The following is a 57627-nucleotide window of genomic DNA, read 5'->3' on the forward strand; positions in this document are numbered from 1 at the left end:
GCTCTCTCTTTCTCGGAGTGGCATTTCATGTGACCAAACAAGGCCTTCCAAGAGTGGAACGCTTTGCCACACTCTTTACAGAACTTGTCAAACACCAAAGCGTCTTCGCTCGAATGATCCGAGATTCTCCAAGTCTTCTTGGGGTTCTCTCGGAGGCCATAGCCAGCGTTGGTTGCAGCAGCTTCGGAATCTTTGTCTCCATCATTGTTGAGAGACGACGAAAAAAGCTTCCTCGTCGGAAGCTTTTCTTTTTCCTCCGACGACAAGTTGGTGATATGAGACCTCATGTGGCCCCCCAAGGATCTGCCACAAGGGAAGCACTTGCCGCAGAACTTGCACGCGTGTTTGAATTCTTGAATTTGATCTCCTTCCATTGAATTCGGTCACGGATCAGTGAAGCAAAAGGGTTGGCCGTTGATTGGAGGCCGAATCAGAGAGAGTCCAGGAATGCTGAATTCATCGATCTCGTGACACCAATCAGAGAAGAAGAAAAGTACAACCGAAGAGACCCAGATCAGATTATTGATGTGAAAGTGAGAAAAGCTGCATCAGGGTACCCTTTTGCACTGAGGTTCTTGGAGTTCCCACAAAATTTGGAAATCTAAGGAAGAAAAAGAGGAAAAAGGAAGAGATGTAGAATGAGAAGTGAAGGAAAGGCAAGCAAAGTAGAAGAAGGAGGATTATGGTTAGTTGAGTTTGGAAGAAAAAATGAGAACTTGGAAGAGGTGTGGTTACCTTTGTTGGCAATGATGGCGAAGAAGAAGAAGAAGAAGAAGAAGGGAAGAGAGGAGAAAAATAGGGAGAGAGATGATTTCTCTCTCTTCTCTCTACTTGACTATATTTGGAGGAGAAATCCATGCATGGAAGCAAAGATAAAAAAGAGGGAGTGGTGAAGAGAGAGAGGATAGCAGCACGTGTACTCAACCGAGGATACTACTCCACTCCTAATCGAACGGTATAAGATGTGTCCACGTCATCATCCAACAGGCGAGGAACCTACGAAAACTAACTGGAACCCCAACTATTCCTTCCTTTGTCTTGCTATTAAGGAAATGGTTATTGCTATTTCCACCACTCACTTTCTCACACTTGAAGTGAAAGGTTCCACCCTCCGGCCGTTATTCTTTGGACTTTCTATTAGTGAATGGTTTTTATTTGAGAAATTAGAAAAGATTTTGAAGTGGGGCCCATGCAAAGCCTGCTCCTATGCCCACTGTTTCCTGATTCTCTCTTTGGCACGTTTCGAGGGCATTTTCGTAAACCAAAACTCCCCAACTCTCTTAAGTTAGCTTCTTCTACTTTTCAACTTCCTTTTCCCCTTAGTCGCTCAGCATGCACCTTCTCTTAAATATTAAATCTTTCTCTACTTAATATCTTCCTTTTCTTTCACATCTTATAAATTCATTTAAATTTAAATATCACTTCTTAACGTACCTAAACATATATAGGATGAGAAATTAGTACTTATAATGTGATATTTTTTTTCTTTAAGGGCAACAGAGATACAGCTAAATTCGCTTGGCATGACAGGAATTGTTTAAATTGGTTAGGTGGACTCTGAAAAGCATTTAAGAGTAAGAAGTTGGATAAAAATTGTAAGGCATAGTTTGTATAAGTAAAGCAATGCTAATTGTAATTAAGTTTAAGGGAAACATGTTGGGTCTGGGTGTTTCCCTGTTTTTGAATTTTCTTTCATATCACACGTACAAACTCTTAAATAAAAGTATGAGAGAAATGATAATTTGGTGAAGGATCAATTTCCAATATTGACGTTACACATAAATGATTAAAATCATATAATTTTGGGTCGTTGTCATTTCAAGTATTTTCAATGGATAAAATTTGTGGTATGTCCCCACCCACACCCCCTGAAAACCAGTGATGCGTTTTTTTCTATTATGTCGCAACGGAGTAATAAATTGCTCTTAGCACTGAAATTTACCAAATGCAGTATTCAGATTCTTCTTTCTGTTATTAATTAGTTCACAGGTTTATATTCATACACCTAATAGTACAAGAGAGAACCCACGATGCAGGTGAAAACTCTGAAAGCTAGGTCAAATATACATTTACTGTCATTAAAACATCGCATAAATTTATGTTTTATATATATATATATACACACACGCTCAGATTTTTAAAATTAAAGAGTTAATCTGAAACAATAGTAAGTATAAACTGTTGTCAATTCTTTAATGATATTTTTTGTTCGATTCTTATAAATTTAAAATAGCAAAAAGTTAAGACTGAAATTCTCACTACAGTTGAAGAATAAGCATTTTCATAATGCTTTATACAGACATGTCAAATAAAATAAATAGAATAAAATCAACAAATTTATCATATATAATAATTTATATTTAAAGAACAGAAATCATTGTTACACGTATAAAAGGAAATAAAATCTTACACCATATGTTGGTCTGACTTCATTTTCTCACTTAAAAGGTATTTTTATGAGTTAAAGTGAAAATAAAGTTTCAAAAATGAAGTTGAGATGAGCTGAAATTTTTTTATTTAATTAAGTTTTAGAATTCCTTTTAAGTTAAAAATTTGTTTGGAAAAATAGAAACAAATTTTTGTTAATTTTTAGTCAACATATATTTATGTTAGAGATAAAAAAAAGTCATAAAAACATTAATTTATGCATTTAAACCTTTCAAGTTTTTTTAATATAAAAGTACTTTCATTTTAAAATATTAATTTTAAGAACAATATCTTTATTAAAATAAAAATATATAAATTAAATATAAGGGATAAACAATAATTTAAATTTCAAAATGTAGATATTATCTATTCATTTTAATGATAAGTTTTTATTTTAAGTAATGAACGTTTACAAATAAAACATATAATATTTAAATTCTCTATGTCAAACTAAGACTTCACAATACATAAAATCATTTTAAAAATAAAATAAATATGTAAGAATTATTTAAATAAAATACGGTGAAGTATTCAAATTCAGAAATCAATCAATGCTTATATAAAAACTTTAAGAAACCAAAGAAAAAGAAATTGGTATTAATAAGCTCTGTATAACAATAAAAAATATATTTTTTGCTAGTTTTATTAAAAGTAACTTAGAATTTTGTATCATACATATGACATTAAAGTTTAAATGTTCTCAATTTTTACAAGGAAGTCAAATAGGATATGTTTTTTTTTTATAGCTGATAAAAATTTTGATTACTACTGGTAAACTAATAAGAATGATTTTTGATCGATTAAGAGTGTAAAACTTTTTTACATATAATCATTAAATTCTATATTTTAAGCACTTACATCACAAGAAAAATATGCCTAACTTTTATAAAATTGTCTCATAATTAACACAAATGAATGTAATCCAATGCATTTTTTTACCGAAAGGATATGGTGTTGGATTTCAGAGTAACAAAGAAGAATATCTTATTGTTAAAATATCTTGATACAATCACTTCCTTTTAGTTAAAATAGACATCATAGAAACTCAACCTCCATTCTAGAAGTGCGTGAGGGAGAATATTTGCTTAATATATTTTTTTTAAAATTATTATTTTTATTTATTATTTAAATTTAGAAAATGAAAGTTAAAATATTTTAAATATTTGATATTCTATCACATTTATTCTATTAAAAAGTATAAAAATAAAATAAAATAACAAAACTTTCTGTGTATAACATATCTTTTATGTTTTGAAAAGCCAAGTGTACTAAATTTCATGCACAGCGTATCTGACCTAACCTAATGTTTCCAATAGAGAGAAGGGAGATGAAATATTGAAATAAAAATATTATATAAGAAAAGTAGATGTAGATGTGATTAGCAAGAGTTGAATTAATTAGAAAAGGGTATCTGAATAAGATTAAGCATGGTTAATTCATTAAGAGAGGTTGAATAAAGAAGTAGTACAAGCTGTCTAGCATCGTGACTTGTGAGTGCCTTGTTATTTTATGACAAAGGGTGCATATTGGATCTTAGTTTCTCCTAATTTTCTCACTATTATATGCTCACACATTGGCCACCATGGCTACCTTTAAAAGGGTCAAGACCCAAGTAAGTGCCGGCAATTTTTCATTTTTCAAGCCGGCCACCTTCATTAACATCACTGTCTTATTACCACTCAAACAACTTCACTGTAATTACTTCATTTTGTGCCTCCTTTTGCCGGCAACTTAGTATTCTCGTTCGCTGTATTTGTCCATACTTTCGTTGTTCTAATGGCTGATATATATATCCACTCACAGAAGAAGAACCTTCATATGCAAAAGGGTAGCATTAGAATATGATGTTTCAAAATAATATATATACCATATGATTGGACTTTCTATCCCTTCCTGTTAATTTTCTATTTAGGTAACATGTGCATGCACATAATGCATGCGGTGTGCCTAGCACCAGCTACCACACCTTCACTCGATGTACACTCTCCACATTTTTTAGCCTCTATCAAAAATATATGCTATTTATGTGTATGCCCTTTTGTGTATATACTAATCTGAAAAGAAACTGTGTATGGACTTGTGAGAAAATTGAGTAATTTGATGAGAAAAGGCCAACAGAATGGAACTTCCGTTGTCATGTCATCACTTTTTTTCCTTTAAAAATTGGAAGTAGATGGATAATGGATTTACATCATGATGATGGCGCACGTGAAAACTTAAATTTGGAGAGCACGAGTCGTTAAAAGTAACGCTGCATTGAACGGTACTAAATACTGAGGTACATGAGCTGGTGTACTGGAAGAAATTTGAAGCATAAGAATTTAACAAACTCAGAGGCAGATGCAAAATCTTTGGGTCCACAGAAGAAAAATAGATGGGCCAAAATAAATATTTAACGAGAATACAGCTGAGCATATAGTTTGCTTCGATGTGGTTGAACTTCTCTGTACTAACTGGTATATAATAGAGTACAACGCAGAGAATTCACAGAGCAGACTTGTCTCTTTTGGCCCTCATTAAAGCATCTGGAATCTGTCAATCTCTCCATGCCCCCCAAACAAGCTTCACTTCTGGGGGAAGATTTTTGCCTTTGCAAAACTCATAACAGAATTAACAAACATAACCACCAAACATGTGGACAGTGGACACAGCTTTAACAAGTACTTAAAGAGTTCGAGTAAGAAATGTATAAACTTTATCTTACAAGCCAGTTTTGTTAATTAAATTAGGTTTAAAATTCTATTTATTAACATGATATAAAGTCACAAGTGAGAGTCTATTTTAACAAGATTTATTGTTGGGTCTGTTGTTCCGATCTGAACCATCTACTAGTTTCACTTAGGAATTCACCTTCTTAACAATGTAAATGTATTAAATGATTTGGAAGAGTGTTTTGTCATACTTATGTTACTGTTGTCTTACTCAGATACAATTTGTTTATGATAAAAGATACTTATGGTCTTGAAACTAAGGGAACTAGCAGAAACAGAATTGGAAAAAAAAGTTAAACACTCAGTGGTTAGTGACTAGTCAGACTACTTGTGTTCCACTCTAGAGAATGTAGTAGCATATGCGGTGTCAGATGCTTTTCTTAAGGTTTGTGCTAGATTAACCATTCAAAAGGGTAGCTATATCCGTGATCAAGTTCTGAAAACAGTGTCGGTGGCAGTTGATTGAGGTGAGGCATACACGTGCTTTAGTGTTTAGACAGAGCTTAGTTTTGCTTAGCTCTTCCACAAGCTCTACCTTTTCTTTAATTATAGATCTAGTTGTTGTTAGTCTTAATTCCTAACCACCCTAAAGTTGCTTTTGGAGAAATTACCTTCATTCATGTCGCATACTGCTCTTGATGAAGTTTGATGATGTACAAAATGAAAGCTCAAATGATTCTGAATGGCCTACATATGTAGGTGAATTCAATGCACATAATTGCTAACAAGCACTTGATTTCAAAGCTTTCAAGCTGCTTTTTGCAGACACCCTCTTCGTGTAATTATCAGAAGAAGAATTGTAAAAAATTAGACAGAGGTTAGTTGAAGATGTAATAGATGTCTTAGCCACCTTGTTAAGGTTTCGATTTTTTATTGGTCCGTTTAGATGTGGCCGAAACATTAGTGATTGATGTTACAAAAATGATCAGAAAGTAGAACTTTCTTTTCCTTTGGTGGGTGATTAGATAGTAGCAGATACTGATTTGCTGTAAGCAGGGTAGGCTTTAATCAAGTCCCAAGCTTGTATTTTCTTTTCAGAAAAGTTCAGTTAAAAAAATGAGTATTACCCTCACAGATAAATAGAAAACAAAAAATCGACAATATAAGAGCATTTTTTTTCTATATAGAAGGTGTAGCTAAAAGGTGCATGTGTTGCTTCATTGAAGCTAAAAGGTGCATGTGTTATGGAGAGGAAGTCATCACCAGAAATGCTTTGGGGATACTCAAAAAGAATTATTAAATTTACATGTAAGAAAAGGGAGTTTTGTCTGAGTAATAAAATAAGTTTTGTGATAATGTGGGACCACACCATACCTCTGCTTTTATATGAAAAGTGAGACTTGGTGTAGAAAACCACCGTTATCACGTTTCTACCTTTGTATTTTGGTGCAATTGGTTTAACCACTGAGTACAAAGTGCAAACAAAGCAAAATGTCCTGCTCCAAGTTAATTACAACCAGACAACATTCGAAAATATTAACCTAGAAAACTGTTCCACTAGGAATTCTTACCTTAAAAATTATACGGAGAGGAAGATGAATCGCACTCTGCAACAAACCTCAATTCGGAAAATATTTTTTTAACAATTCTTTTTACATTAGTCCGTTTTAAATATATTATTAAACCTAATTCATGGTCAAAAAAATTGTTAAAATATCGGGTCCTTTCTTAAAACCTCTTTTAATTATTTAATGGCTCAATTCATTATCTCCTCTTCATTATCATCAATTTATCGTAAGTATCAAATTTTAATCGAATCCTTCACTTTTTTTTTCTTAACTCATCCTTTTCTTTTCTTTTTCTTTTGTATTTTCATTCCTGTGGCTACACTCCATTTAATTATAAATCTATATTTCCTTTTTAATCTTCCTTCTTTCATCAGTTTACTTTTCCTGAAGCGTTAACGTCTTTTCTAATTAACTTTTTCTTTATTCAATTTATGAGAAAATATGTTTAAATTTTAGAAATTTACGAAACTAATTTAATTAGTATAAGAAAATTTCAAAGTTCAGTAGTACTTGAAATGTTTTATGCCATTTTATCTCTTACTTTTTCATATTTTTTCTGTCATTTGGATCAACTTCACTCAAAACATTATTAGCTTCCTTAAAGTTACTTTTTTTTGTTATTATTTGTCAATGTTATTTCTTAATCAACGTTAGAGTTACTTCTTTTCTATTAACATAGATTATACTTGAGAATCATTTATCGATTAATATTAATTAGGATATCAACCAAAGTTTTTGTATTAATGTCTATTAAATTATTTTCTCTACCAAATTAAATTATGGATTTTAATTAATATTTATATAGGTTGTTTTTTTATTAATGTTGTTGGATTATTTATATGCTCATGTAGGTCGCAACTATTTTTCAGTTGATTAATGTTAGTGAAATTACTATTTATTTTAAAAGCTGTAATATTTTTTTTATATATGTAATATTTTGTTTTTTTTATTAATGTCAATAATGTTATTTAATGATAAGTTTTTATATTTCGTTAGAAATAATAGTACGAGTGAGTCTCACTTGAAATAAAAATGAATAAAATAACTAATATAAAAAAATACCAACAAACCTATTACTTTAAAGTTTTTAAACTTAAATTTATTGTTTTAATCATAACTAATTGGTATTATATATTTAAAAAATAACCCTTTTTTCTGTACTTTTCCCTATCTTAATAATAACTTAATTAACATATTATTTCCTTGCAACTAAAATGTCGTCTTTCTAATTTTAACATTCAGGGAAAAAAAATCAATTCATTTGTCATACTTTAGGGTTTAGTACAATGTATCTTCAACTTTCACTCTAACTTTAATTTGATGTTAATATTAATGTCCTTTTAATTACTTGATCGACCATTTACCTTGTTGATATTTTTTACAATTTGTTACAAGTGGAGAGAAATTTTATTTGATTGAAAGTGTTATTTTATTGTTTTGTGACATCTACATATAAAAAAAAGTCAGAAATTGGGAGAGTTAGTGAATATATAGATTTATTTGAAAGCATGACCATGTTTTTCAGTTGTCACTGCCGTGGAAGATGATGAAGAAATATATTTTAAAGATTTTAGAAATAAATGAGCAGCGGTGAAAAGTAAGAAGTGTGATATTTCATAGACCGCAAAACACGTTACATCACATGCATTATTCTTCTCCAGAAAAGTTCTCATCAACTTACTGCGTCTTAAAGCGTGTTTTTTTTTTTTTTCTCGCTGCTGGAAGCGTCTTAAAATTTTATTTTCTTAATATATACTGATATATAATTTTTTTTTATTAAACATAACTTTAGTAACTTTGATTGAATATATATTACGTGTAAATTTTGTCCAAATCCTTGGCCAAAGCAAAAGAAACAAAAAACAGAGCAGCAGAATTCATTAAAGGTAAGACAAAAATGAAGATAAGGAAATACAAAGTACTGAATAGCCTTGTTTCCACAAAAATAGCAGGACAAAACAAATGAACTTAACCCGTAAATAAAAAAGAAAAAAGATGGTGAAAATAAGAGTATTGAAATTCTTTCCCAGAGTGAAAAAAATAGGTGTGTAACATGTGATTCAAGTGCGAGCTACAAGTTTAAAGTTTCGAGACTAACGTTAAATAAGACAAATAAATAACATATAAGAAAATAATTGTAAATTTATTTTTAAGATTTTAAATTAAAACTGATCTTTTAATTTTTTTTTTTACATGAATTGGTTTATAATTCATTATACTTAGTGTATCCCACGAAAAATGTAATACTATCTAACTTTTTATGTTTTGGTTTTTAAAGAAAAACCTGTGAAAAGATATACAATTCTAGAAAGCCGTGTTATTATGCAATTATAACGCTTAAATCATGGCAAAAAAAAATCCAATAAAAGTGATGACAACATAACTTTTTTACACACTTCCTCTAAAGAGATTATTTACATATCAATAAAAAAAACATTACATTTTAATAATTTAAATATTCAAAGTGTTTATTACAATAAAAGTTCTCGTATCAAAGTGTTGAAGTATAGGAAGAAATTATTCACAACAACAATCATATGAAGTAAAGAGTTAGCAAAAATATATTTTACACAATCAATCAAAATTTAAAAAAGGCCAAGTTATGATGAGATCAAAGATTAGAAAGGACTAAGTTAAGAAAATGATGAGATTAGAAAGGAATAAGTTATGAAAATGATGAGATCAAATATGTGAGACACAAAATATTTAAGATTAGAACAAGCTAAAGAAAGCTTTGTCAAGATCACAACAAGCTAAAGAAAGCTTAAAAATAAAACATTATTTAAAAATTGTAGTAAAATAACTGATTATCACTTGAAATAATTGATTATTTAAATTAAAATCAGAAATCACAATGTTTTTTTAAATAATCAATTACCACTTGGACATTATCACTCATAATAATTAATTAAGTAATAATTAATTGTTCAGTTAAAATCAGAAATAACAATGTTCTTTTATTAGACAAATGAAAAGTAAATTACCACTTAAAAAGAAATATATTTCCTACCTTTAGATTAAACAAAGTAAGAATATTTCTAGTATATAAAAACATAAGTCAGATCTCTTAATTCAACATAGTTTTTTTCTTTTTAAAAGTAAGAATTTTATAATTTATGTTGGGCTTAATTTTTGTTATCTAAGAACAATTTTGTATAAGAATTGGATAATCCTAGTAATGTCTCATGTATATATTTTATGTATATTAAGCTGCTTAAAAAAACAAACACAAGTTTTTTAGCTAACATTAGTAAAATATTTTTTTGACCAATACTAACTATGATTTTCTATTGGGACCAATGAAATTATTTTTAGTTGATATAAGTAAAAATATTTTAGTTGACATTATTATGCTTTTTCTTTGATATAGGTTAGGCTGTTTCTCAATAAATATTGATCAAGGTGTTTTTAGTCAATGTCGATTAAAGTGTTCTCCACCAAAACATTTGAAAATTTTTAGAATTTGAAGTAAATGAAATGATATTACAAGGGGTAAATATCATGGAAGAAGTAAACTACAAGGGAATCAATGCATCACTTGGATTTTTTTTATAAATATATCGACGAAAGGGGAAAAGTATAAATGAGTGTGTGTTTTTTGAAATGGATGGTTTTTCTATTTACGTTTATTCTATCAGTGAAACATTTTTGATAAAATTGAAAAATAGTTTTTACTTAATGAATATCTTGGGTTTTTACCTAGTAGATTTTTCTATTAGTTAATGTTATGCAAAATTTTGAAGGCAGATTATCCGGGGAGTGCAAAAAGAAAGTTGAGGTAAAAAGTTGAATCGGTTACTGAGTTGAGAAGCATAGTCTCTGATTTTCAAACAGACAATCATCGATTCTTAACTTTTGTTTTGTTTGGGGGCTTGTGTTCACACATGACGTTATAGGTAGCATGGTGAGGAAAATCAGATTCTGCATATGTAAAAAAGTGATTATTGGATCCCACTTGTTTTGCTTCTTCTGCACCAAACAATAACCTTGCCTCACACTTCAAGCATCACACTAATTATTTAGCAGTATCAATGATCCAAAACAACCACTAATTTTATTCAAGACAATTCTTGAGAAAAGGAATTTGAATTGAAAATAATTCAAATTTAATACTTTTTAATTTCTTTGAAAGCATAAATGCTTGTCATATCAGTTTTGAACTTACAAATTTATTTATTATTTAATTAAAAAGTTTATTGATTAGACCTAATTTTTACTTAATTATAATTTCATCAGTGCGATCTAATTAAGAAGAAATAAGAAACAAGAACAATAAGAACCCAAATCCCCTTCATATTCTTAGTTATGTATAGAAATTATTCTGCAACACCGAAGAAGACAGACACATTTCATATCTTACATATAAGGGAAAAAAAAGCATGAAATGGTGAAATGAGAGCAAAGACAACATGGTCTTGCTCAATTGATGACGTTGATGTTCATGAGCCATGGGTCTAAAGGCTTCCCAATTGAGTAAACAATGAATCCAATTTCCCTTAACTTGTGAACATCCAAGATGTTTCTACCATCAAACACAAAAGCTGGTTTCTCCATGTTCTGGTACACTCTTTGATAGTCAATTGTCTTGAACTCATCCCACTCTGTAAGAATGCATAGTCCATGAGCATCTCTAGTTGCCTCATAAGCATCTCCAACAACACTAACCATTGGGTGCTCCCATTCAACACCATCCGTACACAGCTCCTTTTCAATCTCATTCTCAGTAACGCGTGGATCATAGATGCTCAAACACGCGTTATCTCCCAAAAGACCTTTGCAAACATCAATTGCAGGACTTTTCCTTGTGTCACTCGTGTCCTTCTTGAAGGCAAACCCCAGAATTGCAATCTTCTTACCAGAAACTGTGTTGAACATTGAACTCACAACCCTGTGCACAAACCTACTCTTTTGGTACTCATTCACCTTGATCACTTCTTTCCAGTAATTTCCCACTTCAGTGAGGCCATTGCTCTCACATATATACACCAAGTTGAGTATGTCCTTTTGAAAACAAGAACCACCAAAACCAACACTGGCATTGAGGAACTTTGGCCCAATTTTGGTGTTTTTGCCGAGAGCAAGAGAAACTTGTGAGACTTCGGCCCCGGTGGCTTCACATAAAGCAGACATAGCATTGATAGATGAAATCCTTTGAGCTAAGAAGGCATTGTCAGCTAACTTGGACAGTTCTGCCGACCACAAGTTTGTTGTTATGATTCTGTCTTGAGGCACCCAATAAGCGTATATGTCCTTCAACTTTTGGATTGCATCTAAACCTTGAGGGTCTTGGTTCCCTCCAATAAGAACCCGGTCAGGGTTCAGAAGGTCTTGAATAGCTGTTCCCTCAGAGAGAAACTCAGGATTTGACAGAATTTCGTACTTGATACCCTTGCTTTTACTGTTTTGACTTAGAATTTTCCCAATTGCCTCAGCTGTTCTCACTGGGACAGTGGATTTCTCGACAACAATCTTATCAGAGTTGGAAACATCAGCTATCATCCTAGCCGCACTTTCCCAATAAGTTAAGTCTGCAGCCTTACCGGCTCCAATTCCTTTGATTTTTGTGGGGGTGTTAACTGAAACAAAGATTATGTCTGCTTCGTAAACGTGCTTTTCCACATCGGTGCTGAAGAGGAGATTCTTTCCTCTACACTGATTCACCACTTCTTCTAGGCCAGGCTCATAAAAAGGGAGTTTCTTGCTATTCCAGGCTGATATGCGAGACTCAGATATGTCAACCACAGCCACTTCAATGGACGGACATTTCAGGGCAATCACAGCCATTGTAGGACCCCCCACGTACCCAGCTCCAATTCCACATATCTTCACCATTACAACCTATCAAGTTCAACACATTTCAAGCACACCAGTTTCAGATCATAAATTTAAGATTATTTTCAAAACCAACCACAACCATTATTAACTGTATCCTTATTTTATTGCTGAGAAATATCTACTGGGATCCGGAGAGATAAAAACGCCAGTAAAATCTAAACACAGGATTGACACCACCCTACTCAAAACCTTAAAGCCAATCAATTAATAGGTTTTTGATATTTATATAATCCTCTAGTTTCTCGTTTCAATATAAAGTGAAACTTAAGCTCACACATTCCCAACCATATCAAATGTAATAAGCAAACTCTGACACATATATGTTATCGATGAGCAGAACGAATAAAGTAACAAGAGTTCAAAGTACCTTGTATTATATCTGTGTTCAAAGTTTAAACTTCACAGCAAAAGGATCATACGAGAGAAGAGTGTTTGTGTATAGATGATAAGATGAGAAATATTGTTAGAAGACAATAGATTTGGAAAAAGCATGAGGACAATGTCTTTAAAAAAGATTTTGAAACTTGACTTACGCAGTCTATTTATCTGCCGCTAAAAAATTGTTTGAAAATTCACAAACAAATCAGATACATAACGCTATTAAATTTTTATAATTACTTATGTCCTTCATTTTACATTCAAAAATTATTATATTTAACTATGGATAAACTAAATTCATTATTTCACGTTTTGACCTATTGATTCTATATTCACAAATTCATCAAACAAACTTATTAGTAGTATTTTTACCTAAAGTTAAAAACAATTTCTGTAAAAAATGAAATTAGTGTTAGGTGGGAGAAAACAAGAGATCAAATCCAAATTGGCTTATTCATGCTATTTTCCACAATGCCAAATTCCAATAATTGATGGCCATATGCCAAATTCCAGGTATCAGCAGTAACACATGTCACACCATTTAAAGTGTTTAACTCTCTAATTAAATTACCTGTTCTAACAATATATTTCATTATATAATAAAAAAAATCATAAAAAATAAATTGAGACAGAATGAAAATAACATATCAATAAGACAACGCAAATATACTTTTAAAGAATCTAAACCCAAATTGTATAATTTATTAAATACTCAGTTCAGTTTTTTTTATCAAATATTCAAAATAAAAATAGATTATTTTAACCACATAAATATGTTTAACACAAAAAATTAAAATAGCTATTATATTTAAATATATTTTTAGTAGTTAGAATTGCAAGACTATATGATAGCACTGTTAAGAGTGCAAAGAAAGAGTACAACAATTTTTAATAAAGAAATATGTTCTGTAAATAGAATGATTAATAGAATTGATCAATGATTTAAACAACAACTTAATAATAAATTAAGTATACCATAAGTTTGTAGATGTAGTATCTGAGAGAATTTAACCTAAAAATAGATCATTCTTTTTAATTTTACAATTTATCTAGATATTTTGAAAAAAGCTATTATTTAATTCTTGGTATTTGATAATGTGAAACTGTATATACAAACATGTACTTGAAATATTTTTTAGGTTTAATATTTTGGAGATTTTTATTTGTACAGATTATGTAAATTAGGTTCTTGTATTTTGAAAGAGGTAAAATTCATTAATTATTGTGGACGGCTGACATGGTGAGGATAAAAAATATTGGATAATCTATTTAAACTGTATTATATATACTGTATTAACCTCGATCCGTCTGGGACTGAAATTAACGTCACATTACAAACTTCATTATTGAATGATCAATGATTTTGTCTTATTAAGTTCATTTATATTATCATGTAATGAGTGGTATGTGGTCCAAAGAATAAAAAGTAGAAAACCCGTTGGAAACTTGAGCAAATAATAATAATAAAGTAAAATGATTGTAACATGAAATTAACAAATATATGAGAATTTAGAGAGACATAAAAATAGATTAATAAATAAAATACAAAAAAGGTTAGTATTTCTATAAAAAGTAAAAAATATTTAAATGCTGAAAAAGTTGAATACACTACTTACTTACTGATTGAATGATTTTAATTAATTTTTTTATTAGAAAAAAAAAAAAAATATATATATATATATATATATATATATATATATATGACAGAATGCGTAAAATCCATTTAATACTATAAATTACTAAACAAAATATTATAAACTCTAATATTATAAGTAAACTAAATACAAAATATAAATACATATATTAAGTAATAGTCATACAAATATTTTATGTATATAAGGTCTTTAAAAAAACAAAAAAAAAAACAAACATTTATGTTCTATATATAAAGTAAACAAAATAACAGTGAAACATACATTACTCAACTGCATCTTTTGTCCCAATAAAGAAGTGTTGACACTTAATTCTCCTTTTATTTATACAATTAGGTAATCGTCAAAAGAAAAAGTAAACTAATATTTTAAAAGAACTTATAATATTAATCATTTAAGTAAATTATATAATACCATATCACATTCAAAATTTACTTTTCATGAGGCATACAACAAAAAATTCTACACTCAATTTATTTTATATATGTATTGACTTAAATTTTCAATGAAGGTATGCATCCATAATAGTATTTATACTTTGTAGAGATATAACCATGGGGTTATCACCTTACTACTTACGAAGTTAATCTTTTATACTTGAAATCAAATTCTAGGTAAAGACCTCCTACCATACTTTTCTCCTTCCCATTCATCTCTGTATTTGTTAAATGGTAGTATATCAAAATACCTTCTTTCAAAATTTCTTTATATCAAGCATACACTAATCATTCACAAATTCATAAAATCTTTCCTTGAAACCTTACCTCACAATACATATCACACATGATTCAAGTATACTCACATCCCATAATATAAATCATTCACAATTCAACATAAATGCATTTATCTAAATCAGTTTAACCATCCAACTCATAATTATCATAGAAAATCTGTATTGATTTCGCTACAGAGAGTGCACAGTGTCAAAATTGGTGTTCAATGAATTGACGTAAATTAAACTCCAGACCCCTCCCTACAACACCAACACTTAGTTACACAACGCTAACACTTAGTTACACAACTTTAATAATTAAAATACAACTTTGTTGTTAAATTTTAAAATTATTAAAATTAATGAATTTTGAACTTCTTATTCTCAAGTGTGTTAACCAATATCTATTTAAAATGTTTAATAAACAATAATATATGTTTGTTTTTAACATTCTAAAAATTATTTTATAATAAAAAATAGTAATTACTTTTTAAAATGTTAAAGAAAAGCAAATTAATTTAAAATTTACATATATAAAAATATAATTTTAAGTTTAATTCAATCTGATTCACGACTTATTTTTATCTATATATATTCTAGAAATTTTCTTTTGAAAATTTTGTTCAAGAAATCTTTTTTTCAAAATATATTTCACACGTTCCGGAAAACTGATTTTAGAATTTATGTTTAGATATTTTTGTACAAATCTTGTTCTGAAAATTTCAAAAGGTCTATTCCAAAAAGTTTTCAAAATATATATTATGTACTCGGAAAGTCAGTTTTTGAGAGGGTAAAATGGTTATTTTGAAAAGTTGAGGGTTCGCAAAGAAATTGGGGTGTGCAAGAAGTAAAAGCCCTCATCAAATTAGGCCTTAAGCCCAGTTAAATAATAAGCATTTGAGCAATTTTCTTAAGACCGTCAAGATTTGTGCTATGTGACAGGAATTCTTCTATGTGCTGATCATTAAGACAGTAATTAATATTCTTACTCCTTTCCTCAACAGCAATACACAGTCCACTAATGAATAATCACAAATCTAAGATATTCATTTATAACTATCATTTCATTTCACAAGCAAACGACGATACAGATGGAAAAAAAAATTCTAAGTAGCTATTTCGTGTTCTTTCTCATTTTTATTTTCTTTTTCGTTTTTTCTTTCAAAACAAGAGCATTAGTTCAGTGGAATGTGCTGAATTTCTCTAAATAGAATGGACATGGATTGGATTTTTAAAGATCCAAATAACTAGATTTTAGATCTAAATATATTTTTACAACAAAAGTAGTTTGAATTATTTTAAAATTCAAATATTTTGGTCAAGTTTTAAATCGAGACCAAAGATCAAATTTTAAATCTAAAATCATAAATTTAATTGAATTTAGTCAAATTTTGATCGTTTTAACTCTTCTCAATTCAGTTAAATTTTAACATGAGCTAACTTAGCCAAATTTCGATTATGATGACTCAGATGAATTTTGACTTGGAATAACTCAACCAAATTTCAATTGATAATGACTTGATCAAATTTAGCCAAATTTCAGTTTGAATTAGTGAAATTTGCCAAATTTTGGATGTTCCCACCTCATCCAATTCAACCAAATTTCAACTGAGGCAGACTTAACCAAAATTCAATCAGGATTGTCTCGACGAAATTTGGTCAAATTTTAATCAAAACTAACTTGGTTGACCTTCGACCTAAGCTAGTTTGTCTTGACCTTTGGCCCGAGAGTCGAACAATCTCAACTTTCAACCCGAATTAGCTTGTCTTGACTTTTAACCTAAGTTGACCAAGCTCAACCATTAATCTAGATCCCTAGGTTTACTTGTTTCGACTTTCAACTTAAGCTGACCCAAATTAACCTTTTGCTTGAGTTGACCCTTTCAACCTTTGAACAAGAACAGATTGTTTCAACTTTCTGTCTAAACCTGACTGAGACGACCTTTAGTCCGACCTTATCTATCTCAACTTTCAACCCGAACCGTCCTAGTTTAACTTTGCATGCATCTCAAATGACTCATCTCGACTTTCGATCTAAACTAACTTAGTTTAATCTTGCATCCAAACAAATTCATTTCGATATTCAACCTAAGCCAACCATTCTCAAATTTTGTTCTAGGCTAGTTTATCTTAACCTTCAATCCAACCCAACTAAAAATTTAAATTGAAAATTTGGATTAAATATTTGAATTTTCCATATTTGTAAATCTAGATTCAAAGGATAAATATCCAATAAAAAAATTTTAAAATGTAGATAAGATTAAAATCGAGACAGAATAAAATGGATTTTAAATGGGATTGACTTTTAATAAAATGGATTGGATTCGACCAGATCACATCGAGAAAAGTGGATTTTTTGCCCACCGCTAAGAACATACATGCCTCAATGAGATGTGCATAGCCATGTTCATGTCACCTGCAAAAAATGCTTGATATGTCTCCGAGCTTTCAAACTGTTGTCACTGGTTACATTGGAGAAGTCACTGAACTTTCATAAACCTAGTTGCTTCGACATAAATCAAGGGCATGAGAGAAACGTAGAAAGCAATGCAATCACCTCTTGTTAGTAACGTACTTTGAGTACGTTACTTTCAAGGCAAGGCAACTAGCTTCCACTTTCTTGAACAGTAAACATTTTGAGTTTTTAATGAAAGAATACAGTGAAAAAATGAAATGCAATTAGGTGTGAATATTGCAGTTGAGGTAGGTGGCGGAGTAAATTTACTTAAGCTCTTGTGCCTCTTGCATGGAAAATCTAGGGAAAGAGGAAGCAGTGACTACTACTACAAGGAGACTCAACATCGAGTACAATGGCAGTGACCTGTACGACTCGTTTGAGTTCAAACATATGACTTTGCAACTCAACAAGGCCATTCAAACCTCTAAAGCATCTTCACCGACATACCAAGAGATGGCACACAAACTCAGCAAGGCCATTCAGGGCTCTAACGCCTCATCTCCATCATACGTCTTCCACATAAATTCCCCCTTTTATCGACGCCACCTGAAGCGTATCTACAAACAAAACACAAAAACACCGAGAAGAATTTCCAGTCCAAAAGTACCAGACAAGCGAGTGTGCACACGAGGAACAAGAGATAAAGGTTTCGTAACACGTCTGTGGTTAAAAGTTAAAGGTCTACTCGGAAAGAAGGACGAAAGTGACGAAGGGATAAACCGACCCTCAAAAGCATTTTGACAAGAGCCTCTCGCTTTGGTTATGCAAAGGTAACACTAGCAACTCAGTTGAGCTAAGTTTTTCAATTACGGCTGATAAACAATTAAAATAAAGTGCAACCGTGTGTAAAACATTCCTTCTAAGTCATAACCATTTACTATATATATTCTGGAGTGAAATCTAAGACAACATCCTCAAACAATGTATGTAATAGATAAAATAGTGAACATAGCACACGTAAGCTTCTTGCTGTATGGGGGCATGGTAATTGGTTACATATAACTGCGTATAGCTGATTCCATTCTTTCTATCGTGTAAAGATTCATAATACACAAGACTGCTTCAGAAGTAGCAGGAAGTTTAGACAAAAGATTCAGAAAGGGGTAGTAGTAATACACATGGTGAGTAAAATATATTTCAAAAGAAATACAAAAATCTCTAATCACTTTCACAGGGTGGAGAGATATTTCTAGGACAGCCTCAGCGCCATTTCATGAAGAAGAGCTCTCTTTTGTGAAGCATTAATTACATTGTGTGTTTCAGCATTCTCAAGTACTTCTGCAATTATTGCAGATGCAGGGCCAAGAGGTTCCTCAGCCACCCTCTTCAACATAAAAGCCTGAACAACCACAATAAAGTAGAATAAGCCAACAGATGTTGACGCATTTCATCAATGGAACAGTCATAAATCAATAATATAAAAGGATAAATAAAATCAGAAACTTCTACTTTAAATGAGACAAAAATATATGTTGTCGTATTCGTTTTTCTTAGCAGTATCGATCGTTTTACAGGATATGGAGAATTTGTTAATTTCAGTGATATTGGTAATTTTCTTACCATAAATTACTAAAACCGGGTAGGCAGATTATTGCAAGTTCGTACAGGTTTGCAAAACATGCTGAAATTCAGTTATTATACAAACAGTACAAGGATATACCAAACTGCACTTCAAGAAAGAGTTGAAGCTGCCTGTTATGTACAGCGCAGGAGTTCTAGAATGATAACCTGGCCATGATGGCTTATGGCAATTGTGCAAGGTTTCTGAAACCAAGGTTCTCCATCAATTTGAACAGGAAACATGGCAAACAATTGTATCTTAATTGACTGTCCTTGTGCAAGTCTTCGAGCTCGAGAAAGCCCTACCTGTTGACAAAGTCATTCTCAGGAATTTGAGCTTTCATAATTTCATAGGCCAAATAACTCCCTAGTTTTAGACAAATGCGGTTCAAACGAATTATCAAAGAGAGCTAAAATGATACTGAAATAAAGCAAAGGTAACATCCACACACTTAATACAAATGAGAAGCAGTTCCACCTCCACGCAAGAAAGCAATTTCATGCTTCAGTTATTTTATTAATTCCGTTTGTGGTTTTTATTTAATTCAAGAAGAAAAAAGGGTCAGCCGCATATTCTTTAAATTAATGTCAAATCTCAAGTAGTAGATCCTTTCGCTATAGCATCGTGTACATACTAAAGTCATGTATCACTAGTATGGAATCAAGAATGCATTTTACCTGAAGCTTTCCCAGGTGCCATGTTCCCGATATGCTAACAACTTCAAGTACCTTATCATGCATAGATTGTTGATCAAAATTATCATAATTGTCGTCCTCATTTTGCCACAAATCTACACCTCCCATGTAACTCCCAATATTTGCAACAAGCACGCCTTCTGCATCCTGAACCAATTGAAACCAATATTTTTATGATTCAGCAAAGGGGCTTTGCTCTTATTTTCGGTGGGGATAGGTTGCTGTGTAAAAGAAACTAAAAAGGGAAGTTCTATTAAAAATTGAGTAAATTACTTTGACCTCCTGTCCCCAAACTTAACCCCCCATGCCGACAACAGAAAAGATATTACTACATCCGACCTTATTTTAACTGATTTACACCAATTAAAAAAGGTAGTTGATTTAGTTACTAGAAATGTCATAATTTTGATGCATGTTTTCTTTCAATTTTCTTAAGGCAGAAACTTGTACTAGTGTTCCTATACATGTTCTTTGTCTTGTTTTACAAGAAAATACATTAATCAAGTTTTGCACCCATTTCTTATGCAACTCGGTGAAACATGTGCATTCTTTATGGGTATGTTTGACAGCTTGGTTAATCTAGTTTGAGTCTACCTTTCTTGTTTTTAGTCTGCCATTTTTCTTTGGTTCTCTTGTTCAAGTGCTTGGACAATCTTGTGTAGGAATAGAGTAATCATTCTCTCATCTTTGGAGAAGTTGCTTCCATGACAAGGTTCTTTTGAAAGTTTTCCAAAGTCTGCTTTCGTTGTAACTTATTTGGAACTTATAAACATTAGATTCAAGTGTAGTCAATTCTTACACTGAAAATTTAATTTAAGTTTGAGTTTAAGTGTAGATTCTCAAAAAATTTCAGTACTGATACAAATTGAAGTGTGGTAAATTTACAACAAAATTTGAAGAAAAAGAAAATAAAAACAAAGTGGTTTAATGTTTGAGAAACAAAAATTTCAAAGATCCCTTGCCCATAAAAACCTGCTTAAGAGAAAGGTTTGTACCATACAAATATAATATACTTCATCTTCAAAGGTTAAGGTACTAGGGTGGAAGAATACTACAAGGAAATGGAAGTGTTACTCATAAAGTGGGAGATGGAAGAAGGCATGAAGTCTACCATGGCAAGGTTCCTAAATAACTTGAATTGTGACATATAAGATATAGTAGAACTTCAAGTACATAGAACTTTGAAGGAACATGTACATCAAGCTACCAGAGTAGATCAACAACTCATAAAGAAGTTCTGACAGGAAACAAAGTTTCAACCACACTCCACGGAAAGATAAAGAAAAATCAAGAAATGAAGTATTTTCCAAGTATTCTTCCTCTTAAAGACATTCTCAAACACCTTCTAAACCATCAAACCTTCACACACCATCATCTCTAAAGCCCAACAAAAATAAAGTAGCATAAAATGTTTTAAATGCTAGACCATAGCTTCACGATGTATTAAGAAAAGTGTTGTTTTCCAATGGAGTGAAAATCAAGAAACTGCCTCTCAAAAATTAAAGGAATATTTTTTTTTCACCACACCAATTCTTGCACTTTCAATTGCTAAATCTTTTGAAATAAATTGTGATGCTTCGAGAAAGGGGATAATGATAGTGTTACTTCACGAGGGGCACCTTATAGCCTCACTTAAAGGAAAAATTAAAAGGCCACATCAAGTATTCGACATATGACAATCTTCATAGTGATTCATAGTAATTGTAAATCCCTTAAACATTTGGAATTGGAAGACGAAGAAAAGCTTAACAAGAGGCATGCCAAATGGGTATAATGTATAGAAAAATTCCCTTATGTGATTAAATACAAGCAAAAAAAGGCTAATGTAGAAGAAGATGCACCTTGCTTGCTTTTTTGAAAAATTGTATATAATACAAAGGCTTCCTTTTAGAGACAAAAAACTTTTTTGTACTAGTAGGACCCCTAAGGAAGTTATTTATCAAAGAGACACACGAGTGAGGTCTAAAAGGACACTTCAGAGTTTAAAAAACTTAGAAATATTAACTAAACATTTCTTTTGGCAACATTTGAAGTGAGATGTTCAAACGTTTTGTGAAAAATAAATCATATGTAAAATGGCCAAGTCTAAATTAATGCCTCACAGTTTATGCACACCTCTTCTTATTCCATACATTCCTTGGATTTTGTGTTTGGTCTCCCAATATCAAGCAAGGACCATGATTCCATCTTTATATTGATTGATAGGTTTTAAAAATGACTCATTTTATAGAGTCACAAAATAGATGATGCTTTATTTTAAAATCTTGCAAAAACGAGAAGCTTTGTTTTGAAATATGTTGGAAGATTCTAGAATATTCTAGAACTTCAAGTATGTTCTAGACAAGGAGATTAAGTGTCATAACTGACTCCAACTACAATCATATAGAGTTGGTTCAAGCCCCTAATTAACTCATTATTACATGAAACAAGGAAGTTTCTCTAATACATCTTTTCCTTTGAATAGAAAGTTCCTACATTGTATCCTACAAACTTAGATAAATGAAAATTAGAGTTGTGGAGATTTTAAGTGTCTTGAGTGTTTGATAATTTTAGTTTATGTTCTTATCTTCAAGAGCTTCTTCAAAGGGTGAATCAACATCCACTTATATTCGTTTGGTCCTTGATCATGTAAATTTTTTAATAGAGTTCTTAAGATTTCTCTAACCACCACAAATTGTCATTTTTTTGGCGATTTCGAACTGCCAAAAAGTAATCCCAAGAACCTACTTCTTTAGTTTAGATACCTATTTAAAAACTTGCAAATATATCAAGGATGTACAGAATAATCAAACCAAAAAAGAAATTTATAGTCTAAGCAATTTAACTAAAAAGAGTAATATGATCCCAATAAAGTTTATTTATACCTAACAAACTCACCTCAGGGACCTCAATTTCAACTCCATCCACATCAACACGAATCTGCCAAGGTAAATCCGCAAATGTCTTATCCATAATGCTTTTTGCGCCCTCTCTTGCATATAGAACTTTATTCATAAACTGCACGTTAGAGTAATTTCAGCATTTAATCTAGAACTTCCAATGCATAAGATCAATGTAAGCATATTAAGATAACTGAAATAATGCAGTGGATAATACTAATATAAACTTCTACCGTAAGATTTCAAATGATAAAAGTCAGCTGATAACTAGTTCACATAATTCTTCGTGAGAATACAACCAACATGAAAGGAAAGGCCATTTCATCACATAGAAAGGTTGTCAAACAAATAAAAAAACACTGATAATAATGAGAAGGATAACTATTATATCACTAATAAATATTCTACAACTAAAGTTAAAATTAATAATTCTGATTCTTCATTGATAATGATTGAGGAATACCATAAATTTATAACAAACACGTACACTCAAACAAATTCTTAACAAGATCAATTACAAAAGCTACCTAAATGAGATATTACCTATATTTAATTATTATTATTATTAAAAGACAAAAGAAAGGATATTAATTCTCTATATTGGGCCTCAGAATGGTAGATAATTAATAACAAATACTACTTGCAGCTCAACAAAATGTCAATAGATAAAACCTAGTGTGGCAACTGGGTAAAGTTTGTAAGAGTTTCCCAATAGAGTAGAGGTAATAAAACAGGCTAACGGACTTTATGCGAGTTGTGAACTATGAAGCACAAGACCAAGGGCAGCTTTTTAGGATTTTAGTGGGTTTTTTTCCAAAGCATGATTGGACCATGATAGGATCAAGCTAAAAGAACCATGTTTAATTTTCGCTCAAATTTAATATCCAAGTCACAAAGAGATAAACAAGAGTCACATGTCATACAACCACAATAATTATGCTGATTTTAATCAGAGTACCAAACTAAGGCGTCAATAACTTTCTTCAAAGTTATTGAAGGGAATAATCTACTCTTTTATTATACATAATAGTACACAACTTTGCTAACTTTTTGTCCTTTCTTTTGAATGTTTATTTCATACATTAACCCCAATAACCAGCTAAAAAAATTGCCACAAACCACCCTCTTTTTAATTTTATCTCTATATTTTATCTTTTTAATAACTCATGTGCTTCAGTCCACTCTCTTTCTTTTCTATCTCCAAAATGAATTTTAATAATATTTTTAAAAATTGTGAATAGTTAAAAAATAGATCACTACTTAAACTATTCACTATATATAAATATTTTTTTTCACTATAAATTTCAATTACTACATAAAAATAAACATTTATCATATGCAATGTATAAGCTAAAATATTAGCGATAAATAATAACTAAGATAGTAATACTCAAAAACGATATCATCAATATACGCTTCCTTTTCCATATTTAACAGCATATATATTTCTTACTTCCCCGCAGCAGCACAACAGAACAGAACTTCTCAATCCAATAGCAGGTTTTAAAATTAAGCCAAAACTAATCTAATGTAACTCAACTCCAACTAACTGAAAGAAAGCAATCTTATACGGAACAATCATTCAAGAAAAACAATAAGAATACGAATTTTATACCACACAACTAGCCTCCTATTAATACACAACTAAAACTAGTCAATCAATTCAAATTTCAGTTCCAATTAGACACCAAATACCTGGTTATAAAATTTTTCTGGATTCTCTTCACGCAGATTATGAATGTCCAAAGCAACCTTTGCATCACAACCAATACCTAAAACCAATATTCCTTAGATTCAGAACTAGTCAAAATGATGGACAGAGATGTGCGTGCTTGGGAAAGCATACATTAACAAAAACAGTTCTCCTTTATTTTCTCAAAACTCTCGAGAAATTGCAGAACAAATAACAATTATTTTCTTAAAATAAGCTAATCCATACACTTGCTATCATAGCTTATCAATAAGCAAATGATGTAATCTAACAAAATGAAAGTGGTATACAATTAATGTTAGAAAAAAGCAGAAGAAGAATACCAACTTATTATAATTCAAGTAAATCCATTAGCGAGGACAAATTTGCACCAGAATTGAATACCCAAATTCACATATGTTAAACCTCATTTCAACTACACAACACAATGTGAGTAGAATCAAACTTGACTGGACAAAATCAAGACAGTCAACCCATTGATTTGCTTCTAGCAGATTCAAAGTCAAACAAGGTTACCAGATTATTAAATCAAACTCCAGAATCCTAAAGACATTTTTCTCTACATCTATTACCCAGCCAACATCCAATCCCTACCATGAAGAAACTAGCTCTGCCTATCAAAGATTAACAAGCTGATTTTCCAGATGCTTTAAACCTACAATCAACAAATTTTAATGTAATTAACAGTAACCATGAGAAATGTGAGTTCACATACCAAGATAATTGTTCATAAACTTTGTGGGTTGCAGCTGCTGCTTTCCTTGTGGATTACTAATTGTTACCTTCCACCTGTCAAGAACAGTAACAGCAGCATGTTCTATTTGATGCAAAAATGTACTAAGGCCCCCTTGCTTCTCCACTGGACCCATGCCACCTCCCCAGGACAAAACTCTAGCAAGATCATTTCCTGTACCAGCAGGAAGAATAGCAACTGGAGGAGGGGAAACAAAATTTTGCTTGTCTATCGCATTCAGAACCCAACCAACAGTACCATCTCCCCCACATACAAGAACTCTGAAGTGAGACACCTTTCTGAACAAATACAGTCCCATTTCTGGCCCCTGTGTTGAGCTTAATTCAAACACCTAATCAAAACAAACAAAAGGCTTCGAAATCATGTTGTCAAAGAGTATATCTCCAACAAGCAAGAGAACTATATTTGGAATTTCGCAGTCTTTCATGTATACCAATAGAAGAGTAATCTTGTAGTGTTTGGTCATTTTTTATGAAGACTTGAGTGTTTGATGAATAGTAGAAGCTTGGTTAACTCAGCTGGCCCAAAGCAAAAACACTTGAAAAGGGTGCAAACAATGCAGGGAACAAATTTTGAACCAATGGTCTATACTCAAAGATAACCACATTTTGTAAAAAGCAGCAGAGTAACAAACCTGAACTGGATTTAAAAGAATGTTCAGACGTGTCCTGAGTGAGTCTCCTCGTTGGGCACCACTCTTCTTGTTTATAAAAACTAACAACGGTCTTGCATCTGGAGGCAAATCAACCAAATCATATTTCTGCTTCACTCCCAAAGTGTGGGATTCATCCCTCTGATTGATTGATGAACTGCGTCCAAGACTGGGTTTTCTATCCACCTTATTATCTACTTCACTATCTTGATGTCGTACCTCCTTATTTGAGCTACTTTTTTCATCCACTTCATGATGACCATTCTGTATTTGATGAGAATTACCTGTACTTTCTGTGGACATTTCACCAATGCTCTCAGTATTCCCTGATTCAAATGATGGTTCATTTTCATGCTTGTATCTTTTGCTCTGGTTCCTAATACTTGCCCGAACAGAAGATGCTATCTCATTTGCCCCATGAGTAATTGAGCTCAAAAATCCACCTGGCATGTTCCAGTTTAATTCCTTTACATGCAGTGGTGATAGTATCAATCTTCTAAATTGGCCCAAATCACAAATATCACCCGTTTCATTAGACATTGTACTATGACAATCAACATGTACTAAACGTTGGCACCACAAGCACGACCATACAGGAGAACCACTGAGGAACGTCCCACCACATGGCTCTTCACAGTAACTACAGAGAGCAGTTTCGTCAGGTTGGTCAGCTACATCTGTCCAACGAACAGCCCATTGGTGTGTGACATGCTCATATCCAATCATTGAAACACACTTGCAGTCCTTGTGGGCACTAGAGGAACAGCTTAGATGAGCCACAGCACCACAAATACAGCAACGGTGGATGAAGCCTTCAGAAGCTACTTTAGGCCCAAGAGTTTGAGATGGTGACATGGACTTAAAACATACACAGCAGTTTAAATTCTTTGCACGAGACACGGATTCTAACTCCCATGCATGAGGGGCAACAGGAATTTTGTGCCTCGCCTTTGGGTTTTTCTTAGACCTAGCTATGGCTTTCATCCAACTTAGGTTGATGTTTCTCCTCCATTGAAAGGCCGTGTAGGCTATGGTCAATATTCCAACAAGAGCAGCAACAAAACAAGATACAAAGAAAAGCCGATCAGTTGGATTCTTTGCATTCCAACTGTAAAAGAACAACTCAAAATCTCTATCATCATCCATTCCTAGAATATATAATTTCTAAAAGATGCAACTGTATGTTAGTTTTATAATACTATAATTTGCTTGGTTGTGACAATCCAAGTTAACTACGACAAATTCCTAATTAAGATCATAAACATCGGTGTGTGTAAACAACATACAGAAATCACACCATATAAGTCTCATTCTTCGAACAAAATTCATACATAGGAAATTCCACTCTCTGTAATACATAAACACTCATCCTCCTTCTCTCAAGAAGGATAAACAAGATAGCGATTCTTCATCCCTATTTTTTCTCAAAAGCATCTTCTGCCAATCTCTGCTTGTTAACTCCAAACTTCCAAGCCCGAGTAAGGGTATGAACGACAAGCATACAGAATACCTACATAAAAAAAAAATCATGAAAATTAAAAAAGGGGGAAGAAAAACAATTTTCCAACATATTCTGGCAACCATGTGTCTTTGATCTTCATCATATATCATAACTATAATAAAATAAAATAAAGAAGTATGTATCCATATGACATTTAAAACTAACATGCTACATTTAAAAAAACACAGTTTATAGAGCATCGAATGCGCGAACCTCAATTCTCAGAAACCAAACAGACACAAGACTCATCCAATCAGCTATAGCATCAATTAAAAATTTAAAAAGACGATCATTAACAATTGATCACAAAGTAGCTTACACTTGCGGATGCGTCTGAGAAATCGAGGTAAACCTGATGGTTGGATCAAACCCTAGTTGATAGAGGAAGAAAGTTATACTCGGAGATGAGGTTATTAAAAATGGAGAAAGATATAATCTATGCAAGCAACTCCCAAACAGAGCGTTCCTTTTTCTTAATAGAGAAGAAAATAAAATATTTATAGAAATGAAAAACTCCTTGAAAATTAAATCTGATTCTCTCTTTTGCTTTTGGGGCGCTTCATATAACTTATTAGGGTGAAATTATATTTATTATAATTATTTTGTAACTTGTTTGTTTGGGGAAGATTCTGTGCTCTAGATGTGACATGGAAGAATCTCCAATGGAATCGGATACGTTCTGTTTTACTGAGCCACGTGTATTCCTCGACACTAGACAATCCTCTTTATCATACACTTAATAGTCAGATAAATTATGGTTTATTCAAGTTTTTTATCATTTTTATTTAGTTTTCCAAATTTTAATTAATTTTTTATTTTTTAATTATTTTTTTCTCTCACTTATTATTATATTATTATAACAGAAGAGGTAGGCACATGATTTAATTGGTCTCCTAAATCAATATTATCACGTTTGTAAATGTATATTAAATACTATCTTCTTTTCACATGTTAGGTTCTCACTTCTTTAATGTAATATTTTTTCAGGTTTATAAACTTAATATTTTAACTAGATTTTCAAATAGTATTAGTATTTCTACATTTATCAATTCATTAAACTTAGTATTTGTTCTCAAATCCCTCTTCAGGCTTCATTTACTACAATTTTAGTTCAAATATATTTTTTCTTCGTTTGATATACAAATTAAAATAGTAGTATATCTATATCATCACTATATAAAAGCCATATAAGATTGTTTTATAACTATTTGTTTGAGTGTGTTTTTTTAATTAGAAAATGTTATTTTTTAATAAATTTTAAAAATTTATTTAACAATATATATATATATATATATATATATATATATATATATATATATATATATACATATACACACACACACATATATATATATATATAAAAGAAAAAACTTCTCTAGTTAAAAGCAATTGCATAATATATTTGTATTGTTTTAATTAGAAAATGTTAGCTTTTGACAAATTTAAAATATCTCTTTAACAAAACATATAACTATGAAAAGAAAATTTCACTAAAAAGCAATAAGGAATATCTCATTTGTTTAAAATTATTCTTTTTTTTTTAATTGCATTGTTTATAACAATTAGTATTGTGAATTGGTTTTTATAATTATTTGTTTGGGCACACATTTTTATTACATAGTTACACTAATGTGTATAGTTATTGTGATGTTAGGAAAATTACAAGTGTTTATACCATATACAAATAATATTACGAATTTTAAAAATAAGCATTTTATAACTCGTTTTTATATAAATATTTTTTTTGTAGATTTTTTCATTTATAAAAATTAATAATGTGAAGTGTTTTTTTTTAATTATTTCTATGTATTTATTGATATTAAAAACTATAAATATTTGTATTACGTACTGTCACCTTGTAAAAATATTCATTTTATATATAGATAGATATATAGAGAGAGAGGAAGATATTTTAAGATTTTTTTAATAAAAAAAATTGAAGTTTAAAAAAACGAATGAAAACATGTGCCATAATGTTTGTTTCTGGGTGTATACTTTTCATAGCAATAAAAACAGTCACTAACATAATTAAAAAAAAATCAATTTTTTTTTCGAATAACCGTTCTCTCGTCAATTGTTATTAACAATAACACACAACACTAATTTAGATTAATAAATTATTAAACTATATGTTCTTTATTAAGTATTAATGAATTAATATAAATTAAATTGCTGATATGAGGGTCTTGGAATTAAGACACGTTATCGTCGGCAATGTGATGCGTTGTCATTTCGAAAATACAAAAGACGCGCGTTTAACACGTCGGCCAACTCTCCACTCCACACCTATTTCCTCATTTATTGCTACGCTGTCCTTCCCACTTTAGAAAAAATTACATACAAATTAAGGAAATTAAATTTACTAATAGAGAGTACTGATTTATGAGAAATTAATGGTGAATAATTTTGTATTTCTGAATTCTGGTTTTATAAATATCTTCAGTTAACGCCAACTACAAAATAAATATTTAAATTTTATTCTTTTATAAATAATAAATTATTCTTTTATAAGTAATAAATACTTTAAATTTTAAGTTTGCCTTAAGTAATGTATTTACTTTTATAAAAATGAATTTAAAGATTTAATTTTATTCTAATTAGTTTTAAAAATTTATAATTGATGAATAATATTTAATTGTTGTCTAAATGAATCCTTCAAATTTACTATTTTTATAAATAATTATTTTAAGAAAAATAAAAATGGAGGTTTTCGTTGTCTTAGTTTATTGATATCCTATACGTATAAATATAATATTTTTTATGTTAATTGCTTTCTTCGCATTATTTTAAAAATGTGCTTTTATAAATTAAATATAGAAATTTGTTAAGAAACTAGACCATTTCAAATTGTAATTGTTCATTAATTGTAAAGATGGAGTAATTTAATTTAACAAGTATAAGTGGTTTAAATAAGATAAAATATTAATTATTTTATTATTTGAGACAAAAGGTTTATAAACAGAAAATTTAATACTTTTATTTTATACAAATAATTTACTTTTCTAAAATTTCTTTTACTTTCTTTTCCATTGCATCTTTTCAATCTATTTGAGTCTTCATGTTAATAAAGAAGAAAAAATATTTTATCGTTAAAATTTTATTTAAAGTAAGTTTTTTTTGTCTCCTTTATCTTTTTGGATGTTTTTTCTCTGTATCATTTGCATGTTGAAATGAGGTGTATGTACTTGCATGTGAAGTTTGATGGAGAAAAATTGGATATATGTTTATTTTGGATCGTAATAATATTTTTAGTTTGAAATAAGTGGATATATTTAAACATATCTCAACATTTAATTATTTATGTTAGATAATTATTCAGTGAATTTATTAAAAGATTCAGGTATAACATGTTCATAAAATATAATTGGAACAAATCATTTGCAAAGCATTCGTTTAAAATTATACTTTAAGAATTGACAAAAGAATTTAAACATAAAGAAAGGAGTACTTATATGCTTAAAACCTCTATGCTTAGTCATAATCCATATCCAACTGAACTAGAATAAGAACCAACACTACATCTCACTCGGTTCACTTGTAAAATGAGTAGAAAAGACACCAAAAGAGGAATACGTTTAAGTCTGACGCCACTTCAACGATCACGATGAGTGAAAGGAATTGTTGCTTGAGCTACCTATTCAAGATAAAACTCACGCACAATCCGCAACTCACATCAACAACATTTCAACATGTATATTCCAAATATAAATGTGATAGAAGTGCAACTCTCTTATTTATAGGAAGAGAAATTACTCTCATCACATGTCTAATCACCTCATAATAAAAAAATTAAAGAGGATTATATTTCAAGGTATCCACTAATTGGAATTGCAAGCTACTCTTAGTGTAAAATGTGCTAAAGAATATACTAAAATGTTTGCTCTAAGCTTGCTTTCTCTCAAGTGCATATGCTATAAGTTGTTAGTTTTTTAAAGTGTCTACTTCATTATAGTTGCGTTGGACGAAGAACACCTTCCGTTAAGCAAGTTATTCATGTCATCGCTAGGCACAAAATAATTATCATTAAGGGTCACCTATTTTTTTTATAAAGGAATGGTGAGCATTGATCCATGCTTTAAGGTTAAATCAAATTATGAAGATTATTTAGAATTTTCAGGTAAGGAGAGATACTCAGTTTATCTTAATATATCATTTTAAAATATAGTTATTTCGCTGCAACAATTTAGTTAGATAATCTTCTATTGTATGTTGAGTATAAAATTCTTTACTTGCATACGAGTATGAAGTTCTTTAGTAGAGTCAACAAGCACTTTGTCTGTGTTTGACATTCATTAAATGTATATATAATTTGGTATTATTGTGTTGCATGTAAGTTTCTTGATCATTCATTTCAAGGTTCATTTGTATCGTGTGAGTAAAATGTTATTTAGATGCATGTTGATATTGAAGTTATTGATTTGGATGTTGAACTAATATTATTTTTTATTTGTCTAATTGGAGTCTTCATTTTTCTTTTAGCCCTAAAGATAAAGTAATTTCATTATTGTATTTTTATAGAAATAATATTTTGAGATGAGAGGGGAGTGTTGTTTGGGTTCGAGTGAGTTAATTTTGTTTTTACAGTTGTTGAAATCGAAAGTGTTTAAGCGAAGGTCCAAGTCACTATAATAAGTGTTTCTTCTAATGCTCACACTCAATTAAATTAAAAACGCTTGATTGCAAATGTAGTGTCTCAATTATTCAAATGCGTGTTTAATCCAATGTCCTTGCTCAACGAAATAAAAAATAATTAAGTAAATGTATTGTTTGAGTTACTACAGTGAGTGTATTGTTTAATGTCTTTTCTCAATGAATATACTGGTTTAATAACTCAAATGAGAGTTTTATCATATTTCGTTAGAGAAACTATTTTCACTTAAATTGAGTAATATTGAATTATAAATTTGAATGATTTATTGTTTTAATTAAAGTAAGGTGTGACACACACATACATGTAATGGAGATGTGAGTGACATGCTTATGTATGACATGTGATTAGAAGTTACATACTGAAATGATTTATAGACTATGACTTGATATGAAGTATTCATTATTAAAACTTATAAAGAGATATTTGACTTCATAAATAGTCTCCAACAACATGAAGTAAGACATTACTGGTGGTGAAAGATTGAAACGTAATTTATTATTCATGTGACATATTATTAGTTTTGGATTTTGAACATCTTAAACCTATTACGAATATGTAAAACGTGTACATGTTTAAATGATAAATGCGTTGTTCTATGATGGTCTATGATAAGACTTGTTTAATAGTGTGTTTAAAAGGGTGTAAAAAAATATTAATAGGAAATGTCTATGATAGATGGTTCGTGAGTAATTTGAATACATATACCATTTTAGATATTAATAACTTTTGTTGGTTCACTACATATTTACTACTTTCTACATCCATAGGACCAAAAGGAGATCAGAAAAGTAGGTATGGTGGAAGAAGATGGAATGAGGAAGGACGACATTTTTGTTTGAACGAAGAATAAATGAAGATTTTTAGTGGCACCCATGCAATTCTAAGTTCACCCTAACTCTCAAATACTCGGGACCTTATTAAGTTGTAACATTTTTATGCTTAGAATGTTTGTTATGGTTTAGTAATTATAATGTATAGGGATGAGCTTGAAATAAATCATGTACAAATATTACGAGAGTTTATTAATGTGAATTTTATGTTGGTCGAATGATTTTAAATTGACTGATATTTATTGTTTGACTTAATTTCTACCTTTTTGTCATGTTGCAATTCTCCCATGGACCGAGATGTATGTTGTCTTATTGGAATCATAGTGAAGTTTTAGTCAATTACTAGACATATAATAAATTACCAGTGGGAAGAGGAATTCTCAGTGTAAGTATTTTAATTTTTATGTTATAACACAAGTGTATGAAATAAAAGGTGATAATTAAATTTAATTATGTAAAATCGTTAGTTTATTTAGTTAGATGCTTGAAGTGTGTATGAGAATTGTATAGTGTAGGTAATTACAGGTTTTATTAATAGTATAAATAGTTAGATTTTCATATAGATTGACTTTGATTATGAGCTTGGTGTGTTGTAACAAAAAAGAAGAGAAGAAAAAATAAATGTCTGGACAGTTTTTTACTCCATCTCCTTTAACTTCACAAAAGATTTTTTTTTTATTTAAAAACATTCTTTGAATTACACGAAAGTTATTTTTAATTTTAACTTATAAATTATAATTTATATATTTTTTATTTTCAAAATACCCAATTTAAAAAGACAAAATAGAAATTTTTTTATATGGAATGCAGGAAAAAAAAGTTATGGATTCCTGATGTGATTAGATCATTTGTCCAAACAGTAGTGATTGAATCTCTTATACTTTCACAAAAGGCAACAATTACTTCAGTTATTTTCTTCTTCGTTATCCTCTCTTCTCCAACTTTTATTTCTCTCTCAAATTCAAAGAACCATAATTATGTTTTTTCCATTTACTATAAATGCTAATGATAAGTATGAGGAGAAATATTTGAATTTGAAATATGCAATAAAGAACCTAGCTAAATTATGAAAGAATCATGGTTTTGGACTTGTACAAAAGTATTGAATTCTAAAATGCCACAAACTTCAAAGTTATCAAAATTAACAACTAATTCTTGAGGGTAAAAAGGTCTTTTAAATATTTCATAAAAATTCACGTGACTTCACCTAATTTTACATGCAAAATAGAGTGAAGATATTTTGGACCATTGTAACTTTAGAGCTTCCATTATTTATACAGCTACCTAACAATCATTTTCATTATTTTAAAATTTATTTTTATTTATTTTTATCATCTAATATGAAATTTTATTATTAAAGAAATTGTCAGAGAAATGAATGTTAAATTATTACTTTCCTTATATCAACAATAATAAGATAAAAAGTTTGTTATAACAAAATATTAATCATGTTGATTGATTATTTTGTTTTCACGATGAGTCTAGGGGTTTAACCGTCTTTTAGTTTATGTGCATCCCTTGAAGAATTATAAAGGATGTTGGTCTGTGCATGCACTTACATAACTGCAGTGCAGGGGCACCTGTAGCCGCTTTTCTACTCAGCAATGGAAACCCTAGACTCAGCACCATCAACTCCAGCAAGAACCACTGATTCGGAGCATCAAACACCATCACCATTACCGCCATCGGTGCTCAGACTGTGGAGGCCTCAAGCGCAAAGAAATTTGAGGAACCAATGGTCACAATTGGCGTCGCTCAAAAATCGATGGTTCTCTGCTTCGTCTGCAGGAAGATCTCATGCAACTGCTCTCGTTAATTCTCATCTCTCCCAAAGGTCTTATCAATACGTTGAGTTTCATTCTATTGCCATAAAGACATAGGAACAGTATGTACTTAATTGAATTTGGAACATAGGAACAGTGTGAGCTTAATTGAATTTGAAAATTTGGATGTTTTCTTCCGATGGAGCTTTTCGCGGAGTTGTATCCGTTCGAGTATTCCTGCTCTGGCGAGTTATTTTTTATTTTTTTAATTAATGAGATTTTTTTTGTTTGGCCTGTAAGGTGTTTGTGGTTATGCTGTTTTGATTGTTGTTTTGTAATTGATGTAGGTACATGCCTGATATGAAATTAGGTGTTCTGAGCGATATGCCTGGTATAAGAAAGAGAGCTTGTTTGAAGCTATTTAAGCGGCAGGTATTGTTAATTTTTGTTTTATTGTCCTTCTTCAACTTCTGTGGAAAGTGTTTTTTTTTTCTTTTTTGCATTAAGATTGTTTGATTTTAAGCTAGCTATTTCGAATATCACACAATGACATCAAACTCTATTTCACATTTCACTTTATCAGGGGAAAAGAAAAATCAGTGCATGGTCTTGGTTTGACAAGAGAGGTCATGGATTTAGTTTCTGATGAACTAAAGATAAAATAAACATTTTGTATTGGAATTCGAAGTAAATTGAATTTGTTTATATTATACTTGGATTCACCCTATCATGCCTTTGTGTCTACCATATAATGAATGCCGGGAGTTTGGTTGTATTCTCCCTGTTGCATCTGATGAAACTGCCAATTGTAGACTTGATAGATTATTGGTGGTAGCAGATGAACTCTTTCCAGTAAATTATCATTAGTTTGCAAAAATGCTATTTTTCATGGTTTTAGTAATTATTTTGTACATGTTTATAAGAAATAATTCCACTTTGCTTTTTGCAAATTTGTCAAAGGCCAGTTATGTATTTATTTATATCATATAGAACCTCTGTGTGTTGAGACTAATATACAGATTTTTTATGCTGAAAGTTGATCTCTTTTACTTCTCTGTAACTTCCATTTGGATATTCAGCACACAGCATAAATGACAAGATTTAGTTCACATTGGAGCTTTATATAAGCCATATTTTGTCTGATTTAATATGAACTTTGACATCACATGTTGGTAGCGTGGCAGTGGGTTCTTTTTGTGATCAATTTCTTTCACTTATCCGCATTAACATAGGGTCTACTTGGAGCCACTAATTCTCTTTTGGCCTACCATTATAAATATTTCAATATATACTTATCCTTTGAGAAAACATAAGAGTAGTGAGCTGGACTGTTTTAGATAAGTTTCTCATACGAAGTATGCCTTTTATTCTAAATTGAGAAGGTGAATCTGTAGTTGCTTTTATATTGCTATTTTTTTTTGTGTGTGTGTGATTTTGAATGGTGAACATAACTGTGGGTCTGAGGTTAGAGAAGTCTGGGTAGCGAAATTTATGTGTGCTCTTGTTCACAATAGTGGTTGATGTGCTTAAACAGATGTCCTCAGATATTCAAATATTTGATGTTTTCTGAATTAAAATTATGCAGAAATTTGGAAGGCCTCACTCACTTTAGGATCCCTTGGTTATAAATGTCTCATAGTGTTGATAGTTGTAAGGGTGTGTTTTTTTTCTCACTGATTATATTACCTGCAGTCAAGCATGTATGTTCATTATTTTCATTTTCTACCTCTTTTTGATATCCCAATTTAGGGTTGGGGTTGTTTAAAATGATTAAGATTCCATGGGAGTTGTTTGTAGTCTGGAGTGGAAGAGGAGATCATCTTGGTAGTGGGAAGTTTACTGTAGGTTCAAGAACAACGGAAGTGAGATATTGGAAATCCGGTGTCCTAAAAACATTACGTTGGTTGATGTGTTTAATCATCAGGAATTAAACCCGTGACACCTCTAGCCAAACACAAGGGCATGCTGTGCTTTATTTTACTTGATAAAGTGAATAATGAAATGCTATTTGTTGTCTGAGTGATATCCTCAATAGCTTGTTTTTAAAAGTAATACTCGGGGTAAGGTTTTGACTAGAATGGTTGAGATGTTATTAACCTAGTTAGTATCAGTACTCATGCAATGCAAGTTTTTGAAAGTTTATTCCTTAAGTATACAGTCCTTTTAGACACCAGTTTATTTGAGTCTACTTGAAGGTTCCTATAGTAGGTATTTTAGCATAGTTGGGTGGGAAAAAAATACTCTCCGGTTGGCTCTCCTACTTCTCTAGGATGTTTATCTAAACATAATTTCTATCGATAAGGGGTTTAATTTTTCTCAAACTAACAAAAACAGAGTGATGACAAGAGTCCTTTCTGCTTTCACCGAAAAATAGTTAATAAAAGTCAGTTATTTTTGTACATCTGTTCAGACGGATACCTTATTCTCTCGTTAATCTTATTATTCTCCTCCCATATAAATATCTTTTATTTAAAAAATAACCTTTAAAGTATATGACATCATTTTAATATCTATTGCTGTGGTTATTGTACTTGATTCAGGAACTGCGAAGGAGCAAATTATTGTTGTGTTATAAGGACATGGTATGTCACATCTATATTGTTTAGTTTCAATCGGGAGCCATTGATATATTTGTACTAGCAAAGAAATGTAACGGCATATTTTGACATGTATTAATTACATAAGCTGCTTGATGGACTAAAATTCATTGTTGAGGCCATATAATTTTAGTCAATGAATTCCAAATTTTTGTTCAATATTCTAGTGACTCTTTAACATATCTGTGCTTAATAAATATAGCTGTCACATACGCATGGTTAAAGTAGGCGATTGTTTTACTTAAAAATGCTGATTGTATTTATGTTTTATTTTTATTTTTATTTTTTTGTAACTTCAGGTGGGTATTGTAAGTGACATGATCAATGTTAGCAGATCGATGAAGTGTTTCTTCAAAGGATCAAGCAGTAGTCCTCTGTTACAGTTTTCTTATAACTCTGCAGACCAGAGTGACTTTGGAGATGCTGGAGATGGTGGTGGAATTCCAGTATTTACATTTTATTCAATCACTTCACATGGTATGGCAATATTTGCTGAATAAGTAATTGATAGTTTATACAGCTACCCAGTTGTTGAGACAATTTGCCAGTAATTTTCCCAGTTCCTTCATTTTTTTTCTGAATATATTTTCACATGAGGACGTAATTCTTATATCTTGCTAATAATAAGTATTCATCGTAGAATCTTTTAATCCTCAGAGGGAATATTGATTTCATTTTAAGCATTATATACTTACTAACCACAGAGTAAGTTTATGGGGATGTTGCAACAATGAGACTGTATTTCGCAATTTTTCCTATTAAATTGGATAAAGATTGTGATATAATCCAATAAAGGGGAAGAGAAATTTTCAGAATGCATACTTTTTTCTTTCTGATAGAGTTGTCAGCTGTTAGTACTATGCATTGTTAGTCAATCATTGAGGGTTTAAGTTTAGCTTAAATATTTTTAAGGTTTAGCCTGAATATTATAGAATTTTTCAAATTGTCTCGAGGAGTTATTCCAAATCTGAAAATAATTCAACGATAACAATGTTTCTTCCACCAAAAAATCAATTCATATCTTTTACTTTCTCTCTATGTAACTAAACCGTAAGGGAGATAATAGTGTGACGCGTTACCTGAAGATTATTCATGTCAATTATGCTAAAATTGCAAGGTTTGAAATCGCAGAGAAATTTGCTGTGGAATTGGTTCAGATGTTTAGGCTGGAACTGTGTTTGAAGGTGAATTGCAATTTCTGCAAAAATATTTTCATTATATATTTGATTCCTAACTTTGTTCTTACTGGGAAACTTGCATCAAATGGGCAGCGATTACTTGTTCTTGAATTTATGTCCATTGGTTATGACACTTCAGAGGTAAAACAATTGCACTGGTCAACTCAGCTTTATGACGATGAATTCAAAGATTTGACAGACTGCAATCTGTACTGTGAAGTGACTCATGAACCAGTTCCACCAAGTTTCAGGGATGGGAAGTCTGACATTGCCTCTTTAAGATTTGACAACCAACCCAATCCTGAGATTTTACAGGTATTTAATACCACGTTTGCTTTTGAATTCATTTACATTTGAGGTTTAAATATATAAAATTGATTTATTTCCATCATTTAGAAACTGCACTACGATCTGGAAATCTAAATTAGAATATGATACATTAGCCGAACTGTAAATCTATTTTAATTAGACTAAATTAGTTTTGGGGCGGAGAGGGATGTAAGCTAACATGATAAGAGTCCGGTGCGATTTTAGTAAATGCCGTAAGTCTTCGCAAGGGTTCATTCGCAGTTTCTTATATACTGGAGTTTCCCATCTCTCTCTGATTGAAGAAACAATGTAATGTCGGAAATAAATTTGTGCAGTTACTAAAATTGAAAAAAAAAATGAAAAGCAAGTTTGTAAGTCGATGACGTAAGAATACTGTGAATGAATACTTATGCCACTTGGAGCAGAACATGTTTTTGCTATTTTATGCGTAATATAAGTTTCCTTCTTATAATATGATATTTTCTAAATATATTGTACATAACAGGTTTATTTAACAACATGGCTTGCAGAGGCAAACGTAGACACTCTCAAGTAAGATTGCGACGAAGTTCATATATGTAGTTCATGAATCTGTTTATCAGTGTCTAAAATGCTTCTAATCTCCCCCACCCTCTCCTTTCCCTCTTTAATTAGAGTGAATGAGATATTTACAGTGGTTGGCGAGGAAATGCATGTTAGCATTGTTTAAAGCTGCCGTCAACAGGAATGAGTCTTTAACATTGAGTGACATTCTTTTTAGACGTTTTCATAGTTGACCATGCGAAAAGAGTGGTAAGAGTTGCTTATTGCTTGCTGTTGCTGTTAAAAATGATAATTTTAGATGACTAATTTTAGTCTCACAACACTAACAAATTGTGGACAGACAGGATCTTCATATGTGGATGAAATTTGTTCAAAGGAAAAATTAGCAGAATTGGTGTCTGCATATAGATAATATGCTCAATATATTGCAAATATGAGGGAGGTACTAAACTATTTTTCTATGGCGAATTTATTTTCCCCTTTAAACCCTCTAGGAAAGTTTATACATTTTGAATGTTATAACTGTATAGTTGGAAAGAACCCACAGACAACAACGATTGGGTTTGGCTATTTGGATTTTGAACTGGGTTAACTGATATGGTCCAAAAAGCTGTTATGAAGAAGAAATATATTTAAATAAAATGTTGGCCGAAAATTAACTTCAAAAGTATGTCGTCAATCAGTTTAATTTTTTCTTTTAAAAATTGAAATTTGTAAACTGTTGTGTTTGTTTATTATATTATAGATGTAAAGTGATTAGAAGCAGGGTGTTTTGGTTGCTTTCTGAAGAAACAATGGATAACTGTCAGTGTTGTATATATATGTTTGCTTTCCAGCTTTGTCTTTTGGCATCTTCCCTTGGATGTGCGCAAGTGCGATTGGTTGAAAACATAGTACAAGTTCATTTGCGTGGTAAAAGGACGAATTTTGTCGCTGTCAAGGTCCGAGTTCATTTATTATTAGGATGATGACTTTCATGCATTCGCTGATATGAATGGTCAATTCATAATAGCATCCCAAGACGTTGACCAATCCAATTTTTCAATAATTTTTTTCCACAATTAATGGAAACTAAGCTGTCACTGCTGAAAGATAATAACTTTAATCATGATATGATACTTTGGACCACTTTAGAAATATATGGATCAGCACCCGCCGGCGGTTCGCATCATATGTCCAACAAATAAAATACGTCGAACACAGGAAACATGCGCTGAATTTTTGGGACAACTGAATGAGAAACTTAAAAGTTCAAAATCTTAAATGGAACGAAAGATGCTTACGAGTGCGAATAAAACTGAAACTCAGGCCACGCACATATTAAATTCTACATATGAATCAGACAATCGACCCATATGATTTAGAACATGAAATATACAGCCTATGGTATTTTTTTGCTCAGATATTTCACTAAGTACTGAGGTTATATTATATTAGTACATACATATAAAGGAAGATGATTTAGAATTGGAATTATAGAAATAATTAAAGAACCAGTTTAAGATCTTATGTTCTTTAAAGAAAACAATTAAACATTGAACAGCTCATGCTTAAAGTAATCAGCTAAAAACGAGCCAAATGGTATGATTAAAACTAAGTAAACTGCATATCTTATCTTAATATATATACAAAAGGCTTGGAACCTGAAAACCAAGGTAAAAGATAACTAGATTGCGAAGATCTAGACATACATACATACATTCATATATAGATTGAAAAGATCTAACAGCCTCCATGGTTGGGGAGGCAATCTAGTACCATTCTTCTCCTACACTGCCAGTTGTATGGTTCTATGGCGATGAAGTGCAATAATATAAGTTGAAAGAAAACGGACCATAAACAGGATGTTGCGGAGACAACTGACCAAGAAAGATGGAAAAATGAATTAATTAATTATCAAAGTGAAAGACATTGTACCCTGTCTGGGAGATTTCTAGGCATTGGAACTGCGGTAACATATTTCTGGGGGAATGATTTTTGAGCATTTGCAGTTGAATCAGATGATGAGGTTTCTGCCCCATCATTTTGCCCCCGACCATGGAACTTGGCAAATCGATTGATCACAGAAAATCTTTCTAAATCCTGACATTCCAATCTCAAGTCCAAAATTGAGGCTCTGCTATCCAATCTGCATAATCAATATAAAAATTGTTAAAAAAATAAGCAAAAGGATCGAAAAACCAAAGCAACAGACAGAGAGAAAATAATAACCAAAACTTAAAAACAAAGCAGTATATGTGTATGAGATATTGCAGATATCATCATTACCAAGAAAAACCAAAAAATAGGTGGTGCATACTGTTATATAAAAAAGTTTAGTAAATTTACAGTCCATCAGGAGAGGCATGTTAATATCATTGATATAATTTTTTTTCTTCTATGCTTTCTAATCTTGCAATTTACATGAGATGAGATACATGTTTAAAAGTTCAGAAACTGAAAACTTCTACCATCATAAACACACTTGGTTTTTTCTACACTAACAATAGAAATATGAACCTTTCCACACTAATACAAGTGGAAACAGGATATCCAACCTAAATTTCCAGAAATGACCTGTCTGTATATTTCACAAGCAACTGAACCCATTCCTCAGATAAAGAAGAAAGTAAAATGGTCAGAAAATATTCCATATTTGAACGTGTCAAATTTCTACCGAAATTATTACTACTGAAGAACATTAAAAGGCCACGACTTATTAAACTCATTATTTATTCAAGACACAATAGCAAAGCACCTATTCATCTGTATTCATACACAAATGACCCTGCATATGAAATCTGTTACCCACACAGACCACAGTATTGGCCAAGGCCATGAGAAAAATAAACACTGATAGTACCTCAATATATCATTTTCCAGTTTTCTCGCTCTACTATCGAAGTCTTCCACTTTCAAATTGTACTGGTCAAATTTCGCAGATGCTTTAAGCTTATCGGGCAGGCTACAGAATACACCAGTAAGAAAATTAATGGTTGTGATATAACATATCTGAAACATGGAATCATGCATGTATGGTAAATATTAAGGGCTTTTAGGGAGCTTATTTCAGACTATCATAAGGTTCGTGCATGTGTTTGGTCAAGCTTATGAAGTAGCTAATGACTCTTCTATGAGGTCTTTTTGGCTTATTTCAGTATGCTTTGTAGTGAAGCTTGTACAAATAAGCTTGTTAATAAATGCTCAACTACGTTGTTCACTCATTGATCAAATTTCCCATTTAAAAAAGAATAAAAAAATCTTACATGCTTTTGCTTCCAGGGGACATGATTGTGTCATTTCCTGTTTGAGAGATGGAACTGCATGCATCTCCTAACACTAATCTAGCAACAGAGTAGACCAAACTTTCATAATGCAACTTGACATCTGCAGAGAGAACTACAGCAGGAGGGGGATTAAGTAGTTGCTGCATAAGCTGTGTCGTCAACACAAGCCTTCTTTTGGACTTCATTGGCACATCTTCAATTAGTTCAGCTTCATCCTCAATCTAAAGTCATATACGAGCAGCATGAACTTCTAGTAGCAAATGAATTAACATATTTAGTTTAGATTGATTTAATTATGAACAAACCTTCTCAACCAATCTATTTGCAGCTTGGGCCCAGTCTAATTCTGCCACACTGCCAAGTAGTAAAGAACCTCAATCTCAGAAATAAGAAGGCAAAAACACACTGATAAATATACAATAAGATTATATATATATATATATATATATATATATATATATATATATATATATATATATATAGAGAGAGAGAGAGAGAGAGAGAGAGAGAGAGAGAGCAAAAGTATGAGGCATAAAATACTTCTAAGAAACTAAAAACAGATCTAGCAAAGATTAAGGACCTTTTGTAACTTTTAGTCATCAGAAATAGTAATAGAAAATTATAAGTGCATTAAATCTACATTTAGTTAGCTCATTTTATGTTAAGAACCTAAAATCAAAATCATAAGCGAACTTGGGACTGAGTTGTTTTCTGTGAAATAATCTAAGGCAAGAAAGTGGGATAAATCACATCATTTTGTCAATCACCTGATATCTTGAAGCCTTTCACCCTGACTCAGCTCTTTATGCCATGGTATAAGTTCAGATGTGGAACTTTTACGCTTCTTTGGTCGCATACTAGATGACAAATCAGGTTCAACTGCAGGAGGAAGTAATGACTGAGAAGGCAGATGCTCATTCGAAACCGAAGTAAGCATGGGATTTTGCCCAGCATCATTGAGACTATTAGCTTGCTCCATTGAATTAGTAAGATGCAAACTACCAGATTGGTTCCTCATGATTAAAGGCTGCTCCAAAATCTTTGGTGGAGTCATTGTTCGCATATCATACATTTGCAACATCTTACCATTTTTAAAAGTTCCATACTGCTCAAACCACGACGGAGCCATCTGAGGATTTATCACAGAATGCTCACTTCCAACAGCAGTTACTTTGTTATTATTACCAACATTAAGAGCATTTCTCTGACTATATCCAATCACCTCCGGAGAAGATGCATTAGTATCTCGACGAGCATCACCCACCTTTGTTGAAAAGTTTACCAAGTTCGGATCTGATGGTGGCACTGAAGAACTATTATCTGACAAATCTTTGACTATGTTATTGTATCCATACGATTGTTGTCCACGGTTGGAATCTATCTGTTGCTTTTCCATCATATTATCTGAAACCTTGAATCTCTTGACATCCCGGTTACTAGGATCAATCTCCACATTTTTCATGGACTGAACTTGATTTAGCATAGAGACATTCGGATGCAAGAAATTATTTGGTCTTAAAGATCGGCCAAAATCTTCAATATCTTTAGAGGTAGCAGCTGGGCTTGATTGAGGTGCATCAGATATATATTTCACATGTTCCTTCGTGTGTGAAGCATTTGCAGTCTCTTCAACAGCATCAACACTCTCAGACAACACCTGCTGCACAGAAAGGTTACCATCATTCTCTGAATCTTCAATACCTGGCTTCTGTGGTCCTGTTGTCGTCTCATAAATATTATTTGGTCGGGGATGGGATGGAATCTTCAAAGCATTAGGATGTTGCTTGCTAGAAACACTTGTCCATACATTGTGTAATACTTTTGAATGGGCACCCTGTGGAGATGTTGTAACAGAAGAATGAGGAGCAATGCCAGCTTCCATTGCTGAAGATTTCATGAAAGGATCTCCAGCACGGATTTGATTCATACTATCCATCTGGGACATCTCCTGAGCAGATTGCAATTCAGATTGACTAGTTTGAGCTCTTTCACAATACTCATCTACTTGATTACTGGAAGCAGTCCGATCAAAAAACATTGCATTATCAGATTGGGTGTTTGCTACTTGTCCACCAAGATTAGCAACGTTCTGATTTTGAGTATGGATCCTTGGAAAAGGAAAGCCCGCAGCAAAACCCTGTGGAATATTTCCCAGTGCACTGTACTGTGAGGCTTTGTCAAATAGTTGTCCTGAGGAACCTACGTTATTTCTAAGCTCGTGAGGTGACTCTCGAGGAGGAAAAGTATGAGTAGCAGACAACCAAGTAGGACCCTTATCCCCTGTCTCAGATGCAACATGTTGTGGTGTGGCATGAGATGATGTCATAGGAAGCCTTTGAGTGGGAGGAGCCAGTTGCAAACCAAAGCCCTGAGACAAAGAACCTTGATTTCGTTGAGGATGTACAGAAGACCCATCCGAAGATTCTGCATCCATCACCCTGGAAGATAAAGGGCGGTTAGAAGTGCTTGTGTTTGTTGCAATGCCATGCTCCCTTGACTGATCCACTTTATGAAGAAGCTCAAGAATATTTTGACTACAATAATTTAACAAATAAAACAAATTGTTGAGCTAAGGTCACCATGTACGTCATGGAAGAGTAGAGTTGTAGGCAAACAAAAGAAAGAGACACAAGTAAAACAGGGTTTTAGTACCCAATTAGACAGAAGCAAGCATATGAAAAACTAAAACAAAGACAAGTCATGGTTACCTCCTATAAGAGAACACTAAACAATAATTTAGAAGGAAATCGTATGACACACTAAACTTTTTAGGTCAACAAAACCAACAAAATTTTCAAATTCAACTACCTGGGCGAAGCAGTCTTGTTCGAGGCATAATTACCAACACTTCTATCATATGTAGTCAATGTTTTGGGTATATGACCAGATATCATGCTTTTTGAAGCATTGTCATCTATAGGTTTTGAGTCAACCTGAAAAGCATATGTATTCCTATGTCAAATTCCAAAGTATTTAACTTTTTGATTGTGCAATGAATAGAGAAAACTTTGAGCAATCAATCTAGTCACACTTATAATAAGGGCAAAGTCCTAACATTACCTTCTCTGTTTCATTATAAATCCCATCAGAATGACTGTATTTTGACTGGCCAGGATGGCTTTGGTCCTGACCTTTAAATCCTCCTATTGGTTGATGTGGTGTAGGCTGTGAATTTAAGGCATGTTTATTTCCATAAGGTTCTATGTCAACACCGCCAACCCCCGTTGGGTGATACTGAAATTTACGAGTTACAGGAGGTCTTCTATTTCCCTGCCCAGGAAACTTTGGACTATGCAAATCACCATCAAAACTGGGACTTTCTCTCAAACCACCAGTTCTATGATGTGAAGAATTAGAAGCAAGACCATCCACTGATTTATCCTTTTTGTTAAAGTTTTCCATATCATGTGCCTCTCCTTCTGACTTTTCATTCTTTAATGATTCCAAAACTAAAGGATTCTTCTCCAAATGATGCCTATATTTTCCTGCACCTTCATTTCTTCTATAGCTACCCACAGAATCTGTCTGTCTCCATACATCAACATTAGGGAGCTGATGGTTGCTTTGCCTGCTGACCCATGTAGCACCTGAATTGGGTATGCCAGCAATGCCATTAATACCAGAATCATCCCCACAAACCTGCATATTACCTGAAGACTTTGCATGTTCCAACACACCAGACGAATTTGTATCAGAATCAGGTTCCCACATTGCAGGAACCTGATTCATATCCTCTTGCACAGCTTTGTCATGATGAGGCTGCAAAACACTTTCACTTTCACGGATCTTTATACGAGAATTGTTACTAGGAGTGGGTGATTTAATAGCATTCCACCCATTAGATCTATTGAATTGCTCACCGCTACTATTAGGGGATGACAGTGTCTGTTGATGGGACCAAGAACCTGAAATAACCTTATCATTTACTTCTAAGCCTGAGGTATTAGCAGCATTCCCATAACTGTGACTCCCCTCTGCAATTGGTTTTTGTTGAGGGCTGCAATCTAACCATTTTCCTCGTTCTAAAAACTGTGGAATTGATCTTTGAGAAGAATCAGTCTGTAACCTGTCTTGCTGTTCCTGTGCAGTATCAGCACCTGACTGATGAAATCCAGGAAGACCAGAATAGTTTACAGTGGTACTGGGCCTGCTGCTGAGATCATCAGGCCGTAGAAAAGGCCTTGAATTTATATTGGGTGTTGACTGCAAGTTATTCTCAGCCCACACTGATTGCTGTTTGCTGCTATCCATGGTTGATGGCCGCTCAGTCCCAGAACGTTCATTATTCCGGAAACTTAGACCACTCCATTCTTCCTGTATACCCATTTCACTACCAGAAGTTTCAGCTACAGCAGACTGCATAAGTGCACTCCAACTCCCACTCTGAATTGATGGAACTCCACCTAAACTATCTGCGCCGTCCAGCATACTGAAACCAATTCCATCCCATAGGCTGTCATCTGAACCAAATAAAATCTTCTCTTCTGTTGGATCTAGGGTAGCCACATTCTGTGAAGAAGGAACCTGCACTACCACCTTGTCCTGAGAAGTGTCAGAAGAACCACCCAGCTCTTGCCTCCCATTAAAATCTTCAATTGGTACATCTCTTTGCTCGGAATTTACTTGCTGCAAGTTATCCATATTTAATCCACTGTTTATACCTTGAGCAAGAGAACCAAACATACTTTTTCCATGAATATCCTGTCTTGAAACTGAATTTCCATCATTTGTGTTAGTTTGATCCGAAATTGAAGCATATTGATGAACTGGAAATGAATGGCCACTGGCTGATATGTGTGGCAATGCTGGTTTGCCACCTTGAATGCGAGAATACTGATGTTGGATAGGAACCTGAGACGCAGCAGGCTTATCTGCCTGAACATGAGAATACAGGTTGGGTCTTGAGCCAGAAATTGGAAGTCCGTACAGAGACTGCTCTCCCTGATTAGGAACCAAACCCATCAGGCGCAGTTGTTCAGGAGATAACACAAGTCCATTAGAGGACCCTTGCATAACTGCAGATGCACCATGCTGGAGCCAATTTGCATTAGGCATAACTTCAGGCTGCTGCCACACAAGGTTAGGCGCCTCATTGATGGGAATGCCATTAATGAGGGATGCAGAATGGCCTGCAACTGTCTGTTTTGAAATGGAGGCCGCTGGATTCATAGAACTCTGTTGCCTAGCTTCTAGTTGATGAAGTTGTTGCTGCCTTTGAAGTTCTTGCATCTGGTTGAGCATTGCTTGCTGTTGCAAAAGCTGCATGTCATTCATCCCCGACTGCTGTCTAGGAAAAGACTGAAGCATCCCTGAATGCCGACCACTCATTTGCTGTTGACTTCCAAAAAAATCATAATTAACAGGAGACTCCGATGCATCAGTCCTAGTCATGTGTTTCTTATAATTTTCAAGACCAGGTCCTTGTTGTGACTCTAGTACAGACATTCCTCTTGACAGATTTGACATGCCATGCAAATCAGCCTCTGTATCCATTCCCAAAATATTTGCTTCATTTTGCCTCGACTGAAAAACCTGATGTCCCTGCATATAGCCATTTACAGTTGTCTGTTGGTTCGGGAGTTGATTCCTGCCAGAGTCAGGCCTCAAATTTGATTGTGCCAGGTTCAAACTATGTCGTAAATGTGGTGTGCTAGTGTGTCCCTGCTCAAAATCTTCGTACAATAACACAATTAGTAATGGAGGGAAAGATAATCAAGTTATAACTTACAAATTATGTTGAACCAGTAGAGATTTGTCAAAAAAAAAAGGTAAATGCAAGTGAATATACTGTCATTAATAAATAAGTGAGCTATTATAAAATAGGAGAATTTGACACCTAGTTCTACCTGATTGCTGTATACTGAAATTCTTCAAATTGGAAATAAAAGGAGCACCAGTTGGTCTCTGGCTACCAGCCCACAAATTGTTGCTTAGACCTGGCCAGTTCCCGTCAACTGCCTGTGAATGATACTGGCCCTGGGACAAGTTCTCTTGACCAAAAAAATTATGGACCCTGTCTCCTACTTCGTTTCCCGGCATAGATAACTCAGCCCACAAATTTTCAGAAAATAACTATTTATAAGAAAGTGTACTAAAACAAGGAAGATAAAGAAAAAGTTCCTCCAAATATTATGTTGTCCAAAAATACACCTTTGAGCTACAATCATTTAATCCTGAAAATTATTAAAGGAAAAGAATTAGAGTGCAAGAAAAAATCCATTTGAATATATTTATTAATAGATCACTATTGATCAAGTATCGCACAGAACACCGAGGATTAATGCAAAATAGTGAGATGAAAAAAATTAGTACACAAAAAAAAAAGAAAAATACACTATAATGCAAGAATAGACTTCCAGGAATGAACACTTATGTGATAATCATGGTAATGCGCAACGAAATTGCCTATCAAAAAAGAAGCCCTATAACTTCTATTTGTTTGTGGGTCAAACTTTTGGACTACAACTTCTTAACTGAACAAAAACAGATAAGTTAACAGTATCAAATCATTTCTTGAGCATTTTTTATTCGACAGGATTCTCTTTCTTACTTGCATTGGAACTATTATACTAGCTTATTATTGAAAAATTACTTAGGTTCAAACAGAAATTATCCTCCTCGAAAAGCATCCACTTATAAAAAGGACTTCTTCTTTCTGGACAAATGTGTCTCTAGCACTCACATAAATAAATAAATATATAAAATATGCTTAGCCTGAAACTCTTTGGCCAATTGAAGGATTGGTGCACAAAAGGAATCAAAGTGGCGAATATTTAGAGGCTGCAACGACTTCCCAATCAACCATAGTAATGAAGCTCGAGAAAGCAAGAAAAAACACACTTTTAAAAGTTAAAATGTATAATCAAGCATACTTCCTCCAAATTAATGCGTTGGCAAAACCAGAGCTATGCAGTAAATGCGAATAAAGTCCCACTGCGAAGCTTCTGCTTTGCATTCCCCATATGCACCATCATCTTTCCTATTTATAAATGCATGTGGCTTTAGTAATGGCATTCGATATTACTATTGGCGTTTTCACATACTCACGCCCCATAATTTGTATCTTGTCGTCCTCAAGACATCTGAAAAATGCCTTGCATTTACGGAAACTGGCAGTTATTTCTCAAAATTTAAAGCAAACTCCAACTATTTGGAGAATGATAACCACAAATATCCAGACAAGTGAACTTATCCAAGATCTTCAAAACAGCTAGTCTCTCAAAACTCTCCCCTTTAGCTCTGCACATACACGTACTCATCAACTATAGCTATTAAAAAGTGGCTCAGCACAAAATTCCATCATCTCTGCTTCCGGTTCCAAGCTCATATTGCACCCCCAAGGATAGAATCCGCAACCAATCTTCAACACCTATCCTAAAGTTAACCGAATATAATCTCCTTGCACAAATCACTTACGTGAATCAATTTGTCAGTGGAAGAAAGTCTTCCAATTCACTTTCACACGGTCTATAATAAGGTTATATTAGTATGCCAAGAATTCACACTATCTTGCCTAATACCGTATAGACCTAGAACTAGAAACAGGGTGATTGAAGCAACCAAAAACGAAAATCCAAAATCAAATTCGCACAATTCACCTGAGCTGAAACATTCTCACTTCTAAAAGGAATGAGAGGAAGCTAAGCAATCAACACGCAATTACTATTCCCCTTTCCCAACACTCCCATCAGCTGAGTTCGTCTCAAAACCGAAAATCGCTCGAAAATCTAAAAACTAGGACCGAAACGCAAAAGATCGGAAGCGCGGCACAATTCGAGCTCCCAATCAGCATTCAAATTGATGAAACAACACAAAACGAGTGCACATGCCGGCGAATTGGCGCCCAACGCGAAAAGCCAGAGACGCAAGCACAGATTTGGTTTTTCTTTTCATTTGTTTAATTTTCTCAAATAAAGGGTTCCTATAGAAAGAAGGCTAGGGTTTTGAGAGATAGAAAGATAGCCCGTGAACTCACAGTGAGATTGAGAAGGCTCCATTGAAGCTCCAAATTGATCCCGCGAGAGTGTCGAAGAAGCAAGCGTTAGGGTTTGAAGCGGTGGGAAGCAGAAGAAAACAGGACTCTCTCAGCTCACACAGATAAAGTGATCGAAATAGTGCGAAATTTTCAACGAACACAGCAACAACACTCAGGCTCGGCCCCAACGTGAGGCTCGGTGATCCGAAGCTCGTTGCTTCGGATCCGAGGCTGGGCTCTTTCAGGCTTTTTTTAGAAGATAGGTTGTATTAGCTATAGTGAGCCCAAGAGGGGAAGATATCACGTGAAGAGTTGTTGAAGGTAAATGACCAATCCAATTGAAATTTGACACGTGGCAAAGTGACGGCACAATCCCTTTTTTGGAGAGGGAATAAACTGCTGGGCGGAAAAGCCCAATCGCTTTGTTTCAGAAAAACGTGATAAAATAATTGCTTCTTTGAAAACAGTTCAATATAAATATTTATCATAACAAAAACAGCTTATACTCATAATTTATTTATCTATTTCATATATTACAATATTAAAATCAGGTTGCCATTTGATATTTTATGCCTTTTCTTCTGTTATATTATGTAATCAGTTAAAATTTATTTCTCAAGTATCAAGTTGACTTTATTTAATTTTTATTTTTAAATTGAATTTGAATGAGTTAAAAATAGTCAAAATAAAGAATATTAATTGAAATTTATTATTTATTATAAATCTAAGTACAATACTTATTTATTGCAAATAATGCATAAAATAATATGCTAGTTATTTTTAAAATATGATCCTGCTAATTTATGAAAAATCCGTAATAAGGAAAGAAATTATTAAGATTGAAAAAGTGATTGGAAAAAAAATTACAAAGAAAGCTAAGCTGACGGCACAACTAACCTTTATTACAAAGTAAATTAAAGGCTACTTTTCAAAACTTGGAGAGCGGTAGCTTTTTTCTTTATTATATTCTCTTGCATCTTTTCCTTTGCCTTGTAACAGCTTCATCTAACTTTTGGTAGGTTTTTGTTTCATTTTTTATGTAAAGTTGAACCAATGTTCTCACTACAGTACTTGAATTGTTAGTACCAAAGTATTAGAAAAATAATGAAAGCATGAAAGAAATGTTTGAATGTATGAGAGAAACAATGACAAAATTTCATGTGATTAAGATGTTGATGGAAATTTACTGTGAAATAGTGAGATGGAAGAAGATGTGTTAGGGATCATATATTGATTAACATATTAATAATAAAAGGGAGTGCCAAAAAAGCCACGTGGTAAAGTTTTTACACGAGTCTTCTGCTATGATCCCTATATTCTGAGATTGACAAGTTATATGAAGAAATTTTGTCATTTACTGGGTGATGCGTCATCATACACTGTAGCAACTAATCATTGAAACAAAAGATATCAAGATAAATAGAATAAAATCGTGTAATAGTGACTTTTGTCACGAAGTAAATATTTTATAGTGATAAGAAAAAATGTTTATCATGTTCACTAAGAATAAGATAATAAATAATTTAGTTTTAAAATTTAGAATGCTTTGTTAATGTTAATGATTGAGTATGTGAATATTATTATTGTTATTATAAATATTTATTTATATACTCTATCATATATTTAAAATCAGAAGTTATCAGATATCAAAATGCATTTATAAATCAAAATTACTAAAGAGTATAGGGGAAGCTATTATTTAGTGAAAATGTCATTCATTTGATAATGAAAGATATTATAAAATATACAAACTAATTTAAGAGAAAAAATTTCACATATAAATATATATTTATCATATATATTCATCTTTATCACTTTTAATTTGATATAAGATTTAATATCTTTAATATATAATTATTCATTTAAATATTGATGCTAAATTAATGATTTAACAATCTTTCATTTGGACAACCTGTGTAACTTTAAATTATATATTTTATTAAATTTGTCTTTTTTATTTAGTATAATGATCATATTAACATTTGATTAAACAGGTCTTTGTTTTATTTATTGTAATTAAATCTATCAATAGTCACATACTAATGAATAACATGAATTATAATGTGGATGTGTAGTATCTAATATTATCTTAATAATGCCTAATTTTATTAAGTTCTTCTTGAACCTTAGTCAGATCAAACCATAACAAAAGAAATTTAAATATGCCAAAACTTTATTTTTGTTGAAAATATAATTGACTAATATATGTTTATGTTAGGAAAAGATCCAAAATAACACTCGTACTCATAAGCTTTTTAAAGATTAATCCTTCATTACATCAATCATTCACACTTTTTCACAAATTTACTTTCAAATTAATCCATCCATTATCATTTCCAAATCTCTAAAAAAAACACACTTTACTCTCAAATCTAATCAAATATATCTACTCATTTTTCCTTAAATCCATATTCAAAAGTAAACACGCCCTAAATTCTACATTTTAAGGGTTACAAAATAGATATATAGATTTTTGAATTTGGACTTTGCTGCTATTTTTAACATTATTAAAAGTTGAAACTGATTCGATTAATATTTGCAAAAAGAAACCCAATGAATTTGATTTTTGTAATTGGGTTTCTAAACCTGATCAGAGCCCAGATTAAGCCCATGATTTTTTCAAAGTTTGCAAAATTAGGATTTAGGGTGAGAGTGTATTAGAGCTTGAAATATACTAAAAAATGATAGAAATCAACTACACGATTTATAGGATTTTAGTTTTCTTCCTTTTCAATTTATTTTGATAAATTTTGTCACACTGTTCAATTACTACTTTTGCTGCACTTTCATTATTATTTTACAAATTGAACCTGTGGATCATTTGGATGAACTAACATCAAACAATACAAATTGAATTTTGTTTTAATTTATTGATTTGAGTTTGTTATTCTCTTTCTTAATTTTAGATTTGTTCCTTGTCATGTTGTGTTTCTAAAATTATAATTTGAATTATGAATCAATTATATCCTTATTTTATAATTGAATATGAATTGAGTTGAATGACATCAAGATTTAATTCGTATAAATAAAATTATTTTATTAATTGAATCAATTAATTGTTAAAACTTTAATATAATATTTAGAGAATTATAATTTTTTTTATTAATTTATTGTTTAAATATGTGACTTTACGTGTTTTAATATTATGGAAATTTTGCTTGTGATATTTAATCTTGTTTATTTAGAGATTATATTTGTTGTCTTTAAAACTTTTCAATCTTATTTTTTATTAAGAAAATAACAAGATGAAAAACAATTTAATATATATTTTATAAAAATCAAAGGGTGTCTTAACTTGAGATAGAAAGAGTGAATGGATTTGAGAAAATTTGAAAAATCATTTTATATATATATATATATATATATATATATATATATATTTTTAAGAATTTGGAAATGATTGAAAGAGGATTTGGAAGTAAGATTTGTTAAAATTTGTGTAAGATTTAACATATGTGATAAATTAAAAAAAAGATGTTTTAATGAATAGAAAATAAAAATTATCAAATTACTTTAAGAGCGATAGTAATATAAAATGATATTTATAAATAGATTTAATCATTCACTAAGTCCCTATTTTCGCATGGAATTTCAATTCCGTCCCTTTCTTTCTGAAAATATCAATTGGGTCCCAATTTTATGAAAATTGCAACAAATGGATCCTTTCCGTTAAATAGTGTCAAACGACGTTACGGTGTGTTTGACGTGGCACGCTGTTGTGGACCGGCGTCACCTGCACCAACGACAGAGTAACCTTACTGCGCCTACCAGCGATGGGTCTCTCCGGTTCTCTCCCCTCCGGTTTGGGAAACCTCACCGAACTGCAAACGCTCTCCCTCCGGTTCAACGCTCTAACCGGACCAATCCCCGCGGATTTCATTAACCTCAAAGCGCTGCGGAACCTCTATCTCCAAGGAAACTTCTTCTCCGGCGAAGTTCCCGATGCGGTATTCGCGTTGCAGAACCTCGTGAGGTTGAATTTAGGTAACAACAATTTCAGTGGCGAGATTTCTCCCAAGTTCAATGGTCTCACTCGTTTGTCCACTCTCTATCTCAAACGCAACAATTTTACTGGTTCAATCCCTGACCTTACTGTTCCGCCTCTGGATCAGTTCAACGTCTCGTATAATTCCCTTACGGGTCCCATTCCCAACCGGTTTTCGAGTCTGGACCAAACCGCTTTTCTCGGGAACTCACTCTGCGGGAAGCCCTTGCAAAGCTGCCCCGGAACCGAGGAGGGAAAGAGTAAATTGTCCGGTGGTGCCATTGCGGGTATTGTGATAGGTTTCGTGGTTGGTTTGCTGTTGATTCTGCTGCTTTTGTTCTTTTTGTGTAGAAAAAGGAGTGAGAAAACCGATGAAAGTGTGTCAACAGGGAAGCGTGATGTGGGAGGTGAAGTGTCTCGTGAAAAGGAACGAACAACTCAACCACGTCAGATAACACGTCCACAACAGCGTGCCACGTCAAACACACTGTAACGTCGTTTGACACTATTTAACGGAAAGGATCCATTTGTTGCAATTTTCATAAAATTGGGACCTAATTGATATTTTCAAAAAGAAATGGACGAAATTGAGATTCCATGCGAAAATAGGGATTTAGTGAATGATTAAACCTTATAAATAATATATTTTTTGATGAGAACTTATAAATAATAGAATAAATAAAATAATAAATAATTAATATAATATTTATTTTTTAAGATATTGAAAGTTTTTTGTTCAAATAATATATTTTTTTAAATATAATACGAATAATTTGTGAATTTAATACGAATTAAAAAATAAATAAAAGTCTTAACATTTGACTGAAAGTGTATGAATTAAAAGTAATACTTTTTAACATAGATAAAAGTGACTTTTTTTTAAGAGAGTTACTCTCTCAAATGTAAGAGCTAATGAAGATGATAAATCATTTTCTTTTTTTCGCTTCTAAATTCTTAATGACTGTGAACAGTGAGCCTAAATTATGTTTTGTATTACGAAATTTAGAAAATTAACCAATGTGGGACAAAGTAAGCATTGAAGTATTTATTTTTTCTACGCCAATTATTACCAATCTTTAATATATAATTATTTATACATATGACCAATGTTAAATCCGGCATGCACAGTATAGGATTATAAATGTGAAAATGAATACATTTATTCTTACTAAGAAAACGTAAAAATATGTTATACAGTATTCCAACGTACCTCATCATCATGTCATAAAACAAGCATGAGTAATAATCATTAGATGATGACATGTGGTTAGGTAAGAGAATATAGATCTTCAATATTATCCCAAAGAATGTTTGATCCTACACTTCCAACATCTCATCCTACATTTTCAAAAATTTCACTTTCAATCTTCTAATATCTCAATCTTTACTTCAACTTTTTCAAAAATTTTATTTTATTTTCTCCTTTCTCTTATTATAGGCAATTTAATAAATATCTTTTTATTTTGTTCTCTTTCTTATTAAAGCCACTATGCAACACCTTAATAATAATAATCTAATTTAATTTAAAATTTAAATATTATTTAATATAATTTAATATTTTAATAATTATTAAAATATGATTTATATTATAATTGTAAGACCCATGAAAAATATCTATAATAGTAAATTTTAGCATTTTATTAGTAATAATAATTTTAATGGATAGAAAATATAATTAAATAGAAAATTATGATAGAAAAATTAAAATTTTTGATATAAAATTATAGTAATTTTAGAAGAAGAGTTTCAAATTTTTGATAACTTATTTAGGATTTTTTTTAAGAAAATTGAATAGTAAAAAGTGAATAGTGAATAGTAAAAAAAAATTAAAAGGATAAGAATTCATACGTAGCATGGAAGGAGTTAAGATCAGATTTGATCAAGTTGATGATTAAAATATTATTTTTAAAATAATATTAAAATAATAAATAATATTAAAAAATTAATGAATAGTAAAAAAATTTACCTATAAATAGCCATGGAAGGGAAGGGTATTCTTCACCAAGAAGAAGAAGAATCAAGTGAGAGCTTGAGAAATAGAGAAGAAAGAGTTAGGGAGAAATTTTTAGTTGCAAGAAGAGTAGAGGTTCCGAAGAGTTTTTGGGGAAACAAATTCGGAGCAAGAGAAGTCTGGAATAGAGGTATGGGAGCTAACCTTTCTAAGCTTTTATATTCTGATTTAGTATTGTTTATTAGTATGCATGTCCTGAAATTATGTGAGAATACTGTTAATGCTTACTGTATATTTATTTATATTGAATTTCTGTGTTAATATTATGTGCTGTTATTTTGAATCTGTAAATAAGAAATTTGTTAAAACTAGTTGAGGAACACTTTGGCTAAGGAAAGACTTGGTACTTAAGTTGTCCATTGTGATGCACCTCTCTTTCCTGGAAGTCTACTCGACAAGCTTTTAACTTAAATCTTGTTGAACAAATTATGTACTGTTAAACTATTGTGCAATATATCTCGTTGGAATGAATTTATGTTATTGTGGTAGATACGAAATTATGAATTTTAATTGTGATGATTGTAATTTATTGGATTTGAATTTATGCGTCTGAACATGATATGAGTATTATGGGGAGATTTCGTAGTGGTATAATATGAGTTGATGAATGTGAGCATTGTATGAGTCTCGTGGAGAGATTCTGTAATGATGTGGTAATTGTGTATATGTTGATGTTGAGGGTCCTGTAGTTGGAGGTTATCCTGATACTCTAATAATCATTCAGTCTCAAGTAGAGAATGATGAGTTATGTAGTAAGAGGGGTAGGAGGTCCTGGTCTATGTGCCAGTTTTGAACATAGTGTTGAGGACTAACCTTGTGAATGGTATGGAGTATTTTTGGAACTGTATTTGTAAGAAGAAGCAGAAGTCATCACAAGTGCATAACCTCCCGTGACTGCTCATCAACGTATCATCCGAATGAGTGTCAAATTGGTATTGTGGAATGAGTGTCAAATTGGTATGTGGAATGAGTGTCAAATTGGTATTGTGGGATGAGTGTCAAATTGGTATTGTGGAATGAGTGTCAAATTGGTATTGTGAAATGAGTGTATATTAGGTATTGTGGTGTTTATTGGGTATTGTGGG

At 32.0% G+C, this 57627-nt stretch overlaps 6 protein-coding genes across 11 annotated transcripts in view; 2 read left to right on the top strand and 4 right to left on the bottom strand.

Moving 5' to 3' along the window:
• LOC108335682 (uncharacterized) overlaps window positions 1-851 on the bottom strand; it is a 2584-nt gene extending 1733 nt beyond the window's left edge. Inside the window, exons 1-2 of the mRNA XM_017571781.2 lie at window positions 736-851; window positions 1-601 (exon numbers count right to left, since the gene is read on the bottom strand). The exon at window positions 1-601 is cut by the window's left edge and continues 1733 nt beyond it. Coding sequence (XP_017427270.1) covers window positions 1-374 — 374 coding nt within the window. The 5' untranslated portion in view covers window positions 375-601; window positions 736-851. The remainder of the gene's footprint in view (window positions 602-735) is intronic.
• A 10077-nt stretch (window positions 852-10928) lies between these two features.
• On the bottom strand, window positions 10929-12982 carry LOC108332572 (UDP-glucose 6-dehydrogenase 1). The gene is made up of 2 exons (XM_017567894.2): window positions 12849-12982; window positions 10929-12484 (listed from the first exon to the last, which is right to left on the bottom strand). The coding sequence occupies exon 2, from the start codon at window positions 12476-12478 to the stop codon at window positions 11066-11068; it is 1413 nt and encodes a 470-aa protein (XP_017423383.1). The 5' UTR covers window positions 12479-12484; window positions 12849-12982; the 3' UTR covers window positions 10929-11065.
• A 5600-nt stretch (window positions 12983-18582) lies between these two features.
• LOC108346465 (diacylglycerol kinase 1) lies at window positions 18583-27980 on the bottom strand. 2 transcript variants are annotated; one of them, XM_052878271.1, is made up of 9 exons: window positions 27754-27979; window positions 27265-27443; window positions 25916-26961; window positions 25243-25612; window positions 24512-24588; window positions 22815-22934; window positions 19920-20084; window positions 19410-19547; window positions 18583-19020 (listed from the first exon to the last, which is right to left on the bottom strand). In XM_052878271.1, the coding sequence occupies exons 2-9, from the start codon at window positions 27290-27292 to the stop codon at window positions 18871-18873; spliced, it is 2094 nt and encodes a 697-aa protein (XP_052734231.1). In that variant the 5' UTR covers window positions 27293-27443; window positions 27754-27979; the 3' UTR covers window positions 18583-18870. The 2 variants fall into 2 exon arrangements, with proteins under 2 accessions (XP_052734231.1, XP_017441034.1); XM_017585545.2 differs by having other exon boundaries at window positions 25916-27443; window positions 27754-27980.
• A 6472-nt stretch (window positions 27981-34452) lies between these two features.
• Window positions 34453-39708, top strand: LOC108323906 (uncharacterized). Of its 4 annotated transcripts, none has more exons than XR_008246372.1 (9): window positions 34455-34749; window positions 35026-35110; window positions 37219-37260; window positions 37575-37752; window positions 38407-38459; window positions 38547-38768; window positions 39268-39314; window positions 39417-39554; window positions 39646-39708. XR_008246372.1 is itself a non-coding variant. In XM_017556727.2 (8 exons), exons 1-8 carry the CDS (start codon window positions 34520-34522, stop codon window positions 39469-39471), a joined length of 912 nt encoding a protein of 303 aa, XP_017412216.1. In that variant the 5' UTR covers window positions 34455-34519; the 3' UTR covers window positions 39472-39708. The 4 variants fall into 4 exon arrangements, 2 of the variants coding, with proteins under 2 accessions (XP_052727358.1, XP_017412216.1); XR_008246373.1 differs by having other exon boundaries at window positions 39650-39708; XM_017556727.2 differs by having other exon boundaries at window positions 39417-39708.
• Window positions 39709-40871: 1163 nt separating this feature from the next.
• On the bottom strand, window positions 40872-50803 carry LOC108343102 (uncharacterized). Of its 2 annotated transcripts, none has more exons than XM_017581178.2 (9): window positions 50547-50803; window positions 48418-48744; window positions 45632-48243; window positions 45380-45504; window positions 43339-45009; window positions 42877-42925; window positions 42551-42792; window positions 42148-42249; window positions 40872-41433 (listed from the first exon to the last, which is right to left on the bottom strand). In XM_017581178.2, the coding sequence occupies exons 2-9, from the start codon at window positions 48608-48610 to the stop codon at window positions 41202-41204; spliced, it is 5226 nt and encodes a 1741-aa protein (XP_017436667.1). In that variant the 5' UTR covers window positions 48611-48744; window positions 50547-50803; the 3' UTR covers window positions 40872-41201. The 2 variants fall into 2 exon arrangements, with proteins under 2 accessions (XP_017436667.1, XP_017436659.1); XM_017581170.2 differs by having other exon boundaries at window positions 43339-45105.
• A 3516-nt stretch (window positions 50804-54319) lies between these two features.
• Window positions 54320-55024, top strand: LOC128194969 (probable inactive receptor kinase At3g02880). The gene has a single exon (XM_052871614.1). It carries the CDS (start codon window positions 54320-54322, stop codon window positions 55022-55024), a length of 705 nt encoding a protein of 234 aa, XP_052727574.1.
• Window positions 55025-57627: the final 2603 nt, after the last annotated feature.

Source organism: Vigna angularis, chromosome 1 (assembly GCF_016808095.1).
Source record: "Vigna angularis cultivar LongXiaoDou No.4 chromosome 1, ASM1680809v1, whole genome shotgun sequence".
NCBI classification, from domain to species: Eukaryota; Viridiplantae; Streptophyta; class Magnoliopsida; order Fabales; family Fabaceae; genus Vigna; species Vigna angularis.

Coding starts and splice junctions, on each gene's coding strand:
- LOC108332572 (XM_017567894.2), bottom strand. CDS start 12,478: ATGGTGAAGATATGTGGAATTGGAGCTGGGTACGTGGGGGGTCCTACA.
- LOC108346465 (XM_017585545.2), bottom strand. CDS start 27,079: ATGGATGATGATAGAGATTTTGAGTTGTTCTTTTACAGTTGGAATGCA. Junction 25,613..25,915: donor TTCTTTTAAATCCAGTTCAG/GTTTGTTACTCT, acceptor TGTTTTGATTAG/GTGTTTGAATTAAGCTCAAC. Junction 19,021..19,409: donor CCATAAGCCATCATGGCCAG/GTTATCATTCTA, acceptor GTGGTTGTTCAG/GCTTTTATGTTGAAGAGGGT.
- LOC108323906 (XM_017556727.2), top strand. CDS start 34,520: ATGGAAACCCTAGACTCAGCACCATCAACTCCAGCAAGAACCACTGAT. Junction 34,750..35,025: donor AATTCTCATCTCTCCCAAAG/GTCTTATCAATA, acceptor TAATTGATGTAG/GTACATGCCTGATATGAAAT. Junction 38,769..39,267: donor CCAATCCTGAGATTTTACAG/GTATTTAATACC, acceptor TGTACATAACAG/GTTTATTTAACAACATGGCT.
- LOC108343102 (XM_017581170.2), bottom strand. CDS start 48,610: ATGCCGGGAAACGAAGTAGGAGACAGGGTCCATAATTTTTTTGGTCAA. Junction 48,244..48,417: donor TTTCAGTATACAGCAATCAG/GTAGAACTAGGT, acceptor TATTGTACGAAG/ATTTTGAGCAGGGACACACT. Junction 45,106..45,379: donor AACAAGACTGCTTCGCCCAG/GTAGTTGAATTT, acceptor AAATTATTGTAG/TCAAAATATTCTTGAGCTTC.
- LOC128194969 (XM_052871614.1), top strand. CDS start 54,320: ATGGGTCTCTCCGGTTCTCTCCCCTCCGGTTTGGGAAACCTCACCGAA.